This window comes from Artibeus jamaicensis, unplaced genomic scaffold, assembly GCF_021234435.1.
Source record: "Artibeus jamaicensis isolate MK-2021 breed Jamaican fruit bat unplaced genomic scaffold, CSHL_Jam_final contig_685, whole genome shotgun sequence".
In the NCBI taxonomy this organism is placed as follows: domain Eukaryota; kingdom Metazoa; phylum Chordata; class Mammalia; order Chiroptera; family Phyllostomidae; genus Artibeus; species Artibeus jamaicensis.
This window is the reverse complement of record NW_026521924.1, coordinates 14,712,788-14,773,735: the sequence shown is the minus strand read 5'-3', so window position 1 is coordinate 14,773,735 and position 60,948 is coordinate 14,712,788. Positions and strand designations below refer to the sequence as shown.

General features: G+C 41.4%; 1 protein-coding gene across 1 annotated transcript; it reads right to left on the bottom strand.

Moving 5' to 3' along the window:
* Positions 1-4,021: 4,021 nt before the first annotated feature.
* On the bottom strand, positions 4,022-54,344 carry CSNK2A1 (casein kinase 2 alpha 1). The gene is given in 14 exon segments (XM_037143161.2): positions 4,022-5,283; positions 5,285-5,361; positions 7,728-7,814; positions 8,853-9,001; positions 11,970-12,070; positions 13,060-13,161; positions 14,027-14,137; positions 18,330-18,413; positions 19,904-19,963; positions 21,226-21,276; positions 21,786-21,887; positions 24,075-24,186; positions 26,148-26,367; positions 54,212-54,344. Coding segments are annotated over 13 exon segments (1,194 nt in total). The 5' UTR covers positions 26,249-26,367; positions 54,212-54,344; the 3' UTR covers positions 4,022-5,226.
* Between the last annotated feature and the right edge of the window lie 6,604 nt (positions 54,345-60,948).

The window sequence follows — 60,948 nt, the reverse complement described above, 5'->3', positions numbered from 1 at the left end:
TAACTTGGTACACGTCTAAAACATTTTACAGTAATAATTTAAGTCTCTGTGAAGACTCAGAGAGGTTAAGTGCCTGATCAAAAACTACACAATCAGACAGGCCTTTGATTAGAACCAGGACATCTGCAGTTCTACTGGGTTGCTTCTCCCGAGTGGTTAAATTTAGCACAGAAGTACAAGGTCCTGAAATCCAGAAAGGCCTTGTTTACATCAGGACTACAGAGACAGACTATCTGTGACACCCCGTGTCTGTTCCACTTGGAAAATAGTCTGAATTTTGTATTATTATAGGTAAGTGATGGAAGGCAGAGATATTTTAGCATCCTCGTTTACTGAATTGGTGAGGATCATTGTTTAGCCTTCAGTCTCTTATAATTCCATCAGAGGCTCATTAAACAAACATCATGTTAATTCAGTCTGGGACTTGTGACTTATCATTCCAGTTGCAAGACTAAGGACAAATTTCTTCTGATCTTCAGATGCCCTTTATGCAACAGTACTTGTATTAACTTCCTCTGCGGTGGGAAGGTGGACATGGAAATAGAGAATAAAATGATCACTTATTGAGCATCTGTTTTGAGCCTGGCGTGGTGCTAAGCAATGTCCTTGTGCTATTCCACTCATTCCTCTTCAACCCTGAGGAATCCTGGCACACTTTAGAGCAAAAAAGTTTTCTATAATGATGCACAAGTTAGACATAGGTCATCAGAGAGTTTTAAAAAATACATGTTTTATTTATTTACTTTCAGAGAGAGGGGAAGGGTTGAAAAGAGAGGGAGGAAAACATCAGCTGGTTGCTACTCACACGCCCCCTGGGTTGCAGGCCCAGGTCTCCAGTGCCCTGACTGGGAATCAAACCAGAGACCTTTTGGTTTGCAGGCTGGCACTCAATCCACTGAGCCACAACAGCCAGGGAGTCATCAGGATTTTATATGCATGTGGGAGAGACAATAAATAAATGAAATAATACCCTAAAAAGTTCGGGTGTTAATAAGCAAAAAGGGCAATGGGACAGTGGTAGGTGATGGCAGTGGGAGAAGGCAGGTACTTTAGATAGAGTAGAGAGCATCAGCTAAGATCAAGAGATTTAAAAAAAATACATATTTTCTAGCAGGAGGTAGGCGAAGACTAGTAATAAAACTACTCAAACCCAACTCTAAGGAGAGCATCGGGTGGTGGAAATCTTTGGATGGTGATGACAAAACTAGATTTTTCAAGAGACACTCGGTCAGTTTTAATTATAACCACACTTGATAACAGGTGAGACAAAATGAAATTTAAAGACGGAAATGGAAATTCCCAAGTATGTCAACCACTAAATCAATCTCCAATTTCTCTAGTACTTTTAGGGCTATAATAATTACCATACTCTGAAAATCTGTTTTTACAAAATACATTCCTGTCTCTAACAATGTCATCTTCCTGTATTTTTCATGTATAAGATAGGAATACTAGAAGTTGAGGCTCATGTTAGCCATTTCAGATATATTACACAATAATTCCTTTTATCTAAACCATACGTCTCAACTCCCGGTACTGATAACATGCAGATGCCATAAGATAGTATGCAACGAAAATTTAAATGAACCTAGGGATTTGGGATAACAGCATTTCTTGAGCTTAATTTAAAAAATTTGTAATTAAACGAGAAACAAAAGGCAATTTAAGTATGTACTTTCGTAGAATTTATTCATTTGGTACTGGTAAGTAAACTCAGTCTCACCTCTTTTACCAGCCCTCCTGGTGGTTTTGATTTAAGCTGCTACCCAGGTCCCCAAAAGCTCATCAGCACACCTTCATTCCAGGCACCGCACCTTCGCCAAGTTGCCCCCAGCGCTGGGGGCATCTCCAAAGCTGACCTTCTGCAGGGAGGTCTTTTCTGCTGTGAACGAGGTATCTCCATGGACCTTTGCATTTAAGCATCGCTCAAACTTTCCAAATCAATGTCAGACATGAGAAAGGAACCCAGAAGGCAATTCACTTGGTCTCCGGACTGAATATACAGAGGTCTGGAGAGATCCAGAGATCGTCTGGTCAACTACAAGCAAAGCCAGGACCAAGACCTAACTCTCCATACCAGGAGGCCAAGGAAATTAGGTTTATCAAGGGCCTAACAGGTGCCAAACACTTGACATTTACAGATTCAGTCCCAAGGAAGCAGTGGCCCCCTTTTACAGACGAAGCTGACTCAGGAGTTAAGTAACTTGCCAAGCAGCCAAGTGTGTGACAAGGGTGGGAATGGAACCAGGCCTGTTGAGCAGCAACGTCAAGCTCTTTTCCACTGTGTCTCTGTGTCACAGACTCCCGGACTTCGGCACTCCTCAACCCACCTCATGCCATCCCACTTCAAATCTCCACCAACCCGATACTAACTTCGAAGTTCATGCGGACACGGCCATCTATCACACGGTGTCGGTTGGAGAAGCATACTGCTCAGGCTGCAGGGGTATTTCATTTGTTTAAATGTTTTTATTTAAAAAAAAAATTAAAGACCTTCATGGCACAACTTCTTCCCAGCACAGTTATGTTTTAGTTATACCAATTACAATACAATTACAACCAATAAATCAAGAGGGAGAGGGGGGACTTCTGACTTCAAACTTAAAAAATGGGGGTGGGGGTGGGGAAGCCCACTTCAAACAAAGCTAAAAATTACTTAAAAAAACCCCTTTCATAGTAATTGCCAACACAACTGTTTTACACTGGCATTATTCCATCCGTCTCCTGTGGTCTGATCAACGCAGACACAGGTAGTGCTGAGAAATCGTGTCCCAATACAAGGTATACAGATGAGGTAATTTACAACAACAAAGAAGTTGTTACTCTGTAAACCCTTGCCCCGCCCCCCACCCCACCGGACTGGGTCGGTTTTTCATGCTTCTGCAGTGACTCCTTAAGTAGCATTAAAAAAAAAATCTGTTTCTTTTAAAAGGCTCTTGGGTGGCACTTCAGAGTCCTCTGCATTCACCTTCAGTTTCTTGCAAGGTCTGATGCCCGGGGGGAGGTCCAGCTGTCTGCGGCTCCCCACATCAGCCTCGGCTACATCTAGACTCTGAGCTACAAGGGTGGGGTGTGAAGTCTCGATTTACAACCCTCCTCCCCACCTAAAGAGAAAGAATTTATTAGTCGTAAGTGTCCCATTCAAATCACAATCCAGTGCAAATGTCATCACAAATTGCATCTCTGGCACATCTGGTGCTTTTTAGCTTCTGCACAAATTCAACACGGTAACCCCCACAGCATTCCAGGGCATTAAAGGGTCGAGAACAATAAATATCCACTATAAGTGGCCACAAGGAAAGAAACCACCCTGCCACACAGTCAGAACGTTTTCCCTACAGTTGAGAAGCATTATAAAAGGAGGCTTTAGCTTTCTCTGAAGTTCACCATTATATTCACTAAAGCCATTGCTTTGATAAAGTTTCTAGAGCCAAGATGGGTTACAAAGTTAGGTTAAGTTCATTAAATTCAACTCCTCAAGTAATTGCATTTACCTATGACGCCCAGGTGAGAAAGGCTTATGAATCCATAAAGGTAGGAGAATGGGGAACTAAGACTGTAGGCTTTAAAACATGTTGGAAGAATTTTGCCTAGTCCCCACAAGCAGCTACTGTAATGAAATAACAGGAGAAAATACAGAGCTGATGGTTTTGCTATTGTGCTTAAAAAACTAGGCTTCCTCAGTGAAGCACCTGATAAACTTAGGTGGTTGGATTACAGTGGAAAATCCACTTTACATACACACAAACACACGAAAACTGGCGACTTTTCCCATCCTCAATCCCTGCACTGCTGAGACACAAAATGAGTTTTATGGCAAAGGATCCTTAATCCCCAGAGACGCTTTGGCTTGTGGTGCTTTTTTAAGGCCTCTCTGCCCTGCCCGGTACCATGGGTCGAATGAGGGGTGTATAAAAATGGGGGCTTAGGAAGCCTCCACGGTACAGGGCTGCAGGCCCCTCAGATGTGAATGTGAGACACCCACCCAGCGAGACCTTTACACAGGGAACTTAAATCTAACCTTGATAAATAAAACCAAACGTTTATTTACACCAAAGAATTCCAACACTGGATCTTTCACATATGAAGGACAAAGTATTATATATACACACAGCAAGGGGTGGCAGGGCTGTAACAAGAGTTGATCGTTTTCCCGTCATTGCAGGGCTACCATTTCAGTTTCCCCGGAGCCAGCGGCTCCGCCCCTCCCTCTCAGATGCATTTACGAGACCGAGGGGCAGGTCTTTCCCGGGATGGCAAGTGAGGGAAGGCAGGAGGAAAAAAAGGTAGAAAGCTTAAAATGAAAGTGTGGCCACATCTCCCATTAGCTCTTAAAGCGTTATTAGCATGAAATCCATATAAACAATGGTTTGTTTTCTTTTGTAAAAAGCAGTAAGTTATACCCAGTAACTAACTGAATTCAAAATAGCCAAGTCAAAGGACACTGAGAAAGACTGTGCCTTCTCACTCCTACCAGCTCTATGTTGGGAGATGAAGGGCACAGGACCAAGGTAAGGAGAGCTTGGAAGGGAAGGTTATTCAAGTTTTAAACTGAAACTAAATTTATAAGTGAGTCAGATTTAGGGTCAGATCAGTAAGACATGATTCGTACTGAACAGAAGTTTTCAGGACTTGGGGCAATTTTTCAGCATTTCAATGTAACTATTAAGACTTATTTCCACTAGATTCACCAGGATGACCCCACTGAAGCACTTCTGGAGTTACGTGGTGTAAATGACTAGCAGGACGCTGCTCTTTATAGTTGGGTCCCCCTTCCTTTCTACCTCTCTTGAAAAAGCTACATTTTTGTAATCTCTGAAAAACAAAACGAGACACAAACCCCCCAAAGTGTGGGATGGTAGGGGAGCAATGGTGGGCGGGGGAAGAATCTCCCCCCAATCGCAGCAGCTGGAATTGAGGCTGGTTTATCTTTGTTCTTTAGTGATGATGAACTGAATTTGGAAGGGGAGAAAAAAATTTGTCCGTGAAATTCCACCTGCAGGTAACTTTTCAGGGAATCCCCTGAGTTATGAAAAGTTCGAGTTAAAAAAGAAGAAAGAAAAAAAGAAAGGAAAAGAAAATCAGCCTATTATAATTTTTTTTATGACTGAACTACTATAATTCCACAAGCAACGGTTCAGACACGGTGCTTCGTAAGTATTTCACCCTCCCCGCCAGGCGCGAGCTGCATCGAGGAGAGTGGCCGCCTCCACCTCTGCTCAGGCATCAGCAGACAGGGGGGCCGTTACTGCTGAGCGCCAGCGGCAGCTGGAACAGGCATCCCGAGGGGGTTGGCAGCAGCAATCACTGGTGAGCCTGCCAGAGGTCCGAGGGGCGAAGGGGTTGGCACTGAAGAAATCCCTGGAAGAGAACACCTGAGAGTGAGCCAGGGACACCAGCCACCAGGGACACTAGCGTGGAAACGCTAGTCACCAGTTTTTCCTAGCACCACCCTCCAACCGACGCAGCAATAATTCTGTTTATTGAAGGCATCTCCTTAGCCAGATTTTTACAAATTCAACTAATTTCAAATTAAATTCCCACAAATTAAGTTAAAATGGAAAGTTCTAATACATTTAAAAAGTAAAGAAGTAGATGATCGGCGAGTTTAAGCAGTTTGTCCGAGGTGAACAGCTAGTCAGGTTGGCAGCTATGCGTGGACTCCAGCTGAGGCCTGTCTGGGGCCGCGTTCGCAGATTTTCTGCTCTGTAACCTGTGCTGACACAGTGGCCGGTAGCCCCAGGTTGCTACTAAGCACCTGAAATGTGGCCTGCACAACTAAGGAACTGATTTTTAAATTATATTCAATTTTAATTACTGTAAATAGCCACACATGGCCAGTCACTGCCGCAAGAAACAGGCGAGGGCTAAAGTCAAAGCCCACGTGCCCACGTCAGCCGCCAGCTAAATCTTCAAAACTCCTCCAAGTCCACTTGGCAGGGAAAGGAGCACCCGGCTCCTAAATTTAAAGCTAAAATAGTGTTTGAGAATTTAGTTGCATTTAGTCTCTTCCACTCATCTAATGATTGGAATGAGAGAATTACCTGTTAATAGTTCTCAGTCAGCCAGTTATTCAATTTTCAAAATGGTTTTTGAACAGGCAATGTATTTATAAGGCTCAAAATACAAAAGGTTTAAAACAGATTACACAATGAAAAAAATCTCCCTTACCCTGTCACTTGGCCAACTTATGGCACCATTTCTGGGGTGTATTCCTTACAGAAATATTTAATGCATACACAAGGATATAATTTTATAAGGACATTCATATAAGAATCATATATAGGAATGTGATTATGTGTTTTCATCTACTGGTCTTGGACACGGTTCTGCAGCTTCCTTATTTCATGTCACATTATCTCAGAGTTGGAACTAGAAAAGAACGCAGAACACTTGTTCTTCCCTCTGCATAGCATCCCACCGAATGGATGTCTCAATTCATTTCACCAGTTCCTCACTGAGAGCTGTTTCCAGTGTTTCTCTATTACAACTAAGGCTACAACAAATAACTCTGAACATACATCATTTTACACATAGGCAAGATACTCAAGAGGATAAATTCTGGAAGGCAGGCAGGCAGTTCCTTGAAACACAACTGGGATAACAGAACTCTTTGAGGTGCCTGAATAAATGACTCACTACCACAAGTGTCCCCACATGGCTCCGGCCTACATGTATAATTTGGAGAAGATGGGCCTATCATTTCTTCTGAATAACTGTGTACTCTGTACAAAACTTGCTCTAAATCATAGTGACTTGACAATAATAAAAAATAACTTCATATAAATTTTCACAATTTACTAAGCACGCTGTAGTTACTCTGAAAAAAAAAAAATCAAAGAGCCAATCTTACACACATATATACCCCATGTGCAAACCCCACCTCTACTCCCCTCTAGTTTCTTAAGCTTTTTTCTGAGGACTGTGTATGTCAACTGCTGACACTCTAAACTGTGAGATAAAAGGATCACTTATTATTCTCCATGCCTTGCTGAGATACTCATGTCCCACTGTGACAAATTTTAAGATGCTGGCCTCGAAGAGCCAGACTGATAGTCTACTCAAGCACGCCAGGTGTCAAAAGCATCCTGAAACCTACACAGGTTAGGCAATCATTAGAGAGAAAAGGAGGCCCCCAAGAAATCAGCCACAAACAGGGACAAAATCAGGCCATAAACATACAGACGAAAAAGAATAACTGACTTCTACCTTTTGTTTTCTTAGAAATTTAACAAAAGCCCTGCTGGTGTGGCTGACTGGGATGGGAGTGTCCTGCAACCTGAAAAGGTCAAAGGTCGATTCAGGGTCAAGGGACACGCCTGGACTATATATATAGGCCAGGTCTCTGGTTGCAGGCATGTAAGAGGCAACCACACATTGATGTTTCTCTCCCTCCCTTTTTCCCTCTCTGAAATCAATCAATTGATCAATCAATCCATCAATCTTAAAAAAAAAAAAGAAAGAAAAAAGCAAGCTCTGGCTGGTGTGGCTCAGTGGATTAAGTGCCAGCCTGTGAACCAAAGGGTCACTGGTTTGATTCCTGTCAGAGCACATGCCTGGGTTGTGGGCCAGGTCCCCAGTAGGGGTGTATGAGAGGCAACCACACACTGGTATTTCTCTCCCTCTTCTTCTCCCTCCTTTCCCAGCTTTCTAAAAATAAACAAATAAAATCTTTAAAAGAAATAAACAAAATCTTTAAAAACCAAGAGATTTAACAACGAACCGACCTGACATCATATTGGCGCTGCTGACAGGTGTACTGCCTCCTGGCATGTTCGATGAGCCCATTCGAGCCTGGTCCTTAACAACAGTGTCTAGGAAAAAAGAGGTAAAAATGTTAGGTTCTGTTGTGCTTAATGATTAAACGAATGGTCTTAAAACAGTCACCCTCACTCTCTGAATTTTACGTGCACTTTGTATTATTCCCAGAAAAACTTAAGGTGGCTTTGTTTTCACCATGAATTAGACAAGTAACAGAAAATAGAATCATCTTTCCTACCAAACTAGTAAAGGTAACCTCTTAAACTAAACAGTTGGAAGATGAAGTAATTATCCAGGGTAGAACTACTTTTTAAAGCAAAAGTAATCCCACTAGTGTTTAATGAGACAATATAATCTGACTAGCCTGGAGAGTAATGTATTATCAGAGTGAACTGATCTTACTGCAGTCTACAACTCAGCTGGTCACCCAGGTACCATATAGGACGAAGCCACAGGCTGTGCAAATCAGTGCTGTTAACACAGAAGCCATGTCAGTCTGCTTCAGCTACAGGAGATTGTGCAACAGTACAATCGACGAACTACAAAACCACCTTACCACTCCAAGGAACAACCCAATGCTGAAGTTGACATCACAGTAAGGATGGGCTGGGCTAAGTGACATTTTCACCCAGAACAGCACACTTAGCTACATTCACAACCCTAAGTCAAGTTGTTCACACAGTTAAAATGCTCACACTTCCCTGGATCTTTCCAACAAATGATAACCAGAGAGAGGACAGACACAGGGCTACTTGTTATAATCCAACCATTCCGGACTATCTGGCCACTGAAAAGTGTCACCCACACAGTAAGAAAAGCAGTTACTTAGGAGCAACCATATTAAGCACGCTGTTAGACGAGAATCCCTCCAACAATTCTGTAAGACAGTTGCCATTACTGTCCCTACTTGGAGAAGCCGAGGCTCCCTGTGGGTGAAAAAACCTTCCCGTGAGCTAAGCAGAGCTGGGATTCCAACTCCCCTTTACAGGTCCCGAGAGTCCAGAGCTTTCTTCATAGCACATACTCTGTTGCCTTGTACAGTCTGCTGGGCAGGCCCACACAGGGTCTGTGGACTGGACAGCTGGACTCACAGAAATAGGGGTGCTCCATGGCTTCCCTTGCGGTGAGCCGTGACTGGTGATCGTATCGCAGCAGCTTGTCCAAGAAATCCAAGGCCTCAGGGCTGACAAGGTGCTGGTTTTCACTGTGGACAAAGCGTTCCCATCGCTTACGGGAGTGTCTGCAGAGTCAAAAGCAGTAATGAGAAATGAACCAAGGGGCAACAGAGAAGCCCAACATTTCATTCCTGTGTGGCTCAGTGGACTGAGTGTGGGCCTGAGAACCAAAGGGGTCGTGGTTCGATTCCCAGCCAGGGCACATGCCTGGGTTGCGGGCCACATCCCTGACTGGGGGTGCACAGGAGGCAACCACATACTGATCTTTCTCCCCCTCTCTTTCTTCTTCTGTTTTTCTCCCTCTCTTTTTTTCCCTTACCTTTGCCTATTTCTAAAGATAAGTAAAGTCTTAACAAAAAAAAGAAAGAAATCAAAACTCAAGGCAGTAGTTTTATAGTGTTATGTCACCAGGGATACAACCAAGCTAACTGCAGAGACTGAAAACAGCAGAGTTGTACGAAAGATAATTCCGAGTCCTCACAATTTTACAAAACATAATTCAGGTTACCTTACAGGACTGAGTGCTTCTGCGCTCTAAGGTGGCTCAGGTGGCTGGGCTAACCAGGCCTCTCTCCCACCCCTACACACTCCTAGCATCTCTGCCACTGGGCGGCAAAGCCTTTGCACCAGAAAGTCCACTGGTAAGTGGTGAGTGAATTAGTACTGTGTCTAGCCACTATTTTCAGAGTTCACTGTTTGCACATCAGTCCTGAAGCATGCATTTCCTATGACTACTTCTTTCACTCAGACTGCGTTTTTCACTCAGACTGGGTTTTGTCATTGGGAGAAGCAAGCTAAATCAAGATAATTTGGTATCTGACTTCCAGCTAAGATGGAGCATAAGTAGATAGATACACTTTGCCTCCTTGCACAAAGGAGAAATGAAAAGGAGGACAGCAATAATGTAAAAACAAAAAACACCCAGAACTGCCAGAAAACTGAACTGTATGGAAGTCTGACAACCAAAGAATTAAAGAAGAAACATTCATCCAGACCTGTAGGAGGGGCAGAGAGGGGCAGAGATGGGCAGAGATGGGCGGAGAGGACTCGTGGCAAGGCAGCAGCTGGTGGACTGGGCGTTCCTACATTTGCAGTCCCACATTCGCATGCAGATAAACCAGGAGGAACGACTGGGGAGTGAGACAGACCACACAACCCAAGGTTCCAGGGAGGAAAAAGAAAGACTTAAAACCCCCTGGTTATAAAAAGTTGCAGGGGCTGTGGCAGCAGGAGAAGCTCCCAGCCTCACAGGAGAGTTCGTTGGAGAGACCCACAGGGTCCCAGATGTATACAAACCCACCCACCCGGGAATCAGCACCAGAAGGGCCCAATTTGCTTGTGGGTAACAGGGAAAGTGACTGAAAGAGGGGCGAGAGCTGAGCAAGCAGCATGGTTCTCTCTGACTCCCCTCTCAAATACAGTGATGTGGGTTGCCCCATCCTGGTAAATACCTAAGGCTCTGCCCCTTACAACATAACAAGAGCACTGAGACAAAGAAATATGGCCTAAATGAAAGAATGGATCAAAGCTCCAGAAAAAATACAACTAAGCAACGAAGAGATAGCCAACCTATCAAATGCAGAGTTCAAAACACTGGTAATCAGGATACTCACAGAAATGGTTGAGTATGGTTGCAAAATAGAGGAAAAAATAAAGGCTATGCAAAGTGAAATAAAGGAAAATATACAAGAAATCAACAGTGAAGGGAAGGAAACCTGGACTCGCATCAGTGATTTTGAGAAGGAAGAAAGAAACATCCGGCCAGAACAGAATGAAGAAACAAGAACTCAAAAAAATGAGGAAAGGTTAGAAACCTCTGGGACAACTTTAAATGTTCCAACACCCGAATCAGGAGGGGTGCCAGAAGGAGAGAAGGAAGAGGAAGGAATCGCAAACTTATTTGAAGAAATAATGAAGGGGAACTTCCCCAATCTGGCAAAGGAAACAGGACTTCCAGGAAGTCCAGCCAGCTCAGAGAGTCCCAAAGAAGGTGGACCCAAGGAAGCACACACCAAGGCACATCATAATTACGCAAGATTAAAGAGAAGAACAGAATCTTAAAAGCAGCAAGGTAAGACGAAAGGAGATAGTTACCTACAAAGGAGTTCCTGTAAGACTATCAGCTGATTTCTCAAAAGAAACTGTGCAGGCAAGAAGGGGTTGGAAAGAAGTATTTCGTGTCATGAAAGGCAAGGACATCCATCCAAGATTGCTCTATCCAGCAAAACTATAATTTAGAATGGAAAGGCAGATAAAGTGCTTCCCAGATAAGGACAAGTTAAAGAAATTCATCATCACCAAGCCCTTATTATATGAAATGTTAAAGGGACTTATCTAAGCAAAAGAAGATCAAAACCATGAACAGTAAAATGACGACAAACCCACAACTAACAACTGAACCTAAAACAAACTAAGCAAACAACTAGAACAGGAACAGAATCACAGAAATAGAAATCACATGGGAGGTTATCAGTGGGGAGGAGGAGGGATGAAAATGGCAGAAAAGGCACAGGGAATAAGCAGCATAAATGGTTGGTACAAAGTGGACAGTGGGAGGTTAAGAATACTATAGGAAATAGAGAAGCCAAAGAGTTTATATGTACCACCCATGGACATGAACTAAGGAGCAGGGGGATGTTGGTGGGAGGGGGTTGCAGGGCAGAGGGAAATAAAGGGGAGAAAAAAAAAAAGGACAACTGAAATAGCATAATCAATAAAATATACCGTAAAAAAATAAAAAAAGACAATTGGATATTTGAGTCAACTGTAACCCTTCTACTAGAATCTGCAGTCCATTCATTTTACAGGAATCTTCTGACGATGACCTCCATACGCAGAATCCTATAAGTAGATAAATGGCCATTCAACCCACTGCTCTTATTACAGGATGCCTAAGCAGCATTTACACCATTGAGCCACTGATGCTTCAGCAGTGTCAGTAAAGAGAACCTATTTTTTGAGGACCCAAAGAGTTAATTTACAAAGAGTGCCTTAAAGTGCTTAAGGCACTGATAAACAAATTTTATGACTCACCTGCCCAAGATATCATTGAAACGTGGATCTAATTCAATGTTGTATTTGTCAATATAGTCATATAAATCTTCCGTCCCCAGTACCTTGGCTATCCTCACCAACTAGGAGGGAAAAAAAGACAAAACGCCACATAAACAAACACGTTACATGATTAAATAAACAATAACCATGACTGGATTAACAGAAAGGGATCATCATGGCTATAGGCATGGACATTACACCCGATTTAAATGGAATTTCTATGCATGGCAGGAATGGATTTCCACATAAAATTCCCTAAATCAGTACTCGATGTGACAGTGTCAAAAAGAAAACAAACAAACAATTACAGCCTTCCCCTTGAAATGTGTCCCCGATGAAGGCCTAAGATTCCCCCTCACAGTCCAGCTAAAGGTGCCACTTCTCTGGGGAAGCTCCCCGTGCCACTCAGACCACTCGCTCCCACACCTGCCTACAGTTCTGCTCTGGCATTGACAACCGCAACCCATTTCTTCTTACGTTGGATTCCTTTACTAGATACACCGTGAACTACTCGAGAGGTTGAACTAATCTTTTTTCAACATATTCCTCAACCCTGCATGGCACCTGATAAAGAGGTGCTGATGTGAACTGATCTTTCAAAGGGAAGTGCAGCTGCTATAAAGAGCATCATCTGTATTTCTATTGACACACATCAACTCAATCTGTGTAGAGACAAAAGGATCACAGGAATACCATACGGAAACTGACATGCTGAAGGCACGCCCAGCTCTAATGAAAACTCACATTAGGAGAGTCTAAGGTAAAGTCCTATTTTATATGTATAATTCAAAATAAAGCAACACAAATGAAAAATACTAGGGGGAAAACTCAGTGATTTCAAAAGGCTAAACAGGTAGCTCCTAAAACACCAATATGAGAATCAATGTTGAGCTGGCTGAATAAGCCATGAAGTGAAAATTGTTCTAGGGCCCCCCTCTCAGAGTTAACAGGTCTCAGGTTGGGGCTGGGCGTCTGGGTTTCAGCAAAATCCATGGCGGTTTCTAAGCAGTCAGATCTGGCCACCACTTGGTTAGAGCGGTACACTCCCGAATGGGAACGGCTTTATCACCTGATCATAATTGTCATGTCCATGGAAAAATGGCTCCTTCCGGAAAATCATACTTGCCAGCATACAACCCAAACTCCACATATCCAAACTATAATCATACATCTGCATTAAAGTAGAAAAGAAGTCAGTTATAAATGAAAATAACAAGAACTGTATTTTCAAAATAAAAAACTGCTATTAAAAAAACAAAACAAAAAACCTACTCAACTAAAACGTCCAAACACCAATAACATCTTCATATACTACTTTTCAGTTTTCTATGCATTTCCTGTTTTAAAACAATCTGTACATACTATTTTGAATTACTACCTTTTTGCTCACATGAGAATACCTCATATTGTTATCTGTGGAAACCTTTTAATGTGTAGCATTTTGCTGCATAAATGTTTCAGAATTTAATCTTTAATTTTCCCATAATAGGATAGTGATTTGTTTTCACCACTATAAACAATAATATAAAACATTTTTATACATAAAATTTTTGAGCTCATGGTTACATCCTCAAGATCCCAGCAAAAAAATTTTATAGGTTAGAGTCCAAACTTTTTAAGGTATCTGATGACAACAGCTGGCATGCCTGGGCACGAAGGTGCCCCCAAGGATTTCGTTTATGTGAGGAGGAGGAGGAGGGGGGCTTTTTTTCAGTTTAGTCCTTACGCTGGTTCACCTCAGCTGACCATCCTCAAACTGGCTCTGGAGTTTCTCATTAGAAAAAGTCAGCTTTGGTGCCTTTTCTCTTCAGTGGGAATCAAATGCAGATCAGTGGATATTCCACTGACATTAAAACAAAAATGAAAGTTACGGAAGATAAACGGAGGTGATTCACATTTTATATTTTACATTTGTATAGAAGAGGCAGCCATGGATGTTTATAAATGATCTTGACTCAAAGCACAAAATGACATTTTTTACAAGTTATGTACAAAATACATATAAACCAAAGTTTCATTTGCCTTGTTCTTCCCACCTGATAGTCTACAAGTAGCTCAGGACCTTTGAAGTATCGAGAAGCGACCCGGACATTATATTCTTGGCCAGGATGGTAAAACTCAGCTAAACCCCAGTCTATTAGCCGAAGCTAAAAGAAGAAGAAGAAAAAAAGAAGAGTTTAAGTCATGAGCAGTTTTATCTTTCGAGCTACCACACCATATGCTGTCTTTAGAGTACTCTTTCAAAAGTAGATTTAGAGTTGTTAGTGTAGAAAAATACATAATACAAAAATCAACTCTGTGTTTTGTGTACTTACAACTGTAAACCTCCTTTTGCTCACCCCCATGGTTAAGATGAAAATCAAACTTTGGCAACTGTTTAACTTGACATATGGGGGTCTCTGTGACTTACTTCTTGTGCTCCAGGAGGACTTGTTGAAAGACAATTTTATTTTGTGCTTCTGCAAATTTCTTACACTGTCCACCTCAGTAGAACATCAAGACTATCCAACCCAGACTCCTACTGGCGAACATCTTATCTTTCAAGATGAAAGTTAGCCACTTCACTGAAGTTTTTTCTAAATAACAAATAGATCCACTGCCTTTAGCCGTCCTTGAACCTCAAGTATACTTCTTTAAGAGAACCTATAATACTTTCTATTTGTTTTCATTCTCATCCAAGGATACGTTTATTGCCTTTAGAGAAGAAGGAAGAGGGAGAAACATCAATGTGAGAGAAACACTAACTGGCTGCCTTCCATCCGCACTGTGACTAGGGATCGAACCCACAACCTTTTGGTATACAGGCTGATGCGCCAACCAACTAAGCCACCTGGCAGGGCAAACCCACAACTCTATTATTGTACTTTGTTTTCTATCTTTCTTTTTCCAAATGGACTGCAAACTCCTTCAAGGGAGGGATGATTTCATTCACTTTTGTAATTTTTAAAATACAACATATTACCCAGGACACATGAGAAAAATAAAAATATTTGCTGAGTGAAGGAAGAGAAAAACCACATCAAACGGTCCTTATTAAAATGTATCCTGAAAGTGGCAGCACTAGCAAGGATGAGAGGCAACCTTATTTGTCCACTGTGCAAAGCACAACCGTGATCTGAAGTGTGGGCAGCAGAGGCTGACAAACGCCTGACTGCTCTCGTCACTGTCTCTGTAAGTTCACTGTTAACTAGGTACAGCACCCTCCTTGTTTTGGTAAGTAAAAGGTACTACAACAAAAGGTATGAAAGAAAGTATAAATTTAAAAAAACTATTTTATTTATTTGTAGTTAGAGGGAAAGGGAGAATGGGAGAGACACATTGGCTACCTCTCCCACCCGAGTCCCCCACTGGGGACCTGGCCTGCAACCCATTCTGGCATGAACCCTGACTGGGAATCAAACCAGCAACATTTTTGGTTCATAGGCTGGTGGTCAATCCACTGAGACACACCAGCCAGGGTGAAAGTATAATTTTTTATAGTCTTTCTCTTCAACCCCTAATAAAAGTGCTCCGGAGCTATCCCTGAGTTTCCTTTCTTACCAAGTATTCTCAGAAGAGTATTTCTGGTCTTGTGGCTTCACACACAGCATGTCAGCATTTTGTACCTATCCGCTAGCCCATGTATCCTACCAGCCACCTCTCCCTCTCTGGTCACCTAACACACACCTCAAAGGCTACACCTCTGATTATTCTGTTTCTCCTGCCGCCTAACCCCTTCTTCTCGATTAAAGGTCATTCCACTGATCTTGTCCCTCAGGCCAAAAAATTTCACCTTGGACTCTTGTTTCCCTGACACCCCACATCTGTCAACAAATCCCGTTGGCTCTACCATACTCTGACCATGATTATTATTCCACTGCTACCGCCCTGGTCCACACACGCCACCACCATCTCGAGACTGATTTACTGCCACAGCCCCTTCTCCTAGTTAGTCAAGCTACTTTCGCTCTTGCCCTCTATCCTCTACACAGCAGCCAGAATGCCCCTTTTCAAAAGCTTCACATTGAAAAATTATTACAAACTCACAGGAATTGGAGATGTTCTATGTACTCTTTATCTAGCTTTACATTTCCCCAATGGTAACATCTTATATAACCACAGTATAATACCAAAACCAGGAAATTGACATAGGCACAATTCACAGCCAGACCTTCTATTTCACCAGTTTCCCGTGTTAGGGTGTGTGTGTGTGTAATTCTATGTAATTTTATCATGTGTAGATTTGGAGAACTCCTATCATAAGATACAGAATTGTCCCATCACCACAGCTGTCCCTTATGCTATTTGTTCTCCACTTTCTAACCTGTGGCAACCCCTGTTCTCTAACTTTTTATTATTTTGAAAATGTTATTATAGATGGAATAATCAGCATAACTTTTTGAGATTTTTTTCCAACTTAGCAAGAGATCCAACCAAGTTGTGGCATTCATTATCTTTCCTTTCTATTGCTGAGTAATACTATTCAGTAGTAACACTACATGGTATATACATACCAGTTTGATTAACTATTTCCTCACTGAAGAATGCTTTTCCTCCTAATTTTCAACTATTACAAAAATAGACTATATTCATATACAGGTTTCTGTGTGGAACTAAGGATCATTTGTTATGCATACGCATATGTTTGTTTAGGTTTTTAAACAATATTTTTTAAAATTTATTTATTTTAAGAGAGAGGAGAAGGAAGAGAGAAAGAGAAGGGGAGAAACATGGACCAGTTGTCGCTCGCACGCCCCCAACCGGGGACCTGGCTTGCAATCAAGGCATATGCCCTGACTGGGAATCAAATCAGCAACCTTTCAGTTCACAAGCCATTCTTTATCCACTAAGCCACATTAACAAGGGCTATTTAGATTTTTCTAAAGCTTTATTTATTTAGTTAGTTAGTTAGTTATTTACTGGCTTATTTATTTATTTAGAGAAACAGAAGGAGAAAGAAAGGGAGAGAAACATCGATCAGCTACCTTCCACGTACACACCAAGTGGTCCTGATCCCACAATAGGCATGTGCCTTGACTGGGATTCAAACCCGCAACTCCTCCCTTTATGGGACAATGGGCCCAATCAGAAGAGCCAGGGCTGTTTGTTTAGCTTTTAAAGAATCCAACAAAGTATAAAACAACAGTCTGGCATTTTCCAAAATGGCTGTGCCACCTTATATTCCCACCAGTCATGTATGAGAGACTTGAGTTTCTCTGCATAAGAGAAGGGACGAGGGGGAGGAGGAGAGAGGGAGAGGTGGGGGGATATGAGAAACATCAATTGGTTGCCTCCTACATACCACTATTAGGAACCAAACCTGCACTGACTGGTAATCATGGGATGAAGCTCCAACCAACTGAGCCACCTGGCTAGGGTGATATGCAGTAAACTTTTGAAAAGGCAAGTGAGAGCTTGCCAACCCTTTCCTCAAACTGTAAAATCTTGCATCTTTAGAGAAAAGGCCTAACACGATCTGGTTTTCTTTACCCCTTAGTAAAGAAAACTTTACCATCTCCTTCCTTTCTCTCCAGTCATTCTAATCCCAGATCTATCCTTATCACTGTTCCTACAACCCAGGCACATTCCTGCCTCAGGGCTTTTGCATCCTCTACCTAGGACACATTTCTTCCCAAGGCTGCGTGGCTGGTGCCCTTCAAGTATCCTCTAAAATCACTTTCGCAATGAAATCTTCCTCTTACCCCTTGTTTAAAACACAACACTCTCCGCTGTTCCCTATGCCTAACTTACTTTTCTTCCATGTCACTTTTAACTTTCTAGCCCACCAGCCTCCCCCAAAGGCAAGTTCCTCATGGACAAGGATTTTTTATTATCTGCCTCCTGCATGTATCGCCTGCCTCTAAACAATCCCACATAGTGTGTCTAAAAGAATTTCAGTTGGAAAAAAATCACCTACACTGCCAAAGCTTACAGCAGAGTCATTACCACCTGTAAAAGGTAGGCTTGGTTATCTCACAAAACTGAAATGCTATAAAGCACGTGGTGAGCACAGATCTCATTAATAGTACTTAGAGAGCTCAGGGGCTTCATGGCACTTGCCAAGCTGCAGCATTATCTGAATATTTCATCCATTTCACAGCGGTGTGCACTCAATTCTCACAATAACCTAGTGGCAATGCAGAGCAAATATTATGCACACTGTACCAGTAAGAAATAGGAGGCAAATGAGAAGGGAGTTACCGTTTTGCCTACTACACTAATCTGTTTCCTTCTTTGATAGTATTCTTAGGAATATGAATAAATAATAGTTCAAACATTCTTATTTGTTAATTCATTCACTGAAGACAGGCTGTACATTCTATTGAGCCAGTGAAGACATTTGCCAGTCTATCATATTACCTTTCTGTGCTCATGATCAATCATGACATTATGGGGCTTCACATCTCTGTGCATAATTCCCATGCTGTGACAGTAATCCAGCGCCTGTGAGAGAAACAGGGAGAAAAGAATCAGCTTGCTTAACAGTGATTTTCTCGTTCAAGTTCCTTACTTATATTCCTCCACTGTTCCTCCGTAGTTTTCCTTCTAGCCTCACAACACCACTGGGAATCACAGTGAGGACAACACTCCCAGAGGCAGTCTTCAGAGACTTGCTCAAGACCCCAAAGTCAAAATCATGGCCCCTGAATGTCAAAGTTCTGGTCTTACACAGTTGTTACAACAACCTTTCTGTTCCAAAACACCCAAAGTGTACACCAATTGCATCACTCCCAATTTCTCTCCCTAACCCAAATCCTGGATTACTTTCACAAATACGGGCCTCTCAAAAGAAGAACACCGATATGTACTACAAAACTGTTATTCATAGACCAATAATTCTTTAGTAGCTAAGAGTTTACAATAGAGTTGGGTAAAGCATGGCCCATATATGGCCTGCGGCCTTTCTAATGTTTGTGGTAATGGAACACAGCCACACCTACTTGTTTGCATGTTGTCTGTGACTGTTTTCACATTACAACAGCAGAGCTGAGTACTGTGAGAAGGACCCTATGGACCAGAAAATCAAACATTTTACTCTCCATCCCTGTAAATAAGTTGGCCAACTCCTGATTTATGATATCAAATCCAACTTGAAAACCAAGTCCAATCTCAAACTAAGGTGAGCCGAGTAGTAAAACCTTTGGGGATTTGCTTATTTCAGCTTTTAAGTCAGCTGATGTCACTGGCCAAATTCTTGTCCTTGAAGGGTGACTTGAATTCCTACAGTTTCCAGGGCCAGGCAAGCATACCCTTAATTTTACGAAGCATATCCTTAATTTTATGAAGTCCTGTTTGCCACAAGGCTGCACAAGCCAATGGAAAGGTCAAATACCTCTACTGGCATCACCTCTTCAGGACACTTCTAAGGTTCAAAGGCAGGCTTTATGCCAACCCTCATTTAGTAAGAAACTCCAGCCAACTCTTAGCAATTTTTTCAGCTATAAAGCTGATTGGTCTTATGACTACCAGGAGCAAGATATTTGGTAATCTCACTTTAGAAATCAAAGTCCACTTTAAACCAGCAATCTCTAAGCAGAGATTTACATAATCCTTAGGACAATGACCCTTTGACAGCTAAATTTATTGTTTTACTTGTTCAATTTTAAGTAAGATTAAGTATACCAGAAGCCAGTACACAAGGAGCTATTTTTACAAGTTTGAACAATTTGTTAACTTTCATAGGAGCAAGGTGGAAATGGTAAATAGTTAAGGGGTCCCAGCTCTCTTCTATGCACCCTTTCCACAGCATTCTAAGTTATATTCTTACCAAATCCTATTTTACAATCTTTACATGAGCAGAATTCTGATATTGTTAACTTATTAAAAACTTATACGAAGAGAGCCCTTCTTTCCACATATTTTACAAAGAGTCATCTGGGTTAATTAACAAATGGACGTTCAATTTAGATATTTAGTATCCAAGGTTCCCTTACCTTCAGAATCTCATACATGTAAAATCGAATATCATAGTCTGTTAACGTCTGGTATAATTGCTGTTAAAGACAAATGCAATATTTAAGCCATGAGACACTGCTGATGGAAGGCAATTTCTCATCCTCACTTGTAGTAATTTAAACCAAGACTTGGCTTATTTGCTGTGGTCCCAAGAGCTTTTTCTACATCCATCTCTACTTCTCCAGCATAACATTCACTTTAAAGGGATGCTTTGAGTCTTTAACTCCACATGCAAAATTCAAGAATTACTTTAACTTGTATTTCTGAAGCTATAATCCACTGCTGGGAATATACCAATTTATGTAAGTAACATGCCCTGACAGCATTTGCAACTGAGTCTGCTTTTCTTTTACCTCCAGACCTTCTAATGAAAGGCATTTTGGCAAACACACAGACTCCTTGGTAGGGAACTACCCCATCTGCAGACCACCAGCGGGTATGCAGATGGCTTGCTGACAAATCTGTCAAGCCAATGTGACAGAAGCATTCATGTCCCAAATTGAAAGTAAATTTTGAACAACTGTTATATCTCTTTTTGTTTCTAAAGAGTTACGGTCTTTAAAAAAATGCACAATTCATTAAACAGTGATGTTATCTCACATTTTCTTTGAAGTTACTGTTCTGATTCTAAAAGTTCTTCCCTTTTCCCTTATGTCAGCAAAAGAATTCAACCATTTATTGATACCTAAAATTTTCTGATACTGAATTAGTGCAAAGGCAAGTCAGTACCTTTACAACTTGAAACCCAAGATTGCACCCACATTTTTCTATTGTAATAGAATGGAGATCGTTTGAAGTAGGCTGCTGGGTGGGCTGAAAGTTAAGAGAAATCTGCTGTAAAGGTACGTGTTCTAGCAGAATTGATGCCACCCTTAACCACCCATTCCTTTTTAAGACCTAGAGCCTAAAGTATAAGACCTTGCTTTATATACAATACATTCCTTCTTGAACACTATCATTTTAAAGTGAAATGCCCTCGGCCAGATCTTGACTGAACACATGTTATTGCTTTCATTAAGTTTGACATCAGTGGAAACTGTTAAGTGAATAGTAAAGGTGGGGAGAAGTAAACATATTGGTTATTAAAGAGAACACACAATAAGTCAAAGGGCAAAAATACCAAGACGTGGAAATTGGCAGTATGTACAGGAGTATCTCTATCTTAAAATTTAACAATGAAGATGAAAAGCTCTTTTTAAGCAAGTTACAAGGAAGTTCTTCTAATAATGATATCCCTAAAAGGCCTTCTATGTGGTCTAAAAGCCTAACAACTTGAAATGGTTGGTTATATATATTATACCTTGAAGTCTGTGTTGTTTACGTGTTCAAAAACCAAGGCGGGGGTTCGTGACTAGGGAAAAGAAAAAGAAAACACACATTAGCAACAGCCTGGCAGCTTTACCAGGCACAATGTCTGCGGATGCTACGTGGTGAATTTGGCAGTCCTTGCCTCAGTGGTAGGAAACCCTCTATTGCTACAAGCCCTCCCAACTCTGATCATCACCACACTTAGGTCATTTTTGGGATGAATTTCAAACAGAAGACATGGAGCTGAAGTCTCACCAGGCTCTAGGCAGCCCGACAATGCGCCCATCGCCCATCGGCATCGGACCTGAGTTTGCAAAATGGATTAACACATTTCAGTTTCCAGTGCTATCAGTCTCTTAGCCTAGAAGAATAAGAAATAGTCTGTGGGTGGAGGTCTCTTTGAAAGAAAGACCCAAGCTAGTTAAATGCTAAACTGATTAAGCACTTTTAAAGCAGCACTTAATGGTAGATAGGGGAACAGAGAGAGGCCTGTGCTCTGGGTCAAACAGCACCTCAGCCCTGGCGGGCCCTGCTAGCGTCTACTCTACTCACCACGGGGTCTTTTACAATGTCTGCCAGTGTGATGATGTTGGGGCCGCCTCGCAAATTCTCCAAAATCTTTATTTCACGCTTGATTTTCTTCTTCTTTACTGGCTAAAAGGGTAAAAGTACATCAGTGAAATGAAGTACTTCAACAGGTAATGTAATACATAAATGGCTTAGTATTCGCTCCCTGAAGGGAGGAAATGTGTCACACTCATCTCTGAATCCTCTTCTCCCAACCCTCTGCAAGGCACTCTGTGCCTTGCTAAGATTACTTAGCAAATGGTGAACTGAAAAAACAGCTTTCCATTCCAAAGACCAGACCTCCTCTGCAGAATTAGCATTTAATTTCAATCATCAGTCTTAATGTTAACTTTTTATAACTACACAGAATAGGGTAATAAATGATAACAGTACTAGCGAATATCTTGAAAAATCTTTTTACCAATTAGGTTCAAACATGGGCTTTTCCTGTTCCATCCTGTAAGTCTATAAACACCCAACAGAAGAGGGAAACAGGACCAAGATCAAGGACGACCAAACCATCTTTGTGCAGCATAAACTTGTGAGGTAAATGTAGGCCTTGAAGTCAAGACCACCTAATGTGAATCCTACTTTCATTACCTGCTAGCTGTGTATCTGTGGGAAAGTTACATAACCCGTCTAAGGCTTTCCTTATGCATAAAATTATCAAAAAGAGTACTTATAAGACTGTTTCAAGAATCCGATGAAATATATGAAAAGCACTCAAGAACATGAGTGGGACATAACATCCACCTAGCCCCATGATCAGCACTGCCCTCTCTCCATTCTAAAAAGACCACTCTGCAGAGCCCCTAACATGCACCTAGCCCCATGATCAGCACTGCCCTCTCTCCATTCTAAAAGGACCACTCTGCAGAGCCCCTACAGTACGTCTTCCACATCCCTCTGTCCTCACCCATCATTTCCACATCTGTCCTGGGACAGAAATGCTTTTCATTTTTCTGAGGAGGGCTTTGATCCAACTGTATCTCCTCCACCAAACCTTCCTCCTAAACAGTCTAAAATAGTGCTGGTCCAAAAGAAATACAATGCAAGCCACATATACATTTTAAAAAAGATAAAGAAACAAACAAAATTAATTCTATTTAACAAAATATATTTAAAATCTTATTTTAACATGTAAACCAATATAAAAAATTACTAATGACCAATTTTTATTCTTTTTTCTTTTCTTTTCGTACGAAGCCTTTTAAATCTAGTATTATTTTATCTTTACAGCATATTTCAGTTGGAACTAGCCACGTTGCAAATGCTCAAAAGCCACATGTGACCTGTGTCTACCCTATCAGACCACGCAGCTGCCTCCGACTACGGAAACACTGGATACAATTCTCAAAAATTGTTTTAAAATTATATCACTTCTTCATTAATAAGATCACTAGCTATTAAACTTTGATGCTCAATAATCTGGATTTTTTAAATACACAGATCCCCAAGATCCACTTAGATCTGCTCAATCAGAATCAGTATTTTTAAAAAACTCTGAGCCATGCCCTGACTGGTGTGGCTCAGTCTGCTGGGTCTTGTCTTGCAAGGTAAAAGGATGCTGGTTACATTCCCAGTCAGGACACATGCCTGGGTTGCAGGCCAGGTCCTCAGTTGGGGGCGCTCAAGAGGCAGCTGATAGATGCTTCTCTTGCACATTGATCCTTCTCTCCCTCCCCTCCCCACTCTCTCTAAAATTAAATGCTGATCCTTACACAGTAGAGGTAACAATTCACTGAAAACAAAAGCATGAAATATAACTAGCCCTGGCTGGTGTGCCTCAGTGGATTGAACGCCAGCCTGTGAACCAAAGAGTCACCAGTTCAATTCCCAGTCAGGGCACATGCCTGGGTTGTAGGCCAGATCCCTGGTAGGGGGTGAGCAAGAGGCCAACCACACATTCATGTTTCCCTCCCTTTCTAAAAATAAACAAATAAAATCTTTTTTAAAAAGCATGAAATATAACTAAAAATAGATAAAGTCAATATTAGGCACCAAATCAGTATCAGATTTGAAAGATTAAACCTGTACTCCCTCCCTCGGCCACAACCTAGCTATGTGACTTGCGTCAAATCACTTCTCTTTAGTTTCCTGACCTGTCAAATGAAGATAATCTCCGCTGATTTCAGAGAACACAATAAAATAAAGGTATTGAAGCACTCCAAAAACACTTTCAAATGCTAGTTTAAAAAGGCAATCACTGTTACTTAAAACACATCTCAATTCCAAACTTCCCTGAAATTGCGACCTCTCTCTTCTTGTACTAACCTTGAGAATTTTAACAACGACTTTTTCATTATTTGTGATGTTGATGGCTTCGAATACTTCACTATATTTACCCCGGCCTAATTTTCGAACCAGCTGGTAGTCATCTTGGTTTCTGTGAACAGAGAGTCAAAGTCACAATAATTTAAGCAGTTCAAATTATCAAGTACTAATTGAACTAATAAAACTCTACTACCAGTAAGAATAAAAGAAATAAGAGGTATTTCACATAATTCCTAAATTGGTTTCTTTGTAATTTTTTAATTGGGCCAATTAAAAATGTGTGTGCTCTACATCCTTTCAGCCCCACGCTGTTTACACCTCTGACTACCCCACACAGCAGCTTATCTCTGGGTTTGTTACCGGTACTTGTTTGCAACAGGAGACAGCTTTCCCTTGGAAAGCAATTTTTATACATTCCTGCCTATCGCCTGTCCCAGTGTTGGCACTTAGCAAGAAATAAACACGTTATAAGAATATTTCAATTAAGCACATTTTGGGAGTGGCTGACTTTTATGGGCTCTTTTCCTTTTTTTTGCAGATTAAATAGCTTTCAAATGTATAGGCTTGACCTCCCTCCCACCTGTCCTCTAAGGCAAGCCCTGAGGACAGTGCATGTAATGGAGTTTTGCAAACTAGGCTACAGATAATGAACTAGTTAGAGGGTCCCTTCCTCTACTTTTGCCCGTATTTCTTCCATGACCACTAAACATCAGAGGTTAAAAAAAATAAAAAAGGCGCCAACATTTTCTCTCTGCCTCTGCTTACAAGTTAGAGAACTTTTCTCTAAATGACAAACATGGTCCATTCAGTGAGGCCTAAATTCTCTTTACTCTCAGCTGGAGACACTGAGAATCCAACATGAAACAATCAGCCATTCATTATCCTGGAGCAACTAAAAACAAACTAAATGAACAGAGCAGGCAAAGGTACTAAGGACAACGAACAACCCAGTAATTAAGGAAGGTGTGGGGGAAGAGGACTCATTTCTAGTTGAGCTCTCCTCCTGTGGGAAGGCACAGAAAACAAAAGCAAACCAGACAGCACCATGCCAAACATTCAAAAGGGGTATTCAGTGCCATTTTAACAGATCTAAGTGCAAAGCACTCAATTTGTATAGAGTAGCTGAAATTTCTGTAAAACACAGAGGTACTCCTAGAGCCCAAAGCCTGTGAAATAAGGGGAATGGTTACATTTATCAATAATGGTAACATTTATTGGTATTGTACCACTGGTTCTTGATGCTGTTTTTAAAGCACACTGTGTCCTTAGGCAGAGGCAATAGACCCAAATATGATTAAAATACACCCACAACAATTTTAGGAGCCTGTATTTATCCATTTACAGGCCATGGACATCCCATACGGATAGATATAAAGTGTAGCCTGTAAGTTTTCAAATGGTTTTCTTTTGCATTTGAATGTCAAAATGCTTTTATTACAAAAAAGTATGACCTGATCAATTACATACAGACCATGTTAGGACAAGAAGTGCAAACATCCAAACGAACTGCAGAGAATCAGGAGGGCAAACACAGCTGTTCGGGCAGAGTGCAACTGTTCAAGATGGAATTTGGGCTGAATTCCATGTTACACATGCCCAGTCTCATGATGAGGGCAAGTGTTTAGGGTTTAATTTTGCTTCTCATTAGAAAGAAGACACCCTCCTGGAGAACTGTTTCATCCTTCACAATCATCATGGGACAACGGTTCTCTGACCTCAAAAACATTTTATGTAAGAGTTTGGCGTTTTTGAAGTCTCCTAAAGTATTCTCACCTAACTGCAAAGCCCTTAGCTAAGGCAAGTGGACAGGCAACTCTCAATTATCAGCTTTGTATACAAAATAATATAAATCGGAGAAAATAAGACTGAAATGACTCTTAAATAAGCCCATCAAAACTGTTAATTTGTCAAAGCAATACCTTGCTTCTTCATTGCAAAAGAAAACGCAAAGCAGCCTTCAATCTTGAGGTTTATAAATGCACAGCCAGTGAGGTTTCCTGACATGAATTACTCAACAAACCCACAAGAGTCAGGCCCTGGGGTGAGCATAGTGAAGTAAAAGGAAGCAATTACCCCCATTCCACCACATGTGACTCGTAATCCCAGTACTCCCGGGGTCTGTGCGTATTAACGTCTGTGTAAACTCTGGCCCTGCTTGGCACGGGTCCCGACATGTCAGACAGGTTGGCGAACAAAGCTGAACTTGATGTTTGGAGATCTGGCAGTCACCGTGTTCAGAGGCAGCTGGGGGTGAGGGGTGTTAAGACCTTGTTTCAGGCTGCTTTTCTTTACACTGCAGAAACAAAAGGCACAAGGGCCCAGGAATCATTTTTAAAAAGCATTTGGGAAGAAAGAAAAATCACCTTACAACAATGGCCTTAAATGTGCATTTGGCTCTCCTACCCGTTAAACCACTGAATGTATACCGATGGTCATAGTGATTCCCTTAACATAAACAAAACCTATTATTAACCCTAACTCTTCTTCAGAGTAGCTTGTTACCTCCTCAGCTAAAGTTTGGATAACCTGGAAGGGAAAGATGGCATTGAGAATAGACCCATAGCATTACTACTATTCACACATTCTATAGAAGCTGGCAAAAACAGTACTTTTCACAGCTTTCTATAGCTAAAAGGCTCTGGAATGGTGGCAAAGCCAAGAGTACAGACCATTTGACGAAACCAGGAAGGAAATAAAGACTTGTTCTCACACATCAACGTTCAATGTCATTTTACATGGATCCAAGTCATTTGGGGAATCCTATTTAATTATCAGTTGACCCCTGACCACCATTTGAAAGATATACTTTATTTCATTAAATTAAAAAATAGAAATCAGTAATTTCCCCTTAATTTATTTTATACACGTGCAAGTTTAATAAAAACTGACAGAAAACAGTAAGCTGAATCAATGCAAAATTTGAGAAAATTCTATGAAATTTAGAAATATGCTTTCCACCAAACTGGTAAGCTAAGTCTCCTTTATGATGTCTTCCTCGACCATTCTGAGATTCCTATAACATTTGTTGATTCCTCTTACTCTGTATTTAATTAAAAATGTATTGAGTCTCCAGAGGTCATAACCTCAGGAGGACACAGCATCACCTGTGCAGTTTTCTGGTCAAGACGGTGTAATCTCAATTTAATCACAAGGGAACATGGGACAAACCAACCAAGCAAGACTCTGTTAAAAGGTGGGGGGCAGGGCAGGGAGATATACTGTGCTCTTCAAAAACATCAATATTATTAAAGACAAAGGAAGGCTAAAGACAACTAAATACAATGTCCTACCCTATCCTGTACTGGAGGGGGAGCGGGAAATGCTATTAAAAGACAATACTACCAAGACCAAATGATAAAACTGGAATTTAGATGGTAGGTCAGGTATACTCACTCAAGAGTATACTCACACTGGCCCTGGCCGGGTAACTCAGCTGTTAGAGCGTCGTCCCCATATGCCAAGGTTGCAGGTTTGATGCCTGGTCAGGGCACGTACAAGAAGCAATCAATGAACGCATAAATAAGTGGAACAACATATCGATGTTTCTCTCTTTCCCTCTCTAAAATCATTTAAAAAGAGTACATACTCACACATGATAAAGCAAATGGGGTAAAATATTACAATAGGTAAATCTGGGTAAAGGAAATACAAATGTTTTTATTAATTTGTTAAAACATTTTTACAAATCATAGTAAAATATATTCAATTTATCAATTTAACCACGTTTAAGTATACAGTCAGCGGCACTTTTTTTTTAGTACACTCACTTCTGCAACCATCACATCCTCTCTCCCCAACTATTCACCACCCCAAACTGAAACACTGTACCCATTAAACATCAACTTCCACCTCCCCCAGCTCCTTACACCCACCACTTTATTGTCCTGGGAGCATGACTACTCCAGGTGCCTTGTTTAAGTGTAATCAGAATATCTGACCTTTTACAATTGGCTTACTTCACTCAGCATATATATGTTTAAGATTGAGTAATACTTCTATGTATATATAGACCACATTTTTACCCATTCATTTGTCAATAGACACTTGGGTTATTTCAACTTTCAGGCTGTCATAAAGAACACTGCTATAGATGTAGAAATATTTTTCGGAGTTCTTGCACTCCTTTATTTTGGGTAAATACCTAGAGGTAGAACTGGTGATCATATGGTAATTCTATGTTTAATTTTTTGAGAATCACCATGGTCTTTTGCTCACTGGCAACATCATTTTGTATTTCCATCAGCAATGGAGCAAGGGTTTCGATTTCTCCACATCCTTGCCGGCATTTATTTTTATAGTAGCCGCCCTAATGGTGTGAAGTGCTTTTGATTTACATTTCCCTTATGATCAGCAATGCTGAGCATTTTTTCATGTGCTTACTGGTTGTTTATCTTCTTTGGAGAGTTAACTATTGAAGTTCTTTGGCTATTTTTTTAATTGGATTTCCTCTTTTTTTGGTTGTTGAGTAGTAGTTCTTCATCTGTTCTGGTTATTAATCCCTACGGCAGTGTCCAACCCACAGCCTGTGGGCTGTATGTGGCTCAGGATGGTTATGAATTTAGCCCAACACAAAAATTGTAAACTTACTTGAAACATTATGAAATTTTCCCCAATTATGTGTTGTAATGTATTCAATGTGTGGCCCAAGACAACGCCTCTTCTTCCAACATGGCCCAGAGAGGCCAAAAGCTTGGACACCCCTCCATACAATTTGCAAATATATTCTCTCTACTGGCTGCCTTTTTATTCTGTAGATGGTGCTCTTTGATGCACAAAACTTTTAATGCTGATACACTCAATTTATTTTGTCTTCTGTTGTATACGCCATTGGTGTCACATCTGTACTACTGTTTTGGTCTCTCATAAATTTGAAGTTACTTCCAAATGAAAGGTTAAAATGAAGCTGGTGTAAGAAAACTGAGGCTCAGAAAGAAAAAAATTTTTTTTTTACCCCCAGCCACATATTCAACAGAGCAAGAACCAGAAACCAAACTTCTGATTCTTGTGGCAGTGATTTCTTTTGCCATGCAACCACACACTAGTAAGGCAACACAACAGCTAACGCCTACAACCATTCATTACCTGTTGGCCAGATACGCACATTCACTATGTGCTTTAGGCAGACTTAATTCTCACCACACCAATGACGAGAAAGTTATTATCACCATTTTACAGAGGAAGAAACTGAACTACAGAAAGGTGAAGTAACTCACCCAAAGACAGCGCTGGAGGAGCTGACATTCAACCAGACTGAAAGTGGGGATAACTGCAATCACCTCACAGGTGTGTGGTAAGGCTTCAATGAGCTACTGAGTGTTCAGGACTGTGCCTATTTGAGAGCTCTAGGAGACACATTTATGACAACGGCATGTTTCCCAATGCTATATTTAAGCAGGAGTTTAACTACCATACACAAAGAAGATAAGCCAGAAGACATGACTCGATATGACCATGGTTTCAGTGGCTTAAAGCTTTAAGAGGATGAGTGAGAGACTGGAATGGGGATTAATGCTCTACTGGGGAGTTTAATAAACACAATCAGTAATACCCCCCCTTTAATACATGAAATCAAAAGAGCCATGTATTATCTATGTATGAGTTCTTCCATCCACAAAACTCCTATAACTTGCCTCTGTTAAAACTCTGGAGTCCCACAAGTACAAATTTAAATGGCCAGAAAACAACGAAACTGTGCAAGTACTTACTAAAAAGTGAACCAAAACAGTTTTAAAAATTACTTCCAAATATTTATTTCTTTGGTTTTATAAAACCACCACAATGATGGTAATCTAATTTCTTTACCTAATTTACACTTTACCAAAGGTTAAGTGTAAAAACACACACAGACATACTAAGCAAAAAATCAGAAAGCAGACACTTTTTATTGTAACCTTTGTTCTTCCCCAGGAACAAGGTCCTTTGTGCTGTGGGACTGCTGGCTTTTTCTGGGGTGGCTGCATGCCTGCATTTACAACAGCGAGACCCTAGGAAGATGGGTAAGGGTGTGTATGTGTGTACACATGCAAACAGCCAAAAAAGCACAGAAGACAGCTGAAACCAGTAGAAATACTGAGCCCAGGTTATTTATGACTTTGATGAAATGATACTGAACTTTTAAATTCTTAGCTTCTCTGATAAAAACATTCTCTCTCTCTTCAGTCTTCGTATTTTTTTATAGGCATTTTTTCCTTTTGCTTGATATTTTAAACCTGTAAGCCACCCTTCATCTGTGGATCTCGAAGTTCTTCTACTATGCCTTTAATAAGTTTGTAAGATCAACACAACTTTAGTAACTGGGATTAGATGCAATGGGGTGATGAAACAAGCAGTGGAGAACTGGTTTCAAATCCCTAATTGGCTATAGGACCTCGACTGGGCTTCTTCCAGCTTTGGTTCATCACTCATAAAACCTGCCTAACTGTACTTGCAGACTGAGGAGAAGATCAAATGAGAGAGCTTCCAGAAAGGGCTCAGAAACACCAAACACATGCAAATTATTATTACACCATAGCTCCTTAGTGAAAACCAATATGAAGAAACCTATCTTGAAAGGGTTAGTCTTCATTCTTAGCTTTTGCTAAAATACAAAAATTATAGAAGCTGTGGTTGAGCCCCAACCTCTGAGGGCCAACTCATGGGCTGACATGACATTACAAAATGAGGCCTCATTTCTCCCTGGAAACCACCTGACTCATATGGAAAATATCCCCCAACTCCCATTTACGAGCCCATGTACCACCCTCTTAACACCCAGTCCTCTTCTGCTCTCTAAGGCCTTGGCATTCTCTATGAAGAGCAAAGTGAGACTGTTGTTCACTAATGAAACTCAAGGATTCTCAAGTACTTGTTTGACTGACCCTGGCAGCTTTCTGTGCCCCATGAGCAGGAACCCAATCTATGAACTAGTGGATTTGTTTCTCCAGTGGGAGGACAACTAGAGGTTTTGCATCACCCCCACCCTGCCACGCTTCAGTTTACTGTCATACATACTGAATACTCTGCTTACAGTAAGCAAGCCACTCACATGAATTTCAAATGGTCGGCCTTCAGTAACTACACAGGGAGAAGATAACAGGGCTCTGGAGCTCAGCTCAGATAAGATGGTGCAAGGGAGAAAGGGAAGGGTGGTGAGCTGGGGATAAAATGGGGATGTGAAAAGATAGGAAGAAGTCAGCAAGATAAACATTATACAAAAGTAGAATTTCACTCTTATCTCTTTAAAAACATATGTATGCATAATCACATGCAGCCTAACAGGAAGGAAACACAAAGACAGCCTACATTTCTCCATCACTGGTTTGGTTCTTTCATACATTCCTTCCTTTGTTCATCCCTTAAGTCCATGAACATTTATGATGAAAAAGAACTATGCTAGGCCTTCAGAATAATGAGCAAAGCAGTACAAGGGTGAGACAAATATGCCTGTATCCGCAAGATTAAGGATAATAGAAATTCACTGAAGAGTTTTAAGCAGAAAAGTGATTCATGTAGATTTTTTAATATTTTGCTCTGGCTGGTTATGGGACAGGCAGAGAACAGATTTAGTGACAAAAGGCTGTTAACGCTCACCTGTGTGAGAGAGATGACGGACTCTTGACCAATGGTGGTGGCAATGGAGGTAATGGACTAATGCGAGGAACAAAAATTTATGGTGTAAAAATAACCTCTGGGTGGATTGATAATGGAGTAAAGAAGTGGGGGGTGAGTTTTCAATTTCTGGTTGGACAGACTGTTGATGCCACTCCTGGAAATAGAAAACATTCTGGAAGAGAGCTCACAAGTCAGGTTTTGGACTTAAGGTTAAAATGGCTTTGAGACATCAAAAAGGGTACTGAATAGGAAATTAGATATTACAAGTCTGGAGCTAAAAAAGCTTCTCGGCTTTAAATATCTTAACCTCCCAGCAATACCATGAGGCGGGCATTTCTTTCCCTAATCTACAGATAAGCTCAGAGGCTTGACTGAGAATATCCAGCAGAAATGGAGTTGGGATGCAAAGCCAAGTGGGCTGACCGCCAAGGTTCCAGTCTTTTTCATTACTACAGAACTTAATCACTTCCTAAACCACGTTTACAGTGGTCTTCAAACCTTAATTTCCCTGTTAGATCCACAGCTTCCCAAAGTCAAGATTTATGTCAAATCTTTTTACTTTCCTGTATGTAGCTGAAGGCTTTGTGTTTTGCAGGATGCACAGTAAATATCTGTTGATCAAATCAATGTTAACTTTAATTTTCTCCCTTTTAATTGAATTTACTGGGGCAATACTGGTAACGTCGGTTTATTTTTTAAAAGTAAAATAAAAATGAAGTTGCCTCTAAAAGGCAGGGTGCCCCCAAACACTTAGTACCTGGCACACAGCCAGAAGGAACTGAAGGGTTCTTGAGCAATTGTTTCTTTTGCTTTCTCTCTCTCCTTCCCAGCATTATATGTTCTTCTACTAAAGAACAGGGCCACAATTAAGATCCCCCCAACAATAATAAAAATTAAAAGAACACTGGAGAAATTTTATTTTAGCAATTTTTATAATAGTTATTTGGAAAGCTGAAAAAGTGCCTGAGCCCTAAATGTTCTGAAGGTCAATTCTCTTATGCACTGTTTATAACATGAGTATACCTCAGGAAAACCTAACTTGCAGATAAGTATTACCTTCCCCAATAATTTCCGTTTAAAATACCCTTATTTAACTCTTACTGTTCCCACGTAACTGCATAAAAGACAATGTAACTTTAGTGGGTAACAATTTCAGACCACTACTTCTATGTAAAAAGCCCTCGGATGGACTCTGAAGATATGGGTAAGTTTTGTTTGTTCAATGTTTAACATAACAGAAGCCAATTACAATAAACTATGAAAAATTATCTTCTCAACAAAATTTTCCCTACTGAAGTCAGACCACACCTATAACCAAAGCCAATTACATGGATAGTTTATTTCATTGTTTAACTTATTCTTTATATTTTTTAAAAGATTTTATTTATTTATCTTTAGAAGGGGGAAGTAAGGAATAAAGAGAGGGAGAGAACTATCAATATGTAGATGCCTCTTATGTGGCCCACTGGGTACCTGGCCTGCAACTCAGGCATGTGCCCCAACTGGGAATCAAACCAGCGACTCTTTGGTTCACAGGCTGGCACTCAATCCACTGAGCCACACCAGCCAGGGCTTAACCTATTCTTCATAAGATGCAAGGAAATGGAAACTCCTTTAAACAATAAGGTTAAAATATACACTGCCAAAATCAGAAATTTATTGACATAAATGGAATATAATTAGAACTAATTAATTTCTATAAAAACTTCTCTTGCCCTCTTCAGCCAGTCTCTCTTTTTAGTCTCTTCTATATAATTTCTATTTCTCAATCTGGCAGCTAAGAAGAAAATTGGGGGTCGAGTAAATGGTCTAATACCAGGAAACTGTACAAGTCAATTAGCTGTTTGTTCTAATGTACTTTTATAAATTAATTTTCTAGTATTAGAACTGTAAAGATTATTCTGGAACTTTAAATTTAAAAAGTTAAGTCCACTTTTAAACTGCAAGGGTTTTATTAGTTCTTATAACCCTCATGTCTACCAGAGTCTCTATCTTCAAAAAGAAAAAAAAAATCCTGTCTTCGCTAGATCATCCATAGTGAATGAACAAGGTCTCATAATCATCCAGACAGGACAAAGATTTCTACTGCAAAGAAGGAGGAATGTGCTTTATATTGCCTTGTCTGCATGATTTAGGACTCCTGTGGACAGGAACAGCAGTTGTGTGAGAAAAACAGCACCTTTTAGGCATTGCTACAGAGAGTGAGCTCTTCTTAGCAATCAGGCAGTGCATGCTGGTGAAAGAAGCAGGATTTGTGGAACAAACTCAGGAAAGTATAACTACGCACATGTTCATGCTTTCTTATAGAAGCAGACAAATACTGAGTCTCAAAAACTTACCTTTTCCCCTTTCAAAAGTGGCACTGTTTAGAAGGCCACATGACATAAGAAAGAACTTAAGTAGTTAATACTACCTGGAATGCCCGTCTCAAATGTCCACAGTTGCCTGTAATTTCTACTACTCTCCTCCCTTTAAATCAAGAGCAGAATGCTCGCTCACTCAGTGCTCACTTACTATGCACTAGGAAATGTGTGCCTGTGGCCCAGAAGGGATTCTCTCTAAGTCCTCTGACAAAGAAAACAGACCATTACTCTCCTAAGTGATCAGTGCTTAAATGAAATAAGGCCGAGTGCTCTGAAGGCACTGAAGGGAATTTAAGTCACCTACCAACCTGGGGAAAAGCTATCAGGGACAAAAATAACATCTAAGCTTAGTTTTGAAGAATGCACAGGAATTACTCAGGTGAAGAACACTGAAACAAGAAACTGTAAAGCACAATAAAGTAAGCAAGTTAAGATTTTAAAAAAGATTTTATTTATTTATCTTTAGAGAAGGAAAGGAGAGAGGGAGAAAAATATCAATATATGGTTTCCTCTCGTGCGTCCCCTGCTGGGAACTGGCCCGCAACCCAGGCATGTATGTGCCCTGACTGGGAATCGAACCTTGATCCTTTGATTCACAGGCCCGCACTCAATCCACTGAGCTACACCAGCCAGGGCAGCAAGTTAAGATTTTTAAACACCTATAATTTTGACCCTAAAATCACCAAAGGCTGACACATCTTTTTATCCCCTATGAGAAGCAAATCGGATCAGCAACCTTTTTATATCTGAGTTGGAGAATACTGGTACATTATACTTGACTGTTACAGTACGTGCCTAAAAGAAAAAAAATAGAACCATTAATTCACAATTATTGCAATTCAGATTTCATTCTCTTTCTTTCTCCACTCCTCATCCAAATTAGTTTCACCGCAGAGGTCACAGAGCAAAATGCCTGAAAAGGACAAATAACCAGGAGGTGTAGATGATCCATGAAAGTGTGATTAGAGGTTCTCAGTTTTCGAAGTAAGTAACCAAGATTTTTGCAGATAATATTCCTATTTTCAGTAATGGTGGGCTTATTTGGGTCAACCCTTCCAATGTGAACAACTAAAAAGAATGGATTAAACACACACACACTCCCTCCCTCTTCTTTTTTCTTTCTTAAATAAAACATATAAGCAATTATAGTCAAAAGTGAAGAGAAAATGAGAACCCAGAGAAGCAAGTAAGCAAGCCCGAACAGTCTGCTGATCCCTAAAAATTAGAATTTTGTTCTGATAGAAACCAAAGCCCAGTGCTCTAATAAGGTAAAGCATCTAATACGAGAATCCCTCCAGCATGAGCTAAGATTTCAGAGTTACAACCAGAAGGTGAAAGTGGATGGGACCAGAGTTGGGGCAGTGACAGATCCAAAGAAGTATTACAGCCCTACAGAAGGAACAGCAGATCTGAAGCTTGTTTTAGGGTGGTCCCTCGACCAGTGATGTCCACAGATAACCAACATAAGTAAGCTCTTGGTGGAGAAAAGTACCTTCCTATGTTTGGCCCTTAAACAATTCCTACAGATAATTGTTCCAATACAACATCCATCTTGTAATCAAAGATAACTAGGCATTAAGAAAAGACTCCAAAGTAAAAACTGGCAGAAAAAAAATAAACAACAACAAAAAAACCACAGAAACTTCTGATTCTTATTGGACTCAAACATGAAGTAAAACTATGCTTATAGGATAAGAGATGTTTCAGAGTATCTGCAGGGAACAGGATACTTTAAAAACTAGGCTAGAAATTATCCACGGTGTAGCAGAGAAGGCAAAACTAAGGAAAAAGAAGAATAACACTGTGAAAGGTTGATGTACTTTTAACTGGTAGTACAATAAAAGAAAAAGGGACAGGACAAAAGCAATATTTAATAGGTAACAGCTGAGATTTTCCCAGAAGCAACCAGATATAATCACTTTCCAAAAACCAACAAATTATAAACAAGATCAATAAAAAGAAATCTACAACATATAATAACAAAACAGCAAGAAAAAACAGAGACAAGGAGAAATCTGAAAAGCAAACAGAGAAGACAGATTACATTCAAAGAAGCAACATGAGAACAACTGATTTTTCCAAAAGCAACAATGAAGCCAAGACAGTTTCATACCTGCAGTGTGCTAAGGAAAAGATCTGCCAAGTAAAAAATCTATATCCAGTAAATGTCTCTAAAAAAGAGTATAACATAATCCCATTTGGAAAGTTTGAGTTGGGAGAGAAAAGGATGAGCAAAAAAAGAGGACTATTTATGCAAAAGTTCAAATAAACATCGACATTGATTAATAACAGACTCTGATATTTATGGCTCCAGGTTATAATATCTATGATGGTATTTATTTACAGAACAAAAACACCATTCATTTTCAAAGTAGAAATAGAGGGGGAAAGTGAAATGATAAAAACAATCCAAAGACTGATAGAAAAAAAGATAAGAAAAAGCCACAGAACATAAGACACAGAGAGAAAAGTTAAACAGAAATATGGCTAACCATATTAAATATAAATGGAATAAATTATCCAGGTAAAAGACAAATACTGTGACGGGCTGTATTAAAACAGAAATCCAAAATGAACTAGAATAACCAAAACAGTTAAAAAGAATAAAGCTGGAGGAATCATCTAATTTTAAGATTATTACAAAGCTAGAGTTACAAAAATAGTGTGGTTTTAGTAAAGGGATAACAGTTCAATTGAACAGAATGGAGAGCATAGATACAAGACCTACACAAATACTGCCAATTGATTTCTGACATAGATACAAAGGCAATTCAATGGAGAAAGGATAATCTTTTTTATAAATGGTTTTGGAAAACTTGGACACCCATTTGCAAAATTATGAACTTTAACTTAAACTGCACACCTTATATATAAAAAAAAGAACTTGTACCTATAATAAATAGTTCAACAATATCTCAATTAAACAACTGGCAAGAGATCTGAAGACACCTCATAAGATATATACAGAAGCATGAAAAGATGCAAAATATTTTTATCATTAGGGAAGTCTAATTAAAATAAAAATAAGACACACTACAGATCTATTAAAATGGCTAAAATTAAAAAAAAAATTAAAAACCTGACAATAAGATGAAGAGGATTCAGAGTAACAGAAACTATGTAATTCATTCCTGGTGGGAATGCAACTTGGTACAGTCACCTTAGAAAATTACGTGGCAGTTTCTTATAAAGTTAAAATATTTTTCATATGACTCAGCAATGCCACTCACAGCTATTTACTCTAGAGAAATAAAAACTCACGTTCATAAAAGCCTATACATGTATATTTGAAGAAGCTCTATTCATAATCAAAGAATATTAACTAAGTGGATAAACTGTGGTCCATCTATACAATAAAATATTTTTTAGCAATAAAAAGGAACTAACCACTGATAGAACGTCTATGAATCTCAAAATCAATATGCTGAGTGAAAGAAGCCAGTCTCTGGCCAGGGTAAATCCTTCCCATTGATCTGCCAACAGCAATCAAGGTTCGACTGTAAGAGGAGGATGTACTCAGCACACACCAAGGGCGCACCTCAAGCACCCAGCTTGGGTGATGGGAGGCTGAGCCAATGGACACTACAGGACACTTCTACATTAGGTCACACTACGAAGACAGGTAGTCATAGCAGTTCTACCTCACACACACAAACAAACACAGGGATGCTGCTGAAATGAGCAGACAAAGAAACATGGCCCAAATGAAAAGAATAGATGAAAACTCCCCAAGAATTAAACAAAATGGGGAGAAGCATCTATCAGATGCAGAGTTCCCATCAGAACAAGAATGCCCCCCCCCCCAGAAAAAAGAAAAAGAAAAAAGAAAAGAAAATATAAGCATCCTCTGGAACAACTTCAAGAGATCCAACATTCACCTCGTAGGGGTGCCAGAAGAAGACAAAGAGCAAGAAATTGGAAATCTATATGAAAAGATCATGAAAGAAAACTTCCCTAATTGGGTGAAGGAAATAGACATGCAAGTCCAGGAAGCACAGAGAGTTCCATACTAGATGGATGCAAAGAGGCCCACTCCAAGATATGTCATAATTAAAATGCCAAATGTTAAAGACAGAGATCTTAAAAGGAGCAAGAGAAAAAGTTATGTACAGGAAGAGTTCTCATAAGACTACCAGTTGAGCTCTGGCTGGTGTGGTTCAGTGGATTGAGCACCAGCCTGCAAACCAAGCAGTTGCCAGTTTGGTTCCCAGTCAGGACACATGCCTGAGTTGCGGGCCAGGTCCCTGGTTAGGGTCATGTGGAAGGCAACAACACACTGATGTTTCTCTCTCTCTTTCTCCCTTCTTTCCCCTCTCTCTAGAAATAAATAAATAATATCTTTTTTTTTTTTTTTTAAAAGACAGTTGATTTCTCTGAAGAAACTTTGCAGGCTAGAAGGGATTGGTAAGAAATATTCAAAGTCATCAAAAGCGGGGACCTACAGCCAAGACTGCTCTACCCAGCAAAAATATCACTTAGAATTGAAGGGCAGATAAAGAGCTTCCCAGAAAAGAAAAAACCAAATTAGTTAATCATCATCAAGCTATTATTATATAGAATGTTAAAGGGACTTATTAGGAAAAAGAGGATCAAAACTATGAACAATAAAATGGCAGAAAATACAAACCTATCAACAATTAAATCTAAAAACAAAGGAAACAAGAACAGAATCAGAATCATGGATATAGAGAGCATTTTGATGGTTGCCAGATGGGAGGGAGTATGGCGGAATGGGTGAAGAGGAAAGGGGATTAAGAAGTCCAAATAGGTAGTTACAGAATAGCCATGAGGATGTAAACTACTGTATAAGAAATGGAGTAGCCAAAGAACCTAAGCATGACCCGTGGATATGAACAATGGTGTGGGGATTGCCTGAAGGAGTGGGAGGTGCTAGGTGGAAAGGGGCAAAGGGGGAAAAAATTGGGACAACTGTAATAGCATAACCAATAAAATACTATTCTTTATTTATTGATTGATTGAGGGGAAGGGAGGGAGAGAAACATCAAGGTGTGGTTGCCTCTAGCACACCCCCTACTGGTGATCTGGCCTGTAACCCAGGCATGTGCCCTGACAGGGAACTGAACTGGCGATCTTTTGATTTACAGGCTGGCACTCAATCTACTGAGCCACACCAGCCAGGGCAATAAAATATAATTAAATAAAAATTTAAAAGCAAGTTTCAAAATATTATATATTGTCTGATTCCATTTATATAACATTTTTGAAAAGATAAAGTTACATTAACTGAAAATAGAATGAAGGCTGCCAGAGAACAGGGTTGGGAAACCTGGTGTGACTAATCCAGGCTCAGTGTCCTGGCTGTGATGGTGGTTACTTCCATCTACATGCGTGATATAGTTCACAGGACTGAAAACATGACGAATCAATGTTATTGAATATTAACTGTAAAAATTAAATTTAAGGGGGGGAAAAAAAGCCTATCATATCCCAAAACGCTGTGTCCTAAAACAGAGAGCACAAACCCCGACTAACCAGTTCAATCTGTATTGTAACTGGGTATCACTTTACAACCTCTGTTCTATCCTAATGTCTTCCTACTGCACAGTGTAACACTTTCAGAACACTTCTAAAAGTTACAAACTTTGTAAATGCTAAGCAAATGAGTATTGAATATACTCCTCCCCTCACTCCATACCCCTGCCTTTCCGATGCCCTCTAATCCTGCTTTCTAGGGGAACTCCTTACCCTTCAAGAATCAGTTTTACATCCAGATGAAGCCTTTCCACACCTCTCTAAAATAAGGAAAGCACTTCCTCTAGAGCCAAAGTGCCTCCGAATACTCATGATGTCAGCACATGTATTTTGTTTATATACTTCTCTCTCAGCAGATAATGAACTCAAGGACCTGGACTCTTATTTCTCTTGGTATATGCACCCTGTAGTTATCACAATGCCTAGCATGGTGTTGTGTAAATGTTTGAAGAACCGAATATCAAGACAGGAGTAAGCAATATTTTGGGCAAAAATTAACCTTGCTTGCATATAGACTTTCTCCTGTTCAAAATTAAGACAACCTGTTTGGCTGTATGGTAGATATTTAATCTGTAACTGATTTTAAAGATGCTCTTCAGTCTTACATATAAATGTTAGCACACACTAACGCCAGAGGTAAAAACCATACTAGCACTTCCCAAAGAGATGTGAAACCAGTCACTGTGTGAAAGATGCTTCTTTAGGCCATAAGCTTTCATGAGGCTATGTCATTTACTCAATGTGATAAGCACAGCACAGCGCTCAACAATCCTTGACAGAGCTACAGAAAACATTCAGTACTGTTACTGAAACACATGAACCCTGGAGCCACTAAGAAAAAATATGACCTTGGATCTGTCATTTCACAGCGTCTGATTACAGTGAAGAAACTGCAGAATATAAGGAACAATACTCCCGCTCCTCCCTTTACTGCCCTGGAAGTGGATCACAGAGGAGACAACCACACCTCCTGAGGTGATGGACAAGCAATAACTAGTAGTGCAGGCCATCCTAGACTTGGCAACAAAACACAGGTTGGAACTGAAGGTGGCAAACACTGGCTGGTTTCCAACTATAAATGTATGTGAATGTCTATGGTGAGCCAGTCACCGCTTCTTGGGATTTATACTGATCTCTTCTAAACTGACCAAGTCCAAGACCTAGAGAATATTCTTCCCATGTTACAGAAGGCAAATATATCAGAGTAATTGCTACCATGTCACAGAGAGGTGATTTAAAACTATTCCGCCTAGATTCACAGCCTATTCATTCTGCTCTACAGCAAACATTTATGTCCTATTTGGCTCACACAGTATGTTTCCTCCCCAATTTTTAAAATTCAGGTAAAATCCACATAACATAAAATTCACCATTTTAAAGCGCACCTTTAGCGGTGTTTAGCATATTCACAACATGCAATCACCACCACCATCTGATTCCGGAACATTACCCAGACCCCCCAAAGTCACCAGATACCCCAGAGCAGTCAGTCAGTCTTCGTACCCCACTGCCCCTACTCCCGAACAACCACTGATCTGCTTTCTGTCTCTATGGATTTGCCTAACCTGGATATTCCATATAAATGAAGTGATGTAGTGTGTGACCTTGTATGTCTGGCTTTTTTCATTTTGCTTGTTTTCAAGGTTCATCCACGTTGTACTTTTAGCCACAGAAGTTCATTCCTTTTTATGGCTAAATCCATCACATAGACATGTTACATTTTGTTCATTCAGCCATCAGTTGATGGACATTCAGGTTTCCACTTTTCAGCCATTATGAATAATGCGGCCGTGAACATTTCTATACAAGTTTTTTCAGTGTTTTTAGAAAGTGAATCAGCTATTAGGTTGAATTAGATGTTATAATGCTTTGTAATAGCCCTGGCTAATGGCTTCGTTGTAATAGGTGGCTTATTTGGTTGAAGCACTGTCTTGTACACCAAAAGGGTTGCAGGTTCAATCCTCTGTCTGGGAGCATGTGGGAAACAACTGATCAATGTTTCTCTCTCCCCCTCCTCCTTTCTCTTTCTCTAAAGTCAATGAACATATCCTCGGGTAAGGATTTTTAAAAATGTCTTGTGATGTTATTTTTAAGTGTGACTTAGTTGCCAACACTGACCTCGGAAGAAGGGAGGCAGGCCTGTCTGGTGATGATGATTCTGGATTCCTGCACTGACGAGTCACTCTGATCTGCTGAGCTATGAGTAACCAACAATGGACTCTAAAACCCATCCACTGGAAGCGAGACAGGATAATTCTCTGGAAACCTGGATAGTTCTATTAATTTAGCTTACTGGTCCAACTCCTGTGGGGGTATTTGAGTTAGCAATCCCTGGTCTACACTAAATACATAAAATTATAAATAAACTAATATGTTAAAAAAAGATAACTTGGAAAAAATATGAGCAAAGAAAATGGTCAGTATTATCACAAGCTATGACAAGCACATTTAAGTTCTCAACTTAAAAACACTATTTGTTCCTGCTCTGGCTGGTGTGGCTCAGTGGATTGAGCACCAGCCTGCAAAACCACTGACTGGGAATGGAACCACTGGGTTCGATTCCCAGTCAGGGTACATGCCTGGGTTTCGGGCCAGGTCCCCAGTGTGGGGCACATGAAAGGCAACCACACGTTGATGTTTCTCTCCCTCTTTCTCCCTCCCTTCCCTCTAAAAATAAAATATTATTTGTTCCTTAAGGGAAGGACATGGGGGGTAATAGGGGAAGGAAGGAGAACATGTACAAAGGACCCATGGACAATGGGGTGAGGATTGTCTTTGGGAGCAGGGGTTGGATGGGGCAGGGGTGAGCAACGGGGGGAAGTGGGGACAACTGTAACTGAACAATAAATAAAAAGACTATTTGTTCCTTGCTTTAAGTTTCCATTAGGAATACTTCACAGTATGTTGGGGTTTTCTTTCTTTCTTTCTTTTTTTGTTAAATTTTACTTATTTATTTTTAGAGAGATGGGAAGGGAGGGAGAAAGAGGGAGAGAAACATTGATGCCTCGTGCATGCCTCCAGCTGGGGACCTGCCCAAGCCAGGCATGTGCCCTGAGTGGTAACTGAACCAACGACCCTTTGGTTTGCAGGATGGTGCTCACTCCACTGAGCCATACCAGCCAGGGCCACAGTATGCTTTTTGTCAAGAAATAAAGAACCACCCTGACCCATGCAGCTCAGTTGGTTGGACATTGTCCAGCAAAGTAAAAGGTTGCCAGTTCGATTTCTGGTCAGGGAACCTACTAGAGGCAACCAGTCAGTGTTTCACTCTCCCTTACCCTCTCTCTAAAAAAATGAATAAAATCTTTAAAAAAGAAAGAAACACAGAATGGACGATGGATTTACCAGAAAAAATGGTCAAGACCCCTTTGTACTCCAACAGCAAGCACTCTTGACTTACCTTTCCACCTAGCACTGCCACTGCGCTGTTCACATCCCCACCCCTAACTAAACAAAGCTCTAAGGGTAGAACACTGTATCCTCGGGGGTCTGGGCATGTAGAAGATGGCCCAGAGATACTGACAAATGATAAACCAGGCAAATGTTACAATACTGAAAGTAATAAAGAGGGAAAACTAGTATTTGAACAATGCAAACTATGACACTGACAATGCAGTTCGTCAATGAGATTAGAGGTCCACGAACCCCTTGTAAGTATATATCAAACAACACGTGCAGGTATATATATTTTTAAACAAGATCTATGGCTTTTATTATAGGCTCAGAGGAATCCGTAAACCCAAAACAATTAAGAATCAGTGAGTCAGACAAAAGGAAATGAACATTTTTAACACTATAAAACATCGTTTTAAAAGGTTAACTTGTTAATTTACACAAATATTAAACAATTAAATTTCTTAAACTAAGTATACCCTATTCTTTCCTGAGGGAAGAGAATAAGACAATGTATCTTAGACTTCAATTTATGTTCCAGCATGAGCCGAAGCTTGATGAATGATTAACAAAATGTCAGCTTCAGTCAGTCAGGTGAGGACAAAGAGTTTACACAAGGGAACTTTACCTTTGCTTCACATTACCTGCTTAAAAAATAAGAACCTGAATTTCTTCATAAGTGTCCAAACAAATCATATAGTGTCTTACATTTTTAAGTACATCCCTTGCATTATATATGAAAAGAGAATTTAAGGGTTAGAGAGATACTTAAAAAGGGTCTTTTCTTTTTTTTTTTAAATATTTTTTATTTATTTATTTTTAGAGAGAGGGTAAGGGAAGGAGAAAGAGTGGGAGAGAAACACCAATGTGTGGTTGCCTCTCATGTGTCCCCTTACTGGGAACCTGGATTGCAACCCAGGCATGTGCCCTGACTGGGAATCGAACCAGCAACCCTTGGCTTCACAGGCCCGTGCTCAAAAGGGTCTTTTCTGAACTTAAAGCCAAGACTTTAAGATTGGTGGCCTCTTGAATCTTAAAACTGTTAAGATATCATCACTGAACTTTAAATTAGTGCTCACAGCCTTTTAAAAACTCAGAACACAAGAGAAAAAAAATACTTGTATGGCACACTGGAATAAATGATACTTTCAGACCTAAGATCATTGACTCAGATGCCCTTTACCTACCACAAACGGCCAGCAGAGTGACAGGACCAGAATCTCCACACATCTGTTAACTCCTGATATTTCTGGTTTAAATGACCTATGGAGATCATGAGCTAGTCAAAATCGACACAGGTTGAGAAAACTATTTCATAACTCCCCTTATTTCAAGAGCTATGCGATCATCTTTGCACCTTTCATGTTTTAGCCAGGTATGACAACTAATGAGCTACTGTCTCTTCTGGGAGATCATGTATTTGGAAGTCTTTGGAACGAAAAACCCAAAACAACAAACACAAACTAAACCTCTTAACCCTAACTTGGAAGAAGAATGAGCCAAAAGAAATGAAATTATCCCCCCCCCCCACGCTTTACAATTCTCCTTTTCTGTTTCAACTTTAGGTGGTAAACGTGGCCAAGAACATTCTTTCTCATCTATCAGACTAATGCCAAAAAATTTGTGGTGGTGTTGTTTTTCAAATAGAAAATTATACAGGTAAAAATGGTTAACCAGTGGCTCTTTGACAGTTTCCCTACCCCATTCTGACCTTCAAATTCCAAGACTCCAAGTGCACACTGAGTAAGCAAGAAAACAATCTGTTCAAAGCCAACAAGGTATTTTTTTTTTTCCGGTCCAGCTAAGAGCTGAATTCAGAACTGTAAACATTCACAGTTAACACCTGACAACCCATTAAGCTACTGCGTGCTTAAACTTGCAGGATATTTAAGACACTACAATTTTAACATATCACTCACTGAGCATTCTGTTTTTATTCCCATTGACAAAACTGACAACATTGTTATTTTAGAAGGCAAAACACTCAAGCATTTCCATAAAACAAACCAGCATGTATGGAGTAACAAAATAACAAAACAAAAACATTTGGACCCTCTGTGTGAATTTTATTTCTTCATCTTTAAATCAGAAGAGGAATCAAAGTTCCAATGCTACATGAATAATATAGCAACGGTGGAGTCTTCCAATGGAGGGAAGCACTGTATGAAGAAAATCCAAGCAGTCCAACATGAATCCATGCAGTTCCACCTCAAACAGCTGACAGAAGTCTCAGTCCAGCACTGTCTCCGATAATATAGAATATAATGAATGATGGGTAAAGACGTCATTGTATATATTTTAACCAGGCAACACAGGAAAATAAAGTCACAATCTGATACTTCATTCCATTGACCACAATTCTTTGGAAGCAAATATAGAAAACTTCAGTTGAGACCTAGAGTAATCTAAAGTATAATCCAGCATTTACGTACGTAATAATTATTGCTATCATTTGAACGCCTCTAATAAGCCAGGCCTGGTACGAGATGCACATCTTATTTTAGAAATGAACACGTCTAGAAGTTCAATGGCCTGACTCACAGGATTACTAAGTGGCTAGGGCCAGATCTGAACCCAGCTCTGTTTGGAATTCAAACTAAATAATTTTTTTCACTAATTCAACTCTCCCTAATTCTGCATACTGATTCAGTAACAGCCTATCACAAATATAATGAAATGGGTTGGTTTAAATGTGGAGGCAAGATGAGAAGGGTGGAGCATGTGAGTTTCAGCAATGAGAAGTCTTCATTATTTTTTTCACTATGAGGCCACTATGGTATAAAAACCAGGTTTTAAATGATGGAAGAAAAAAAACTCCAAATATAATGTGAATATATTTGTATTCATGTTATATAATGAGTCATAAACACCCAGAACACATTAACCACTTTAAACTACTGATAAAGACAGGTCCCCTCCCTACCTAAGGAATGTATGATTTAAGAATACAGAACAAACAAGAAAGCAAATTAGTACATTACCTAGGAGAACAGGATACAGGGATGATGTCAATGGAGATAAAGTTCTTCAAACACATCCCTAACAGACAAACACACAAGTAGTCCCCAAACTGCAATCAAAGAACCACCAAGAAATAAGACCACTGAGTCAGGTTCACAAGACTGCAGGATAGCAAACTTTGAACATTCCCCAAATCAGAGGTGGGGTTCACTTCTCTGTCTAGAAGCAAGAGAACCCAATATTCACGAGGACCAGATGGCCACTCTGGTAATTCGCACTGTGCGGGAATAACTGAGGCAGCTACACTGGGCTTGATTACATAGTGACCCACCCTTCAACAGCAGCAGTTCAGAACCTCACCCAACCAGCAGGCCACATCAGAAACAGGAAGTACAGGTCGAAAGGCCTCATTAAAAAACAAGTACTCCTGGCAGCAGAAAATGAAAATAAAGGAAAAAGAGTGGCAGCACTGACAATGGACATATTGTCTTTACTGGCAGGAAAGGGTAAGAACTCACATTAGTCAGGTACCCAGCATTTCAATAACTTATCTCTGTTAGCCCTCATAGTAACCCCGAGATAACATTATCTGCTGCTCTCATCATTAATCCTCACTTGTCCGGGTTAATAACTAAGTACTACTAACACCCATTTTACAGGTTAATAATTAAGTTGTGCAAGGTAGTTATCTCAATTGTTTAGATGACAAAAATCTAAGCTTGAGAGACGTTAAGTAACGGTCCCCAAACTTGGTCTGCTTCACTCTAAAACTGGAGTTCTTCCCAACAATTCTACTGCCCCTGCACACCAAGCAATGTCAGTTGAAAAATTCTATTCTTCAGAATAGAAAATTCTATTTTTCTCATTTAGAAGAATGAGAAATTCTCAACTCCCCCCACAAATTTGTGTAGCTGTTTCAGAAACTATACCTGAATACAAAAACCAATAGGAGTTTTCATTCATAAGAAAACATCTCAGAATGCTAAGTTGTGGATGATATATGCATTATTACAAAATGTCCTCAGCTGTAAACTTGAGGATAGGGACAATCTAGAGATCCTTAGCACAGCACCTGTCTGAAATGTGGTAGGTACTGAGAGAGCAAGGGTCTGCTGAATGAATAACATCTCTGATTGGTTACAAATTGAATAGCCCAAAATGGCTATTTTGTACTTTGTAATACGACATGATTAATTTCTTTAGAAAAATAATTTATAAATTTGTTTAACAGGTTTTGTTTTCTTTCTTAAATTTTGTAGAACATTAATGAGGTAACTAAATTGAGAAATGCCCATTAATGCATCAATCATAACTTCAGAAAATTTCAAGTGCTCACTTTTCCACACAGATTAACTTTTTAAAAGAATCCTCACCTGAGGATGTGCTTACTGATTTTACAGAGAGAAGGGAGGGGTGAGGTGAGAGACAGACAGACTGACATCAATTTGAAAGGCAAACATCCAGGACATGCCCTGACTAGTGGTTGAACCCATAATCTTTTCGTTGTACAGAGATGATGCTCCAACCAACTGAGCCACCCTGCCAGAGCCCAAGCAAATTAAACTGTTTCAGCTAACAAAAAATTGCTAGAAAAATCCACAAGACCAAAAAATGTAAAAAGAAAAAAAAAAGCAGCCAATATAAAGGTATTTAAGATGTGACACACCTAAAATTACAAAAGATTATTCTAAGTATACCCTGGTATTTAACCTTAAAACCCTCACTTCAGATAGCAAAGTATTTTCTATGCAAGAAAACACTATCATCACTAATGTAAAAAAAGCTTGCCCACCATAGCAACTGTTGCTAAGTAGGTGTCTTATGTCTAAGACACAGAATTGTAGAAACCAGTGAAATGCCACTCCTAGCATGATACTGTGAATTCATTCACCTTAAACTTTTAAAAAGATTCAATTCTTGATCTCTATAATGTGAAAAGAAAAGTTTGGTTAACAACTAAGTCTGCTGATATCTATGCTGGAGCATACCAAATATTTAAGAAAAACTGTCAACTGTCTATAACTCAATGTAAATATATCCTTTGTTCCAATGACAGTAGTTCCTTAATAACCCTAGAGGAATTTCTTCACTTGAAAAGCTAGCTGGCCTAGATTTCTCTCTATTAAGAAACAATTAAATTATACACTACTTTTTAAATCATCCATCTTAGGAATTCAAAGAATTTAGGTGTGTGAACTAATACTCTTGTGAAATGAACTTGGCCCAGGTCACAAAATGAACTGTGACAGACCAAGGATGAAATCCCGTTTCTCATTTTAAAACAAGTATCACACGCATTATTACCTTAAAATGCTAGGTCCTTACCTAACCCAATGCCAAATCACACCAGTTCTTAATTTCTGAACTTACACTGTTTGTACTGTGATATTTATGCAAAAGTCATACAGCTGTCCGAACAATAATCATGTATAACACTTAACATCTTTTGGCCACTTACTCTGTTAAGTGTTGTGCTACATGCTTTACATGCATTATCCTGATACTCACATTACCCCATGAGGAAACTGAGGCAGAGAGAGACAACCTGTACAAGGTAAAATCTAGAAAAAGGACAAAGCAAGGAGTGGTGCACAGGGATATATATAAGTCCTCACTTAATGTCGCCTCTCAGCTACAACTTTAAGTGAAATGACATATATGGAAACCCAATTTTGCCCTGGCCAGGCAGCTGAGTTGGTTAGAGCATCGTTCTACACACCAGAAGTTTGTGAGTTTGATCTCCGGTCAGGGCCAGCACGGCAGGCAACCAATTGATGTCAATCTCCCTTCCTCTCTCTAAAATCAATAAATATATCTTCAAGTGAGGATTAAAAAAAAAAAAGGAAACACAATTTTACCACAGGCTAATTGATATAAACAAGAGTCAGTTCCAAAGGCATCCCACCAACCTTCCAACGAAAGGATGTTGTTGCAGGACCTGCTGTAGTTCAAAAGTCATCCATCTCCATCGTCTGGACCAGGATTCTAGGCCAGCTCTAGGGCTGAGATACTTGGTTGAGCCACTTAACCTTTATGTGACCCAATTTCCTTTTTTCTAAACCCCAAAGTCCAACAATAATCTCAAAAGTCTTTCATATCCTGAAATGCTCTAATTTTGTAATCAGGTAACTAATTCAAAAAGAAACGGCCTCATATCCTCCATTTGCTAGAGTCTTCCTCAATAAAGTTGAGAGTCCACATTTTATGAGTCTAATTCAACAGGCTGAAGAACAAAAACAGTATATATATATATATATATATATATATATATATATATATATATATAATTTAAAGCCAGAGAACTCCACTCTGCAATTATAATCTCCAGATCCAACTTTTAATCTCCAATGACAAGGATCGGGAGAAAAGACCTTACGACATCTCTGGGTTGGGATGGGAGGTGTGAAGGAACAGACTGTGTTTCTTGGTGGTTACAAATTCATAAAAACCACCGTCCATTTCTATCTCCTCTAAAAAAATCCCAGAAAATAAATCTTTAAATGGTTGTCACAAACTCATTGCTTTATGTAGCCAATAAAAATTAATGAAGAGCCCTGGCCAGTGAGGCTCAGTGGGGCCAGTGGGATTAAGCATCAGCCTGCAAACCCAAGAGCCGCTGGTTCAATTCTCAGTCAGGTACATGCCTGGGTAATGGACAAGGTCCCCAGCTGGGGGCACAAGAGGCAACCACATATTGATGTATCTTTTCCTCTCTCTAAAAAACAACAAAACAAAAACAAAAAAAACACTTTTGCCCAACATTTATTATAGACATGGGAGAATCATTAATTTATAGAGGTCCTACTAAAATGGTCTGTAGCTCTTGAATCTACATTCTCCTAAGCTGGTCAACTAGCCCCTTCAAATTGCAAGTAAGGACAGTAACAGATACAAAAGCATTGAGGAAGAGGTATAGGTTCCACTCAACCCCATTATTCTGCAGAGTCTTCCAGGACCAAATCACTTTACAGAATAATCTTTGCCCCTTTGTTCTCCAGAAAATAATCCCCCAAAGATTCTTAAATAAAATCAGCAAAACCTTTCTATTAGGTCTCTACTGTTGCTATAACAAATCACCAGAAACAACATAAACATTATCTCACAGTTTCTATAGGTCAGAAATCAGGTGAGCTTGGGTGGGTGGGTCCTCTACTTAGGGGTTTGCAAGGCGGCAAATCAAGGTGTCCACCGGGCTACATTCCTTGCTGGAAACTGGGAGAAATGTTTCTAAGCGTAGTGTACTCAGTGACTGAATTTAGTTCCTTTTGGTCACAGGACTGATGTCCCCATTTCCCTGTTGGTCGTCTGCACACATTTCTTCTTATGCTTTCCATGTGGCCCCCTCCAGTAATGGCAGGCTGAGTGCCTCTCATGCCTCAAAACTGATTCCGGCAGGAGAACGTTCTGTTTTCATGTGATTAGATTGGACCCACCCAGACAACCCAGGATGATCCGCAATAGAGTAATTTCCTATCTGAAAACTCCCTTTGCCACATAATGTTACTATAATTTAGATCGCAGGGATGAGGATATGGACATCTTTTGGGGGTGAGAGGTGTCATTTTTCCTACCACATCCACCATCCAGCCTCCTGACTAAAACTCATCAAGTCAAAAGTCCCAAATGTCATCATCATCTAAATCAGGTGTAGATGAGTCTCTGACTATAATACAGGCATAAATAACACCCCCTTTTTATTACAAAATACAAAATCATAAGCATGTAATTCTATAACACAACAATATCACACCCCAGCACACCATACAACATTCTAGGTGAAATGTTCAAATTAAAATTATAAATTATTACACCTCTATTACCCTACCAACCACACTCAAGCAGGTGTCACTTCTGCCGGACCCTGTACATTAACTACAATCCCTGTGGGTCAGGCATAGAGCAATGTTATAAACATTCCAGTCCAAACGGAGAAAATGTAAGAGAAACAGATCTGTCAGTCCACAGCAGTTTCAAAACCTGAGCAAACTCCATTCCGTTTCAAAACCAGAGAAAAATCTTCAGTCGTATGCAGCTCTACCTCTCTGGGCCCTTAATTCCAAGCAACCCCCCACCCTTTCCTGCCAGAATTTAGGGGATTCACAGCCCTCTTTAACTTGCTACTGTCTCTTTCAATCCAAGCTGTCACTGTTTCTGATAGTATAAATTCTCAAGGACCCAGAAGGCTTTATGTGAATTTCCTAAATTCGCTCCATTAGTCAGACTAACATCCCATACAAACAAACCAACTTTAAGACTTTGCTTGGAAATCTCCCCAGCCAAATATCAATGTTTATCACTTACTTTCTTTTCCATGTAACTACAAGACACAATTCTAAGCTGCTTTGCCACTTTGTAACAAGCATCCTTTTTGCTCCAGTCCCCAACACATACCCCACTTCTACCTGAGCCCTCACTAGCAGAGGCATTAACATCCGTGTTGCTAGTAACCATCTGTTGTCCTAAGCCTTTTCTATCATACTCAAAATTTTCTGACCTCTACTGTCACTTCCACATTTTTAGGTAGTAGTACTCCACTTCTGGTACCAAAATCTATACTAGTGTTCTATTGCTGCCATAACAAATTACCACAAACATAATGACTTAAAACAACAGAAATTTATTATCTCAGTTTCTGTAGGTCAGAAGTCTGGTGAACTTGACTGTATCTCCTGCTTAGGATCTTACAAGGCCAAAATCAAGGTGTACTCCTGGCTGGAAACTCTAGGGAAGACTCCGTTTCCAAGCTCATTGGAAAGACTGTTGGCCAAATTAAGTTCCTTGTGGCTGTAGGACTGAGGCCCCCATTTCCTTGCTGGCTGTCGCCAGGGCTGGTCTTTGCTAATAGAGGCCACCCACATTCCCTCTCACCCTTCTAGCAAGAGCAAATGGAGTCCCTCTCACGATTCAGATCTCTCTGATTTCCCTTATGCCCCCCTCTCTTTTAACTCCTGGCTGGAGAAAGTTCTCTGCTTTTAAGGGCTCACGTGATTAGACTGGACCTGCCTGTAAAATCCAGGACAGTCTTCCTATTTTAAAGATTCTTAACCTTAATTACATCTGCCAAGTCCCTTTTACCATGTTACTTATGTAAAGATTCTGGGGATTAGAGTAGGAACATCTTTTTTGGCAAGGGAGGGAGGGCATTCTGCCTACTATAAGCCCAAACTCTATATAAGACTTTAAACTCAGCACCTAAAGAAAAATTTTCCTTTCATCAAGAGTATGTAAAGTAAAGAAAGGTGTATGTTCAGAGATAGAGACAACAGTAAGATCAAGGCCTCACCCTGAAGAGAATGGCTAGGTGACAGGAAAGCTTAAAAATACACTATGGAGAAGAAGCTGCCACTTGTTTCATCCTCAAAGAGCAAGGCCATTCATCAGTCCATTAGGCAGATACTAACCCAGTGCACCCCGTGAAATGCACTCTTCTCTTCTCTACTATATCGTGAAATGCACTCTTCTCTTCTCTACTATATCCTTGAGAACACAAGAGGGCACAGCTAGAAATTAGATGCCCCAAGGTAACCTAACTTTGTAACCATTCTAAGCAAACCTTCAAACCTTTCTCTTTCCTTATTCAAATCATACACTGTTGTCGTCCAATAAAAATGCAACTCACCTATTTCAAAGTCACAAAAGGACAAACCTATTCAGGTAAAACTGCAGGTGAACTTTTTAAAATGATGAGGGAGAACCAGTACTGGTCCTGATCTTTCAGTTCAAGGTCCACCAAGCTGGTTAACCCAAAAGACACCGAAACAAAAACACTGCAAGGACTACAAAGATAACACTGAGGGGTTACATATTGTCGGATTCTTTTTTTTTTTTTTTTAAAGATTTTATTTATCTTTAGAGGGGAAGGGGAGGAGAGAGGGAGAGAAACATCGATGTATGGCTGCCTTTCGTGTGTCCCCTACTGGGAACCGGCCTGCAACCCAGGCATGTGCCCTGACTGGGAATCAAACCATGATCCATTAGTTCACAGACCTTTGCTCAATCCACTGAGCTACACCAGCCGAGGAATACTGTCAGATTCTTGACTATAAATTTCACTCAGAATGGGGCAACCTCAAATATACCAGCTAGTCCCTTTTAATACTGGTTACTGTACAATCTATTGAGCACTTACTATCTGCTAAGCACCGTGGTAAGCACTGGACACAAATCTTACTCACTCCCCACCATTATAATTTAGAGAATACTATCATACCCATTACACAGACAGAAAAATTGAGGCTTACAGAAGTGAGGTCACACGACTCTGTAGTAGTAGCACAGATATTTGAGAATCCAGGCAGTCTGGACTGGCAGTCTTATTTACCGCTGGGCCTATACTGTAACCCCTTAGATGGAGGGGGGCCTCCTAACTCTTAGAAAAAACTTCATTCTCTAGCTTTCATTTCTTCTCCCCACACACCCTTCTCACACCACTTAGCAGCTGAAAGATAATCAAGTCTTCTGAGATTAATCTGCCACCTCCTTTTCAGAACTCTTGCTTCCCACAATAGCAATAGCCAAGAAGCAACTTCTCCTGACCCTGACTTTGCTTCCCAAAAACAAACTACAGAAGCTCCACCCATCACCTGCCTCGGCTAAAAATGTTCCAAAGCCGGGGGTTGGGGAGGGAGGCGGGGAAACGAAATAAAAGTCCTACACTTTCAAAAGGTCACTAACATGTATACTGTTAGCCAGCCTTTAATTCTACATCTCTCTCCTCTTCCACCCAGTCTCCCAACTACCCCTTAACTCCAACTCCAACCCCGTCTACCACACTTCGTCGTTCCCTCCTTCTTTCTCCCCCACGACCTCGCCCCGAGTTTCCTCCACCTTGCAGCCCAGTCAGCAGGTGGAGAGCCCAGCCTCGCCGACAGGGACCCTTGGAAGGCCCCCACCCCAGCTGCTAGGCTCCCAGGGAGGGTTCACCCCACCCTACCCAGCAGGCACCATTCCCCTCGGAACCGGCCCCCAACATCCCCTGCAGCCCCACCCCTTAAGCTTCCTTCCCCCTCTGGCGACCCCCGCCTCCAAGATGCCCCCTAGTCCCCGCCCCAGTGCAGCCCTCTTCCCGCTAATAAGCTGAACTCCCGAGACCTAGATCCCACCCTCACATCAGCATCTGCCCCCAAGTCTCGCTCCCCGCCCTGGGTCCGGGGGTCGGGTGGCCCCGGGCCTCCCCGATGGGCTGCAGGCGCCTCCGCTGGTGTGTGCAGGGGGGGCAGGGGAGGGCGACAGGCCGCTCCGGAGTCTGCTGGAAGCACAAGGGGCGGTCGCGCCCGGTTGCCCATCCTGGGCCAATCCCCACCCCCCAACGGCCACGCCGGGCGGCTCCCAGGGTACCTGTGGTGCAAGCGGCAGCGGTAGCGGCCGCTCTCCCCTCTCCTCACACAGACAATATGGCGGCGGCGGAGGAGGAGACACACGGCTCGGCCGCCAGCCGCAGGGACCAGAGCGAGGCAGCAGCCGCCGCTGACGGAAGCGGAAACATCCTCCCACCAGCAAGTGGGGCGGGACTACTTCAGACCCCGCCCCTAGCGGAATCTCGCTGAATGCTGCCATGCTGGAATGTCCTATCGTAGCCCTGGGTCCGCTTCCGGACAAGGGCGAAAATTGGAAGGCGTTCTTCGCCTACAGCATAATAAAGAGACTTGCAATAATTGAGCGTGTTTTATTTCACTACCTTTAAGAACTTACGAGACAGCGAGCACCAACTTTCCCCTAAATGTGCAATTGGTTTGACCCAAGCTAAGATGGCGGTCCCTAGGTTTCCCGCACTTCACCAAGCTGACGAGTCCCATCAATCTGTGAGCCGGCCCGCCTTTCTTGAAAAGAGGCATGCGCGACCTGCAGAGCTGTAGAGCGAAGCATTTTGGGATTTGAAGTCTCTTGCTCGGACCCCTTATCCAGGGTTAGGGTTCCAGTAGCACATTTTTGCCTGCTCAAACTTCGAGTTGGGAGCAAGCGAACCAAAGTTGGACCCCGGGAGTGGGGTGGCGCAGGAGTCTAGGAGGTGACAATATCAGCCTTCTAGAGACTGAGACCCAATCCTGCCTCCCACAGTAAACCTATCTAAGTAAACTGCTATTCATCCAGAATAGCAGTTTTCACCCTTAGGTCTGCCCCCACCCCTGTTGGGGTGCCCGCGTTATATCCCCAGAGCAGCCATAGGACACTTTCTACTCTGCAAACCTAATCGTGGTGACTTCTTGGTTAAAAATCTCCCAAGATTCTCCTTTGTGCACCAAAGGTAGCAAATCTCTCCTATTGACATCCAAGTATCTACATCATTTGGACACCCCCCATCCCCACTTCCATTTCTGTCGTCCTCTCTCAAGTTCCTGATGCTCCCACCCACTAAAACTCCAAATTATTCCTGAAATTTTTACTCGTGTTTCCTCCCTCCCTTCGCACTGGCAGTGCCTTCTGTTACTGTTACTTCCCGCATTGGATAACTTACAAAAGTCCATCCAAATAATTTAAGAGTCCTTTCCTCTGAGGTTCTTCCTTCCCTGAGCTCCCCCAAACTGAAGCACCAGCATTCAGCAGTCTGGCTGGTCCCTAGCCTGCCTCCTCCATCAGACTCTCAGCCCCCAGTGGACTGGGCTTGGTCTGATGATCACCCTGTGCCCTGCAGCCCCTGCTAAAAGCTGGCATATGTAAGTGTTGCTGAGATGATTCAAGAATTAGTCTCACCTCTGATGGGGCAGAGGTGTGAGGGCTGGGACAAGGGTGAAGAGGCTGGGCTATTTTGGTACTACCAGCTATTATCCCAGAGCTGCCTCAGAATAGCCGCCTGGCCAAGGGATGAACCTCCGCACCAGTTTCAGCCCTCCTTTGGCAGTTTGTCAGCTGACTGGCAACTCTGCTCCCAAAGAAACAATTTCCTCCCCCATGGGATGGCATGAGGGTGGTGGCAGCTGCAGACCTACAGTGATGGCCTCAGGAGGGTGGTGGTGACTTTTTTCTGGGCCTCATTGTCAGACAGGTCTGTGATATTTGATCTCAGTAAGCTAGAAGCCCACAGTAATGGGTGCCCTCAGGTTGGTGATTGACCCTCTCTGGCCTTTGCTTCCCCACCTGTGGACTGAGGACGTTAGAGAAGATGATCCCAATGTTTCTGTGAAGCTGTCTTTCAAGAAATGGCTAGCCTTCCACTTAGCTCTTGGGCCATGTCTTTTTGGCTCTCAATGCTCTCTGTTCCCCACCTTTGTTCACATTTATTTAGTTTACAGCTATTAATCACTTACTACGAGCCAGATATTGTGCTAAGTGCCGGGGATGTGGTATGAGCAAGACGGATAGCACTTCCTTATTTCTCACCTTCTAGAGTGAGAAACAAATAATGCACAGGTAAACAACTGAATCAAAAAAGTAATGTTAGGTAGTGATAAGTGGTATGAAGGAAAAACAAATAGATGAGAAGAAGGTAAGATGGGGGAGAACTTTAGACTCAGTGGCTCAGATAGTTGCTCTGAGAACAAACACTTGTAAGTGCAAGAGTCCTGAGGTAGGAAAGAGCTTAATAAGTTTGAAGGAGCCTGGGGTGGCTGAAACACTGTGAATGAGGGAACGAAGGTAGGAAATATGATGGGAGAGGTGGGAAGGGCATTCAGGCAATGGTAAGGAGTCTGGGATTTCATCTGAAAAGAGTTGGGGTGTTTCCCAAGACTTAGCCCTCACGACTTTCCTATGATCGTAGTCCTTCCCACAGCATTATTTTTCCTTCTTTCACCCAACTGTAGCCTCCATTCATGACCTAATTTGGAGGGTTTACCCAGGCACACACATATAGTCTCTCTGTACTATGCAGGACACAGTGAGACCCAACTCCTTCTTTCTCCCAGGTCAGCCTGCTATGGGTCTCTGGGCCCAGGAATCTCTCAGTCTCCAGTGTCCACTAGTTATGGAGTCTCCAAAGACCAGCTCAATTATCTTTCACATTCACTCTTTCTGACCCTCCACATCATGACTCTCAACTTCCTTCAAATAACAGCAACAACACAGTCAGCAATGCCGACAGTAGTTGCCCTGTGCCAATGAACACCGAGTGTTCTCATCTAATTTAATCCTCACATCAGTCTAAAGAGGCAGGAACTCGGTGTATCCCATTGTACAGATGAGGAAACTGAGGTTCAGAGAGATTACCAGGCATGGCCAAGGTCATATGTCAGAGATGGAGCCTGCATTTCAACCTGGGTCGTACTCACATACTCAATTGCACTAAGAATGTAAATGTATCAGCTTTCTATTGCTGCTTAACAAATCATCCCAAAACAGAGTAGTTTAAGCCAACAATCACTTATTTGGTTGTTTGTGTAGATTGACAGTTTAGATTTGTTTCAGGTGGGACAGCTCTGCCCTGGCTGGTATGTCTGAGGGGTTTGAGTGCCGGCCTGCAAACTGGAAGGTTCCTGGTTTGATTCCTGGTCAGGGCACGTGCCTGGGTTGTGGGCCAGGTCGCCAGTTGCGGGTGTCGGAGAGGCAATGGTGCCTGGCAATGGAACCAGGCAACGGTTCCTCTCTTTCTCTCTCCATTTCTCTTTCTCTAAAAGTAAATAAAATATATATTTAAAAAGCTGGGATAGATCTTTTCTGTTGCCTGGGCTTATTCCTTCATTTGCAGTCAAAAGTTGGCAAGATGGCTGGTCTTATATGGCTTCATTCACAGGCCTGGCCTCTGACTGGGCCCGGGCTTGAGTGCCTTGGTGGCCCCTCATGTGCCTTCTTCAGCGAAGCTGGCTCAGGCTTCCTTGCTCGGTGGCCTCTAAAAGGATGAGAACAAAGGCAGCAAGGCCTCTTGAGGCGTCCGCTAAAAAGCACCATAGGATCACTTTCACTGCATTTTCTTGATCAAAGCTCATAATGTGGCCAGCTCACATTTAAGGAGAGAGGAATTAGACCCCATCTCCTGATAGGAAAAATATCAAGTCCCATTGCAAACAGTCATGTGTTCTGCACACGGGCAGAATTGTTGTGGCCATCTTCGCAAACCACACATCACATTAAGTGATCATATATAGAACTGGCTAAATAAATCATGGTATAGCTGCACACGGAGCTATTGACAACCTTAAGAACCAATTGCTTTGAGCACGTACTGTGTGTCAGATACCGTACAACCTGCCATAGGTGTATTAACTCATTTAATCCTCACAGCAGCCCTTTGTGGCAAGTAGGATTTTGATCCCCTTTTAGAGAATGAGCACACCAAGTCTCAGAGAGGTTAAGTAACTGGTGCAAGGTCGCACAGCAGGTAAGTGGCAAAGCCATGAAAAAGAAGGAGAACAATTTACCATCCTGATGTGTAAAGCTGTTCCTGCTATACTGTTACGTGGTGAAAAGCGAGAGACAGAGCAAATGTTCGGTCAGAACACATTAGAAAAGAACATTAAAAGCGAGTAGATGCATATGTGTTGTATAGTTTTACATAAATGCAGGAAAGATTTAGCACAAACTATTAAGGGAGCTTATCTCTGAAGAGAGGAGGAGGAGGGAACTTGCACTTTAAACACTGTCTGCATGAGGCGCATCTTTTCTGTTTGCATTTCTGTACAACAAAGATGAATTTTTATTTCAATGCTGTGTACGGAGGAAAAAGTCTTTTAAAAATGGCTCTCACCCCCGTCCTTTTTAATTTGACTTTTACATTTACTGTGGTTGGTTTTCTTCTTTTCTTTGACGCTGCGCCAGCCCAGCCCCTTCTCAGTTCTGACCTGATGTTTTGTGGCTGCCTGGGGAGGCCCTCTGCCCCACCCCCCCCATGCAGTCTGCACACTGCAACTGGAGGAAAGTTTATTGACCACCATGCCTCTTTCTTGCTCAAAAGTCTTTAGTGGTGTTGCATTGCCTTCAGGGGAAGTCCAATCCCCTTGGCTTGTAAACTTGACTCCAACCTGGCTGGATTCCACCTCTGTCATTTTCTGGCAGTATAACCGTAGACAGATGAGTTATTTGACTTTTCTGGGTCTTAGTTTTCTCACCTGTTGGAAGAGAAAAAGGAAAGAAGGGAGGGAGGGAAGGAAGGAGGAGAGAGGTAGTTTGGCTGAGAGAAAGGGAGGGAGAGGACGGAAAGGAGGAAAAAAAGAGGGAGGGAGGGAAGGAGGGAGAGAGAGAGAGAGAGAAAGGGGGATATAGCATAACATGTCTTCAGGCAAATTAGATGAAGGTTTTAATTGTCCCCACCCCCGCCGTCCTGGAATTTCTGCCTCTGCCACAGAGGTGGGGCTGCCACGGGCACATTGCATCTTTGGAAACTGAATCCCAGTCAAAGTTTCTATAGGAAAGTATAGGCTAAGAATAGTTTTCTATTTTGGTGTTCAGTTTGTAGCAGATTACTTTTTTTTTTCATGAACTCCATCTCTTTTGAATGGTAGGAGCTAAACAGGTGGGAGGAGGATGCTCTGTGTCAATTTAGGGAAGCAGTGGCCCTACCCAAGTCCCCAGCAGCACACAGACTGGTCCAGAACAATGAAAGGCACATGGAACAGGCCTGGTCTGGAGCCAAGCCCAGAGGAGTTCAGACAAGATCGGCCAAACCCAAAACGGCTGCAGATGAGAGAGGGAGAAATCAATGTTTCCTGCTGTTAGCCAAAGGCTTTTGGGGTGGTTTGTTATGCAACGTAATTATAGTCATAGCTAAGTGATATACCCATCTCGTATGGCTCTCATCAAGATGAAATGAGCCATACATTAAAGCCCTGAAGAATATGATGGTGAGGGCACAAACCACGTGAGCCATTATTATCGGGTGTGCAATGGTGAACGAAACGAAGTCGCTGTCCTCACATTCTATGGAGAGATGCGTGGTATGTCAGTTTGTGACGGCCGCTATGGAGGAGCATAAGACAGGGAAGGGAGAAAGAAGGGGGTGCTGAGGTGCAATTTCAAATGGGGTAATCAAGGGACACCTCACTGGACAGCTGATTCTTGAGCGAACGCCTGGACGAGATGAGGGAGCCATGGAGTATATGGGAGCTGATCGTTGCAAGCCCAGGGAACAAGATGGGCAAAGGCCGTGAGGTGGACTCAAGCTTGGTGGGTTTAAGGAACAGCCAGCAGAGAGGGCGGTTGAGCTGAGTCATCAAGAGGAAGATGACATTGGGGAGATACCCCAGGGCTAGATCCTGCACAGCCTTGGAGGTCATTGTGAGGACTCTGGCTTCTGCTCTGAGTTTGGTGGGGGACATTGGTGGGTTTTGGCCAGAGGGAGGACAGGACCAGCTTTGAATTTCTGCTGGAACTCTCCAGCTGCTGGGTGTCGACTGGGGATGGGGTTGCATCAGGGAGACCAGGGATGAGGCTCTTGTCACAATCCAGACAGAAGTGGCAATGGCTTGAACTAAAATTAGACTCTGGGGTTGTTTTGAAAGCAAAGACGAAAAGATGCGTTGAGTATGGGATGTTTGAGAAAGAAAGGAATTGAGGATAACTCCAAGACTTGGGCCCAGAGGACTTGAAAGAAGGAATTTGCTCCTAATTGAGATGAGAAAGGCTTTAGGAGGGGAACTTGGGGGTGAGGGGAAGAAGGGAGAGATTAGCGGGGCCATTTGGGGCTTGATAAATCCAAGGCGCCCATCAGACTTCCCAGTGGAGATGCCCGGTTAGAAGTTGCAGGCGTGAATCTGAGCCCAGCGGGGAGGTCCAGGCTGGAGATGTCGTTTGGGGAGTTGTTAGCGGCCAAACCGCTTCTTCCTGAAATTCGGATGTTGAAGCCAGAACACCCAATGTGCCTATATTTGGTAAAAGAGCCTTTGGGAGGTAATTAGGTTAAATGCAGTCATAAGGGTGGGGCCTTAATCAGATAGGACTGCTCTCCTTATAAGAAGGGGAAGAGACAGCGGAGTTCTCCCTCCCTTCTGCTCTGAGTGTGCGTGGAGGGAAGGCCGGGTGAGGACACAGCGAGAAGGCAGCAAGCCAGGCAGAGTTCTCACCAGAAACCAGCCTTGCTGGCACCTTGATCATGGACTTTCAGCTTCCAGAACTGTGATAAATAAAAAAATAAATTTCTGTGTTTAAGCCAGGCAGCCTGTGGTACCTTGTTCCGACAGCCCGAGTAGACGAATACAGGAGTCCTCATT